The sequence below is a fragment of the Petromyzon marinus genome, chromosome 59 (genome assembly GCF_048934315.1).
Source record: "Petromyzon marinus isolate PM22_M1 ecotype Great Lakes invasive population chromosome 59, UKy_Petmar_22M1.pri1.0, whole genome shotgun sequence".
In the NCBI taxonomy this organism is placed as follows: domain Eukaryota; kingdom Metazoa; phylum Chordata; class Hyperoartia; order Petromyzontiformes; family Petromyzontidae; genus Petromyzon; species Petromyzon marinus.
Window position 1 is genome coordinate 11,069,479 of NC_133725.1, and position 72,089 is coordinate 11,141,567.

General features: G+C 48.1%; 3 long non-coding RNA genes across 7 annotated transcripts in view; all 3 read right to left on the reverse strand.

Annotated features, from left to right (window-relative positions):
* Nucleotides 1–34,388: 34,388 nt before the first annotated feature.
* Nucleotides 34,389–44,243, reverse strand: LOC142905846 (uncharacterized). Of its 4 annotated transcripts, none has more exons than XR_012929846.1 (7): nt 42,806–44,243; nt 40,658–41,330; nt 39,826–39,933; nt 38,450–38,573; nt 37,818–37,913; nt 36,916–36,986; nt 34,389–36,482 (listed from the first exon to the last, which is right to left on the reverse strand). It is a non-coding gene; the product is annotated as an uncharacterized LOC142905846 (long non-coding RNA). The 4 variants fall into 4 exon arrangements; XR_012929844.1 differs by lacking the exon at nt 37,818–37,913 and having other exon boundaries at nt 40,658–40,927; nt 41,229–41,330; nt 42,806–44,234; XR_012929845.1 differs by lacking the exon at nt 37,818–37,913 and having other exon boundaries at nt 40,658–40,780; nt 41,229–41,330; nt 42,806–44,228.
* Nucleotides 44,244–65,983: 21,740 nt separating this feature from the next.
* Nucleotides 65,984–69,286, reverse strand: LOC142905847 (uncharacterized). The gene is made up of 2 exons (XR_012929847.1): nt 68,511–69,286; nt 65,984–68,078 (listed from the first exon to the last, which is right to left on the reverse strand). It is a non-coding gene; the product is annotated as an uncharacterized LOC142905847 (long non-coding RNA).
* A 132-nt stretch (nt 69,287–69,418) lies between these two features.
* Nucleotides 69,419–72,089, reverse strand: part of LOC142905848 (uncharacterized) — a 4,239-nt gene continuing 1,568 nt past the window's right edge. Inside the window, exons 3-5 of one of the 2 annotated variants that reach the window (XR_012929849.1) lie at nt 71,423–71,532; nt 70,046–70,169; nt 69,419–69,510 (exon numbers count right to left, since the gene is read on the reverse strand). This is a non-coding gene — a long non-coding RNA (uncharacterized LOC142905848). Of the gene's footprint in view, nt 69,511–70,045; nt 70,170–71,422 lie in introns of both variants that reach the window. The other variant, XR_012929848.1, reaches the window with a different exon arrangement.

The window sequence follows — 72,089 nt, forward strand, 5'->3', positions numbered from 1 at the left end:
CGGTTTGGGGTCAAAATGTTGTCGCTTATTAAATCCCATAAGAAACGTCGCATCGAATGAATGTGATTGAATTCTCCCCGTCTGGACGAGCGGAATTGAATGGTGCAACTGATTTTGCTGTGCTGTGAAAATTCAGATATTTGCATGACTGCTTTTGTTTTATTTTGTGAATAGCAAAAAGCATTCAACCCCATAATACATGCTGTTTTATTGGTCGCTCGTCCATTTCATATCACATAGCTTAACCATTCATATATTTGGATTCCTCTCGACGAGGCGAGCAGTACGATTACCACCTTGATGGGTCTGCGACGTTTCCTTCCAGAGTTATTACCAAAAAAACACAAACATTCCAGAATCCTCTCGGTTTGGGGTCAAAATGTTGTCGCTCATTAAATCCCATAAGAAACGTCGCATCGAATGAATGTGATTGAATTCTCCCCGTCTGGACGAGCGGAATTGAATGGTGCAACTGATTTTGCTGTGCTGTGAAAATTCAGATATTTGCATGACTGCTTTTGTTTTATTTTGTGAATAGCAAAAAGCATTCAACCCCATAATACATGTTGTTTTATTGGTCGCTCGTCCATTTCATATCCCCTAGCTTAACAACTCATACATTTGGATTCCTCTCGATGAGGCGAGCAGTACGAGTACCACCTTGATGGGTCTGCGACGTTTCCTTCCAGAGTTATTACCAAAAAACCACAAACATCCCAGAATCCTCTCGGTTTGGGGTCAAAATGGTGTCGCTTATTAAATCCCATAAGAAACGTCGCATCGAATAAATGTGATTGAATTCTCCCCGTCTGGACGAGCGGAATTGAATGGTGCAACTGATTTTGCTGTGCTGTGAAAATTCAGATATTTGCATGACTGCTTTTGTTTTATTTTGTGAATAGCAAAAAGCATTCAACCCCATAATACATGCTGTTTTATTGGTCGCTCGTCCATTTCATATCACATAGCTTAACCATTCATATATTTGGATTCCTCTCGACGAGGCGAGCTGTACGAGTACCACCTTGATGGTTCTGCGACGTTTCCTTCCAGAGTTATTACCAAAAAAACACAAACATCCCAGAATCCTCTCGGTTTGGGGTCAAAATGTTGTCGCTTATTAAATCCCATAAGAAACGTCGCATCGAATAAATGTGATTGAATTCTCCCCGTCTGGACGAGCGGAATTGAATGGTGCAACTGATTTTGCTGTGCTGTGAAAATTCAGATATTTGCATGACTGCTTTTGTTTTATTTTGTGAATAGCAAAAAGCATTCAACCCCATAATACATGCTGTTTTATTGGTCGCTCGTCCATTTCATATCCCATAGCTTAACAACTCAGATATTTGGATTCCTTTCGATGAGGCGAGCAGTAGGAGTACCACCTTGATGGGTCTGCGACGTTTCCTTCCAGAGTTATTACCAAAAAAACACAAACATCCCAGAATCCTCTCGGTTTGGGGTCAAAATGTTGTCGCTTATTAAATCCCATAAGAAACGTCGCATCGAATGAATGTGATTGAATTCCACCCGTCTGGACGAGCGGAATTGAATGGTGCAACTGATTTTGCTGTGCTGTGAAAATTCAGATATTTGCATGACTGCTTTTGTTTTATTTTGTGAATAGCAAAAAGCATTCAACCCCATAATACATGCTGTTTTATTGGTCGCTCGTCCATTTCATATCACATAGCTTAACCATTCATATATTTGGATTCCTTTCGATGAGGCGAGCAGTACGAGTACCACCTTGATGGGTCTGCGACGTTTCCTTCCAGAGTTATTACCAAAAAAACACAAACATCCCAGAATCCTCTCGGTTTGGGGTCAAAATGTTGTCGCTTATTAAATCCCATAAGAAACGTCGCATCGAATGAATGTGATTGAATTCTCCCCGTCTGGACGAGCGGAATTGAATGGTGCAACTGATTTTGCTGTGCTGTGAAAATTCAGATATTTGCATGACTGCTTTTGTTTTATTTTGTGAATAGCAAAAAGCATTCAACCCCATAATACATGCTGTTTTATTGGTCGCTCGTCCATTTCATATCACATAGCTTAACCATTCATATATTTGGATTCCTCTCGACGAGGCGAGCAGTACGATTACCACCTTGATGGGTCTGCGACGTTTCCTTCCAGAGTTATTACCAAAAAAACACAAACATTCCAGAATCCTCTCGGTTTGGGGTCAAAATGTTGTCGCTCATTAAATCCCATAAGAAACGTCGCATCGAATGAATGTGATTGAATTCTCCCCGTCTGGACGAGCGGAATTGAATGGTGCAACTGATTTTGCTGTGCTGTGAAAATTCAGATATTTGCATGACTGCTTTTGTTTTATTTTGTGAATAGCAAAAAGCATTCAACCCCATAATACATGTTGTTTTATTGGTCGCTCGTCCATTTCATATCCCCTAGCTTAACAACTCATACATTTGGATTCCTCTCGATGAGGCGAGCAGTACGAGTACCACCTTGATGGGTCTGCGACGTTTCCTTCCAGAGTTATTACCAAAAAACCACAAACATCCCAGAATCCTCTCGGTTTGGGGTCAAAATGGTGTCGCTTATTAAATCCCATAAGAAACGTCGCATCGAATAAATGTGATTGAATTCTCCCCGTCTGGACGAGCGGAATTGAATGGTGCAACTGATTTTGCTGTGCTGTGAAAATTCAGATATTTGCATGACTGCTTTTGTTTTATTTTGTGAATAGCAAAAAGCATTCAACCCCATAATACATGCTGTTTTATTGGTCGCTCGTCCATTTCATATCACATAGCTTAACCATTCATATATTTGGATTCCTCTCGACGAGGCGAGCTGTACGAGTACCACCTTGATGGTTCTGCGACGTTTCTTTCCAGAGTTATTACCAAAAAAACACAAACATCCCAGAATCCTCTCGGTTTGGGGTCAAAATGTTGTCGCTTATTAAATCCCATAAGAAACGTCGCATCGAATAAATGTGATTGAATTCTCCCCGTCTGGACGAGCGGAATTGAATGGTGCAACTGATTTTGCTGTGCTGTGAAAATTCAAATATTTGCATGACTGCTTTTGTTTTATTTTGTGAATAGCAAAAAGCATTCAACCCCATAATACATGCTGTTTTATTGGTCGCTCGTCCATTTCATATCACATAGCTTAACCATTCATATATTTGGATTCCTCTCGACGAGGCGAGCAGTACGAGTACCACCTTGATGGTTCTGAGACGTTTCCTTCCAGAGTTATTACCAAAAAAACACAAACATCCCAGAATCCTCTCGGTTTGGGGTCAAAATGGTGTCGCTTATTAAATCCCATAAGAAACGTCGCATCGAATAAATGTGATTGAATTCTCCCCGTCTGGACGAGCGGAATTGAATGGTGCAACTGATTTTGATGTGCTGTGAAAATTCAAATATTTGCATGACTGCATTTGTTTTATTTTGTGAATAACAAAAAGCATTCAACCCCATAATACATGCTGTTTTATTGGTCGCTAGTCCATTTCAAATCCCATAGCTTAACCATTCATATATTTGGATTCCGCTCGAAGAGGCGAGCAGTACGAGTACCACCTTGATGGGTCTGCGACGTTTCCTTCCAGAGTTATTACCAAAAAAACACAAACATCCCAGAATTCTCTCGGTTTGGGGTCAAAATGGTGTCGCTTATTAAATCCCATAAGAAACGTCGCATCGAATAAATGTGATTGAATTCCACCCGTCTGGACGAGCGGAATTGAATGGTGCAACTGATTTTGCTGTGCTGTGAAAATTCAGATATTTGCATGACTGCTTTTGTTTTATTTTGTGAATAGCAAAAAGCATTCAACCCCATAATACATGCTGTTTTATTGGTCGCTCGTCCATTTCATATCCCATAGCTTAACAACTCAGATATTTGGATTCCTTTCGATGAGGCGAGCAGTACGAGTACCACCTTGATGGGTCTGCGACGTTTCCTTCCAGAGTTATTACCAAAAAAACACAAACATCCCAGAATCCTCTCGGTTTGGGGTCAAAATGTTGTCGCTTATTAAATCCCATAAGAAACGTCGCATCGAATGAATGTGATTGAATTCCACCCGTCTGGACGAGCGGAATTGAATGGTGCAACTGATTTTGCTGTGCTGTGAAAATTCAGATATTTGCATGACTGCTTTTGTTTTATTTTGTGAATAGCAAAAAGCATTCAACCCCATAATACATGCTGTTTTATTGGTCGCTCGTCCATTTCATATCACATAGCTTAACCATTCATATATTTGGATTCCTTTCGATGAGGCGAGCAGTACGAGTACCACCTTGATGGGTCTGCGACGTTTCCTTCCAGAGTTATTACCAAAAAAACACAAACATCCCAGAATCCTCTCGGTTTGGGGTCAAAATGTTGTCGCTTATTAAATCCCATAAGAAACGTCGCATCGAATGAATGTGATTGAATTCTCCCCGTCTGGACGAGCGGAATTGAATGGTGCAACTGATTTTGCTGTGCTGTGAAAATTCAGATATTTGCATGACTGCTTTTGTTTTATTTTGTGAATAGCAAAAAGCATTCAACCCCATAATACATGCTGTTTTATTGGTCGCTCGTCCATTTCATATCACATAGCTTAACCATTCATATATTTGGATTCCTCTCGACGAGGCGAGCAGTACGATTACCACCTTGATGGGTCTGCGACGTTTCCTTCCAGAGTTATTACCAAAAAAACACAAACATTCCAGAATCCTCTCGGTTTGGGGTCAAAATGTTGTCGCTCATTAAATCCCATAAGAAACGTCGCATCGAATGAATGTGATTGAATTCTCCCCGTCTGGACGAGCGGAATTGAATGGTGCAACTGATTTTGCTGTGCTGTGAAAATTCAGATATTTGCATGACTGCTTTTGTTTAATTTTGTGAATAGCAAAAAGCATTCAACCCCATAATACATGTTGTTTTATTGGTCGCTCGTCCATTTCATATCCCCTAGCTTAACAACTCATACATTTGGATTCCTCTCGATGAGGCGAGCAGTACGAGTACCACCTTGATGGGTCTGCGACGTTTCCTTCCAGAGTTATTACCAAAAAACCACAAACATCCCAGAATCCTCTCGGTTTGGGGTCAAAATGGTGTCGCTTATTAAATCCCATAAGAAACGTCGCATCGAATAAATGTGATTGAATTCTCCCCGTCTGGACGAGCGGAATTGAATGGTGCAACTGATTTTGCTGTGCTGTGAAAATTCAGATATTTGCATGACTGCTTTTGTTTTATTTTGTGAATAGCAAAAAGCATTCAACCCCATAATACATGCTGTTTTATTGGTCGCTCGTCCATTTCATATCACATAGCTTAACCATTCATATATTTGGATTCCTCTCGACGAGGCGAGCTGTACGAGTACCACCTTGATGGTTCTGCGACGTTTCCTTCCAGAGTTATTACCAAAAAAACACAAACATCCCAGAATCCTCTCGGTTTGGGGTCAAAATGTTGTCGCTTATTAAATCCCATAAGAAACGTCGCATCGAATAAATGTGATTGAATTCTCCCCGTCTGGACGAGCGGAATTGAATGGTGCAACTGATTTTGCTGTGCTGTGAAAATTCAAATATTTGCATGACTGCATTTGTTTTATTTTGTGAATAACAAAAAGCATTCAACCCCATAATACATGCTGTTTTATTGGTCGCTAGTCCATTTCAAATCCCATAGCTTAACCATTCATATATTTGGATTCCGCTCGAAGAGGCGAGCAGTACGAGTACCACCTTGATGGGTCTGCGACGTTTCCTTCCAGAGTTATTACCAAAAAAACACAAACATCCCAGAATTCTCTCGGTTTGGGGTCAAAATGGTGTCGCTTATTAAATCCCATAAGAAACGTCGCATCGAATAAATGTGATTGAATTCCACCCGTCTGGACGAGCGGAATTGAATGGTGCAACTGATTTTGCTGTGCTGTGAAAATTCAGATATTTGCATGACTGCTTTTGTTTTATTTTGTGAATAGCAAAAAGCATTCAACCCCATAATACATGCTGTTTTATTGGTCGCTCGTCCATTTCATATCACATAGCTTAACCATTCATATATTTGGATTCCTTTCGATGAGGCGAGCAGTACGAGTACCACCTTGATGGGTCTGCGACGTTTCCTTCCAGAGTTATTACCAAAAAAACACAAACATCCCAGAATCCTCTCGGTTTGGGGTCAAAATGTTGTCGCTTATTAAATCCCATAAGAAACGTCGCATCGAATGAATGTGATTGAATTCTCCCCGTCTGGACGAGCGGAATTGAATGGTGCAACTGATTTTGCTGTGCTGTGAAAATTCAAATATTTGCATGACTGCTTTTGTTTTATTTTGTGAATAGCAAAAAGCATTCAACCCCATAATACATGCTGTTTTATTGGTCGCTCGTCCATTTCATATCACATAGCTTAACCATTCATATATTTGGATTCCTCTCGACGAGGCGAGCAGTACGAGTACCACCTTGATGGTTCTGAGACGTTTCCTTCCAGAGTTATTACCAAAAAAACACAAACATCCCAGAATCCTCTCGGTTTGGGGTCAAAATGTTGTCGCTTATTAAATCCCATAAGAAACGTCGCATCGAATAAATGTGATTGAATTCTCCCCGTCTGGACGAGCGGAATTGAATGGTGCAACTGATTTTGCTGTGCTGTGAAAATTCAAATATTTGCATGACTGCATTTGTTTTATTTTGTGAATAACAAAAAGCATTCAACCCCATAATACATGCTGTTTTATTGGTCGCTAGTCCATTTCAAATCCCATAGCTTAACCATTCATATATTTGGATTCCGCTCGAAGAGGCGAGCAGTACGAGTACCACCTTGATGGGTCTGCGACGTTTCCTTCCAGAGTTATTACCAAAAAAACACAAACATCCCAGAATCCTCTCGGTTTGGGGTCAAAATGTTGTCGCTCATTAAATCCCATAAGAAACGTCGCATCGAATGAATGTGATTGAATTCTCCCCGTCTGGACGAGCGGAATTGAATGGTGCAACTGATTTTGCTGTGCTGTGAAAATTCAGATATTTGCATGACTGCTTTTGTTTTATTTTGTGAATAGCAAAAAGCATTCAACCCCATAATACATGTTGTTTTATTGGTCGCTCGTACATTTCATATCCACTAGCATAACAACTCATACATTTGGATTCCTCTCGATGAGGCGAGCAGTACGAGTACCACCTTGATGGGTCTGCGCCGTTTCCTTCCAGAGTTATTACCAAAAAACCACAAACATCCCAGAATCCTCTCGGTTTGGGGTCAAAATGGTGTCGCTTATTAAATCCCATAAGAAACGTCGCATCGAATAAATGTGATTGAATTCCACCCGTCTGAACGAGCGGAATTGAATGGTGCAACTGATTTTGCTGTGCTGTGAAAATTCAGATATTTGCATGACTGCTTTTGTTTTATTTTGTGAATAGCAAAAAGCATTCAACCCCATAATACATGCTGTTTTATTGGTCGCTCGTCCATTTCATATCCCATAGCTTAACAACTCAGATATTTGGATTCCTTTCGATGAGGCGAGCAGTACGAGTACCACCTTGATGGGTCTGCGACGTTTCCTTCCAGAGTTATTACCAAAAAAACACAAACATCCCAGAATCATCTCGGTTTGGGGTCAAAATGTTGTCGCTCATTAAATCCCATAGGAAACGTCACATCGAATGAATGTGATTGAATTCTCCCCGTCTGGACGAGCGGAATTGAATGGTGCAACTGATTTTGCTGTGCTGTGAAAATTCAGATATTTGCATGACTGCTTTTGTTTTATTTTTTGAATAGCAAAAAGCATTCAACCCCATAATACATGCTGTTTTATTGGTCGCTCGTCCATTTCATATCACATAGCTATACCATTCATATATTTGGATTCCTCTCGACGAGGCGAGCAGTACGAGTACCACCTTGATGGTTCTGCGACGTTTCCTTCCAGAGTTATTACCAAAAAAACACAAACATCCCAGAATCCTCTCGGTTTGGGGTCAAAATGTTGTCGCTTATTAAATCCCATAAGAAACGTCGCATCGAATAAATGTGATTGAATTCTCCCCGTCTGGACGAGCGGAATTGAATGGTGCAACTGATTTTGCTGTGCTGTGAAAATTCAAATATTTGCATGACTGCATTTGTTTTATTTTGTGAATAACAAAAAGCATTCAACCCAATAATACATGCTGTTTTATTGGTCGCTAGTCCATTTCAAATCCCATAGCTTAACCATTCATATATTTGGATTCCTCTCGATGAGGCGAGCAGTAAGAGTACCACCTTGATGGGTCTGCGACGTTTCCTTCCAGAGTTATTACCAAAAAAACACAAACATCCCAGAATCCTCTCGGTTTGGGGTCAAAATGTTGTCGCTCATTAAATCCCATAAGAAACGTCGCATCGAATGAATGTGATTGAATTCTCCCCGTCTGGACGAGCGGAATTGAATGGTGCAACTGATTTTGCTGTGCTGTGAAAATTCAGATATTTGCATGACTGCTTTTGTTTTATTTTGTGAATAGCAAAAAGCATTCAACCCCATAATACATGTTGTTTTATTGGTCGCTCGTCCATTTCATATCCCATAGCTTAACAACTCATATATTTGGATTCCTCTCGACGAGGCGAGCAGTACGAGTACCACCTTGATGGGTCTGCGACGTTTCCTTCCAGAGTTATTACCAAAAACCACAAAAATCCCAGATTCCTCTCGGTTTGGGGTCAAAATGTTGTCGCTCATTAAATCCCATAAGAAACGTCGCATCGAATGAATGTGATTGAATTCTCCCCGTCTGGACGAGCGGAATTGAATGGTGCAACTGATTTTGCTGTGCTGTGAAAATTCAGATATTTGCATGACTGCTTTTGTTTTATTTTGTGAATAGCAAAAAGCATTCAACCCCATAATACATGTTGTTTTATTGGTCGCTCGTCCATTTCATATCCCATAGCTGAAACACTCATATATTTGGATTCCGCTCGACGAGGCGAGCAGTACGAGTACCACCTTGATGGGTCTGCGACGTTTCCTTCCAGAGTTATTACCAAAAAACCACAAACATCCCAGAATCCTCTCGGTTTGGGGTCAAAATGTTGTCGCTTATTAAATCCCATAAGAAACATCGCATCGAATAAATGTGATTGAATTCTACCCGTCTGGACGAGCGGAATTGAATGGTGCAACTGATTTTGCTGTGCTGTGAAAATTCAGATATTTGCATGACTGCTTTTGCTTTATTTTGTGAATAGCAAAAAGCATTCAACCCCAAAATACATGCTGTTTTATTGGTCGCTCGTCCATTTCATATCCCATAGCTTAACAACTCATATATTTGGATTCCTCTCGATGAGGCGAGCAGTAGGAGTACCACCTTGATGGGTCTGCGACGTTTCCTTCCAGAGTTATTACCAAAAAACCACAAACATCCCAGAATCCTCTCGGTTTGGGGTCAAAATGTTGTCGCTTATTAAATCCCATAAGAAACGTCGCATCGAATAAATGTGATTGAATTCTCCCCGTCTGGACGAGCGGAATTGAATGGTGCAACTGATTTTGCTGTGCTGTGAAAATTCAGATATTTGCATGACTGCTTTTGTTTTATTTTGTGAATAGCAAAAAGCATTCAACCCCATAATACATGTTGTTTTATTGGTCGCTCGTCCATTTCATATCCCATAGCTGAAACACTCATATATTTGGATTCCGCTCGACGAGGCGAGCAGTACGAGTACCACCTTGATGGGTCTGCGACGTTTCCTTCCAGAGTTATTACCAAAAAACCACAAACATCCCAGAATCCTCTCGGTTTGGGGTCAAAATGTTGTCGCTTATTAAATCCCATAAGAAACGTCGCATCGAATAAATGTGATTGAATTCTCCCCGTCTGGACGAGCGGAATTGAATGGTGCAACTGATTTTGCTGTGCTGTGAAAATTCAGATATTTGCATGACTGCTTTTGTTTTATTTTGTGAATAGCAAAAAGCATTCAACCCCATAATACATGTTGTTTTATTGGTCGCTCGTCCATTTCATATCCCATAGCTGAAACACTCATATATTTGGATTCCGCTCGACGAGGCGAGCAGTACTAGTACCACCTTGATGGGTCTGCGACGTTTCCTTCCAGAGTTATTACCAAAAAACCACAAACATCCCAGAATCCTCTCGGTTTGGGGTCAAAATGTTGTCGCTTATTAAATCCCATAAGAAACGTCCCATCGAATGAATGTGATTGAATTCTCCCCGTCTGGACGAGCGGAATTGAATGGTGCAACTGATTTTGCTGTGCTGTGAAAATTCAGATATTTGCATGACTGCTTTTGTTTTGTTTTGTGAATAGCAAAAAGCATTCAACCCCATAATACATGCTGTTTTATTGGTCGCTCGTCCATTTCATATCCCATAGCTTAAACACTCATATATTTGGATTCCGCTCGACGAGGCGAGCAGTACGAGTACCACCTTGATGGGTCTGCGACGTTTCCTTCCAGAGTTATTACCAAAAAACCACAAACATCCCAGAATCCTCTCGGTTTGGGGTCAAAATGTTGTCGCTCATTAAATCCCATAAGAAACGTCGCATCGAATGAATGTGATTGAATTCTCCCCGTCTGGACGAGCGGAATTGAATGGTGCAACTGATTTTGCTGTGCTGTGAAAATTCAGATATTTGCATGACTGCTTTTGTTTTATTTTGTGAATAGCAAAAAGCATTCAACCCCATAATACATGTTGTTTTATTGGTCGCTCGTCCATTTCATATCCCATAGCTGAAACACTCATATATTTGGATTCCGCTCGACGAGGCGAGCAGTACGAGTACCACCTTGATGGGTCTGCGACGTTTCCTTCCAGAGTTATTACCAAAAAACCACAAACATCCCAGAATCCTCTCGGTTTGGGGTCAAAATGTTGTCGCTTATTAAATCCCATAAGAAACGTCCCATCGAATGAATGTGATTGAATTCTCCCCGTCTGGACGAGCGGAATTGAATGGTGCAACTGATTTTGCTGTGCTGTGAAAATTCAGATATTTGCATGACTGCTTTTGTTTTGTTTTGTGAATAGCAAAAAGCATTCAACCCCATAATACATGCTGTTTTATTGGTCGCTCGTCCATTTCATATCCCATAGCTTAAACACTCATATATTTGGATTCCGCTCGACGAGGCGAGCAGTACGAGTACCACCTTGATGGGTCTGCGACGTTTCCTTCCAGAGTTATTACCAAAAAACCACAAACATCCCAGAATCCTCTCGGTTTGGGGTCAAAATGTTGTCGCTCATTAAATCCCATAAGAAACGTCGCATCGAATGAATGTGATTGAATTCTCCCCGTCTGGACGAGCGGAATTGAATGGTGCAACTAATTTTGCTGTGCTGTGAAAATTCAGATATTTGCATGACTGCTTTTGTTTTATTTTGTGAATAGCAAAAAGCATTCAACCCCATAATACATGTTGTTTTATTGGTCGCTCGTCCATTTCATATCCCATATCTGAACCACTCATATATTTGGATTCAGCTCGACGAGCCGAGCAGTACGAGTACCACCATGATGGGTCTGCGACGTTTCCTTCCAGAGTTATTACCAAAAAACCACAAACATCCCAGAATCCTCTCGGTTTGGGGTCAAAATGTTGTCGCTTATTAAATCCCATAATAAACGTCGCATCGAATGAATGTGATTGAATTCTCCCCGTCTGGACGAGCGGATAGGGGGGTTCACGAGGGGGGCATAGGTGGGGGTTGCCAGGGGGGGCAAGGGGGGTGGTCGTGGGGGGGTCGTGTGGGGGGCATGGGGGGTTGTGAAGGGGGAGGGGCAGGGGTGGGAAAGGGGGAGCATGGGGGAGGAGCTTAGGTGAGGGGGAGGAGCTAATGGCTATTACACCACGCCGCGTCTCGCGCCACGTGCTTCCCCTGGCAGTTTGGCCGTTAGGCGTGGAATCGAGCTTTGGGTGAGTGGTGGCGGTGGTGGTGTGAGTCTTTCTATGTGAGTCTGTGTGTGAGTCTCTCTAAGTGAGTCTGTGTGTGAGTCTCTCTGTGTGAGTCTGTGTACGTGTGTAAACATCGCCACTGGGGAGACAAAGGCGGTCGGGCGTGGTGCTAACCACCCACCCCTTCGTGTACCGTGCCGGCCTTCATACGTACTGCTGGCTAACAGCACTTGCCCCTACAGCCTGTTAAGGCTCTATGAGGATCGTTGTCTTTGGTGTCCTGTATTAGCAGGAGGAGGAGTGGTGGTGTTAATGTTGGTGGTATTAGTGGTGGTGGTGTTAGTGATGGTGGTGTTAGTGGTGGTGTTTGTGGTGTTAATAATGGTGGTGTTGGTGTTAGTGATGGTGGTGTTAGTGGTGGTGGTTGTTCGAGGTATTGTTGCTGGTGTTAGTGATGGTGGTGTTGGTGGTATTAGTGGTGGTCGTGTTAGTGATGATGGTATTATTGGTGGTATTATTGGTGGTAGTGTTAGTGGTGGTGGTGTTAGTGATGGTGGTGTTGGTGGTGGTGGAGTTGATGTTGGTGGTGGTGTTTTTAGGGTTCGTAGTGTTAGTGGTGGTGTTAGGAGTGGTGTTAGTGCTGGTGTTAGTTGTGGTGTTAGTTGAGGGGAGCGGTAGTGTAGCGGTTAACGTGCTGCGCTACAAACCTGGCGACCCGGGTTCGATTTCCACTCACGACCAACACCAGTAACGATTATCTGAACCGGTCCTGGGCCTCCCCTAGGTAGACTCAGCCTCAAATGAATACCTGGTACGATGTGTAAACATCGCCGCTAGGGAGACAAAGGTGGCCAGGCGTGGTGTTAGCCACCCACCCCCTCGTGTGCCATGCCGACCTTTATAGGTGCTCGCTAGCAGAAATTGCCCCTACAGTATATTCAGGCTATACGGGGGATCTGTCTTTGTTAGTGGTGGTGGTGTTAGCAGTGGTGTTAGTGGTGGTACTAGTGGTGGTGTTTGTCGCGGTGTTGCTGGTGTCCGAACAAAGGAGCGATGGTCACAACAACGACCTTTAACCTGGGCGGCTGAAATGTAGCACGTTGGTACAGTCATCTCAGTCAGTCAACTCTTGGCACCTGGGTCTGACCTGTGACCTGTCAGTGAGCCTTCAGCATTTCACGTGGTCTCAAAGTGCACCTGGCCTGGCATTTGCCGCTACTTAGTGGCAAATGGCGGTCTTTGTTGTTTTGTTGTGTTTCGTGTTGTGGGTGAGTGGTTAGGTTGTGAGTCTGTGATGATGATGTGAGTCCGTGTTGATGATGAGAGTCCGCATTGTGACATGACGCGTGTTTAGACATGAGTATTGTCGCACACCATCGGTTTTGTGTGACCCTCACCTGCGTCTCCCGCTCTCCACGCAGAGACCCGGACCGTGCGAGAAACGCAGTGAGCTCTGAGCACCCTACTCTGCAAGTTGCTGCCATGGAGGTACGTGTGGCTCTTCAACTCGTGTGGTAAAATATGGGTGGACGTGTGTTTTCCCCTCGACTTGTGCCTACCTGTCACCTACCTGTATACCTGGATGTGCTTCTCCTTGTCCGCCTGAGTATGTGTATGTCTATCAGAGTGTGTCTCCGAGATCCTGTTGGTGTGCCTGCCTGTCTACGCGTGAGCATTTACAGCACTATTATCTATCCACGGATGAATGAGAATGCCTTCCTCCCTGAGACCTTGCTACCCCTCAAATGCTGTGATGGAATAATCCGCCAAGCGCCGATTTTGTCGCACCATCTCTCTGGTGGCTCTCCTCTCCGATGTGTTTCCTTCCTTGGCTGCCGCTCCGTTATTATTCTTCACTATCAGCCATTGTTGTCCCTCCTTGCCATGGCTCGTCATGCCCGATCCCCAATCACTCTTTAACAATTTGAACAATCCCTGCGTGTGACCTCAAAATCCACGCATCTTTCATTGTGAATCCAAGCATGGCATCTGATATTGGCCAAATATCCCAATGCTGAGAAACGACAACATCTCGGCAGGACCCTCCTGAATGTGGAGCCCAGGATCTCAGAGATGCTGGCTCAGTGCTCGCCTTCTGCACTTGCTCCACCATCTTACTCAAGCCTATGTGGTGGACCTTTGTCTTTGTGTGTGTGTAGATGAGCCGAGCTGGAGAGGCTCGGAGTAACGACACGTCTTGCACCACGTGGAGTGCGCTGTCCTCAGACGGCACCGGCTCCATCTGTAGCAAATCGCCGAAAGGTAAGAACAGTAATGAGGGACGTCACAGTGGCCACGGTAAATAGTGGGACATCACGATGGCCATGTTGCATGGGGGACGTCACAGTGCCTTTGGTGTATGAGAGATTTTATGGTGATTGTATGGGTGATGTCAAGATAGCAATGCTACATGGGGGACTTAATGGTAATCATGTTTTGATTTAAAGCTTTCGTGGCTGCAGGGATTCATATTCTTGGTTCTTTCGGTAAACTCACGTAGAAGGGCAACAATAAAATTGTTAAAATATAAAACAATAAAATTCTCACGACGTTTCGACTGCAACACAAGTAATCATCATCAGGTGTGAAAACCACGGCAAGAACCACAGCAAGAAAAATTGAAATTTTCTTGCTGTGGTTTTCACACCTGATGATGATTGCTTGTGTTGCAGTCGAAACGTCGTGAGAATTGTATTATTTTATTATTTTATTGTTTCCCTTCTACGTGACTTTACCGAAAGAACCAAGAATATGGTAATTATGTTGCATTAGAGACTGCATCATGGTTGCCATGTTACATGGGGGACTTCATGGTGGCCATGTTGCATGGGGATAATTATCTCTGCTCTGGCCTCAGTACTGAAACAACATCAAGCGCTTTCAGAATTGCTTCTGCGGCCATCTTGAATGCTCTTCCAATATTAGGAAACCACTGAAGCTATGCGCGTTTAAATCATCTAGTTTGACAACTAATATCTATACTCATTCGCTCTTTCGGTAATGTCACGTAGGTAGAAATAAAATTAAACAAATCACGACGTTTCTATCGCAACACAATCAATCTTCATCAGGTGGAACAACCACAGCAATAATAAAATGCTGAAGTAGGTGAGAGAGCTGCTGTGGCAAGAGGTTATCGGTAAGAAAGGGGGGAGGAGCAAGGGGGGGGAGAGAGAGGGGAGCTGCGTGAGCGCTAGGGGGAGAAGAAGTGAGGCTGGGGGGGGACGTAGGCGGAGGTAGAAGTGGTAAGCTGAGTATGGGACATGGTGGGAAAGTAAATCTGAAAAATCTACCAGTACCTGGCGCGTGTGATGGAAACAACCACAACCAGTTAAGGCTTTACCTAGTTAATAACATCCATCGAATGATTCCTCAATTTGTATCCATCTTCTCTGTTGAAGTTATGTCTATGTTTGTATATCTGGATGGCTTCATGAAAAAACCTTTGATAGTTACCTGAAGGTTTGCAGAGTACCTTGGTCTCGGAAAAAAACAATATCACGCGAGCCCACAGCGTTATAACAATGGTCAGACACGGCAGAGGTATTGGTTCTGCGATGTTTCAGATCTGCCTTGTGTTCGCTAACACGGTCCGCGACATGTCAATTCGTTTTCCCAATGTAACTGCTACTGCAGGTACAACTCAGTTTGTCGACTCCAGGATATTGCATGTCAGGATGGGATTAGATCACGGATTTTGTGTACTGTATTGAATCGGACTTGGATCTTGTGTTTGTTTAAGATTTTGGAAATATTTTTGGTAACACCTGCTATGTATGGTAAAGTGATGGTTTTGATAGGCGTCTCAGTGGATTGTTTCTACATGGTTGGAGAAACAGCTTTGCGAATAATGCTGTCCCAGTACCCATTCATCTTAAGAGTCTGGTGTACGTGTTCCAGTTCACTGGCTTGGTGGTGTTGGTTGCAAATGCAGTGGCCCTATGGTGTAGTGGTTTGATGAGGGAATTCTTCTGCGCCGGATGGTGGTGGGAATTAGGTTTTAGATAGGTCTCTTCTCAAACAAAACATCCAGGAATTAGTAGCTTACCATCATTCTCCACTTCCATGGTGAATTTGATGGATGGGTGTATGGAATTTATGTTGTTGAGAAATTGATTCAATGTTGGCAGGCCATGTGGCCAAATGACGAAAGTGTGATCTACGTATCTCTTCCACAAGGAAGGACGTTGGGTGCATGTCTGGATGACATCAGTTTCAAATTTCTCCATGAAAACATTCGATATCACTGGTGATAAGGGGGGACCCATGTGGGTACCTTCATTTTGTTTGTAGAAAGTACCATTCCTGGTGAAGTAAGTGCTGGTTCAGCGTTTCTACCGCTGCATTATTTTTTTTCCGCCTGAGGACGACCGCTTGTGTTGCGATCGAAACGTCGTCATTTATTTTATTTTATCCATATGTGACTTTACCGAAAAAAACAAAGAGTAAATGTTAGTAAGGCAGTTCCTAACCAAAGTTGGTCCATGTTGGACCAAGTCTTCAATTATTGCTAAGGTGTCAGGTACAGGAACCTTGGTGAACAGAGAGACTACATCAAAGCTGATGAGCAAATCATCTGGGGACAGTGAAATGCCTTTGATTAGAGAGATAAAGTGAGCTGAGTTTCATACTGCTGAGGTAGTCTTGCCCGTGAATGGAAGCAAGGTCTCAGACAGAAATTGGGCCAGTTTGTAGGGAGGTGAGTTGATATTGGAAACGATGGGTCGAAGTGGAGTATCTTCTTTATGGAATTTTGGAAGACCATATAATCTGGGTGGTCTATTAGCAGAAGGTTTTAGGGAGAACTGCTTGAATGGTTCAATTAGAGAAGTCGAATTGGTAATGATATTGTTTGTTTTTATAGCCAGGCAGTTGGTCGGATCTTTGTTGATTTTGGTGTAATTGCTATCATTAAGAAGGTCCTGGATTATGTTGCTGAATGTGGTTTTATCCATGATGACAGTAGCATTGCCCTTGTCGGCTGAGAGGATGACTTTGTCCTCTCTATTTTTTAATTTGGTGAGTTCAGAGCGCTCGTCCTTGCTGATGTTATTAATAGGATTCTTAGCATTTTTAAAGATGGTGGCAATTTTAAATCTTGCCACGTCTGTCGGTGTGTGTCCCAAGCCTTTGAGGGCTACATCTACCTGGGTTTTTATATCATCCACTGGGATGTGTTTGAGGGTGACAGCAAAATTCAGCCCTCTAGCTAGTACCGATTTTAGGCTATCGGAGATTGTGCTGTTACTCTGATTAATAGCAGTCTTTTTTATGTGTGGATCTGGTTTCTTTTTTGACAAGTTATTGAATTTAGCAATAAGGTTAACCTTGCATTTGGAAGACATTGTTGTGGCAGAAGAAGCAGTCATGTTATCTACAAGGTTCCAATCAGATGCGGACATTTTATCTTTTGATTTAAAGCTTTCGTGACTGCAGTAATTCATATTCTTAGTTTTTTCGGTAAAGTCACGTTGAAGGGAAACAACAAAATAATAAAATATATATAAAACAATAAAAAAATTCTCACGACGTTTCGACCATAACTCAAACGGTCGTCTTCAGGTGTGTTGGACCAACACCTCGGCCGTGGCAGATCATTGTTATAATTCAGTAGGCTCACATGACATTGACTTTTCCAAGACAGAGGTTCTTTGTAAGCCATCTGGCTTCCATGAGAGATTCGTTCATGAGGCTATCCACATATACAAGCACAGAGACAATTTCAACCGAGAAGATGGATTCTATCTTAGCAATCATTGGAAAGATTTGATAAACCATTTCAGGTCTTAATTGATTGTTCACGCTTACAGTGGCTTTCAGACAGCACACATTATAAAAAATAAAAAAATAAAAAAAAATCATCTCCCCCCTCCGCTTTTCAGAATATAGATGGACTAGTCCTAAATAAACTGCCAAATCGTTGCGCATGGCGCTAACGTTTTTTATAAATAAATAAATGTGCCGTTTAAAAATACATTTATGCAAACCAACACACCTGAAGACGACCGTTTGAGTTATGGTCGAAACGTCGTGAGAATTTTTTATTGTTTTATATATTTTTTATTATTTTGTTGTTTCCCTTCAACGTGACTTTACCGAAAAAACTAAGATTATGACTTTTTATCTGTTAATGTTAAGTGTGATTGTAGGAGACATTTGTCTAAATTATCAAGTTCAAGCCGGAGTATTCTTATCCTCTCTGAGATTAGAGAAAGGCTAGCTCTGAATAAGATCCGTTTAGAGTTGGGTTAAGTGACAGAAGCAGATGGTAGTTTAAATGTGGTCGGTATTATCTTGTTGTCGCGGCATCTCTTCAGAAAGGTGAGTGACTCGATCATGTGAGCCTTCTTGTCTCGCAGTCTGTTAAAGGTTCTAACAGATGTGTGGAACCTATTTGCGTGGTTAGTTTATTAACCTTCCCCCACACTGTTGATTAGCACCATTGGCTACATGCGGTGCAAAAGAATTTCAACATACATAGCTGGGATTGGCAAAAACATCCCAATCCTGAAATATTTACCCTATAAATTGCTCAAAAGTTTGGTTCACACACCTGTTGTTGTTATTCTCCTCGTGCCTGCAGAAATCCTGGCTCACTTTGGCCCTCACTTGACCGACCGCGAAAAGCTGGAGCTCGCAGCCATGCAAGAAGTGTGGTACTTTGCGCTCGACAACAAACCCAAGGGATGCAACAGGCATGGATATGATGACGACGAACGTAATTACATTCTGGTGAGGCTCACCACAAAACTACAGCCTTGGGGGCGGTCACAGGGCCCAGAGGTAGCGGGGTTTGTGGCTTCTTATTATTGCACCTGAATTACCAACCAGGGCACACACCAACGCGCTTCAAAATCAGAATGTTTAATCCCGAGTAAAGCCCTTTTAGATAAGAAGCAATTTTTCAAGGGAATCTTCGCCAGCAGACAGTATCAAAGCATTCGACAATTACACCCACTCACACACTTACTCACCCACCCCCAGACGCACTCACTTGCTGACTCACTCACTCATTCACCCACTCAATCACTCACCGACCCACTCGCCCACTCACCAATGCACTCACCTGCACACATCTGAATCAGAAGTTTATTTCCCGAGTAAAGCCCATTGAGCTCAGAAGCTCTTTTTAAGGGTGACTCAGCCAGCAGACATCTGAGCATTCCAAATTATGGTTAAAAATAACTTCATAATTCCAAGCAAATTTTTGTTAAAATTACATTCGCACTTCTTAAACGTTGTGATTTTAACAATAGTCAGTTTAAATGATTGTACCTTTTGTTCAGTTCCGACATGATCACCTCCACTACCGCTATGAGGTGCTCAAGATGATTGGGGAAGGAGGTCAAGGCCAGGTGATCCAGTGCCTTGACCACAAGAGGAACACCCTGGTAGCTGTAAAGATCCTGGTGTCACCGTCGAGGTAAGACTTCAGAGACGTGCCATCATGAGGCCGACGTTGTTAAGTCCATTGCCGTGCAATGCGGTGGTGACACTCATGCTTCACAGCGAGAAGGGGGGCCTTGGTTCGGCTCCTGCCTCGGGCACCATCGTGTGTGGAGTGTGTACCTTCTACCCCTGTTCTGCATCGGTTCCTTCTAGGTACTCTGGTTTTTTGTCTCTAAAGCTTAAAATACATACACACACAGTGTGAACTGGTATCGGCCAAAACATCCCATTGCTACAAGATTACCTCCACATTACAGTAAGTCATCATTTAATGCTGTAGATACATTCATGAAAAGTTCCGCGTTAAGCGGAAAAGCATTGAGCGAAAAGAATCTCTCCATAAATAATGTAACAATAAAGTTTGGCGAGATGCAATGTATGCATACACTGTGAGATGATGAGACCAATAACTGAGGCTATGCTATAGTAATAGGTTTTACCCTTTTAACTGGCACAAAAACTGACACCTTCTTTGGTTCTTTCGGTAATGTCACGTAGAATGAGAATAAAATAATAAAATAATACAATAAAATTCTCACGACGTTTCGGCCACAACGCAAGCGGCCGTCTTCAGGTGAAAGTTACAGACCTGTCGGGACGACAGAGCTCAACACACCCGAGACGGCTTTTCTTAGAGCTTAGTCTCCACTGGTGTTGGACCAGAAGAGTGGAGACTAGGCTCTAAGAAAAGCCGTCTCGGGTGTGGACCAATCAAATTCAAGGACAGTGCATATTATTATCAGAGTTGTCTCTTTTGTTTGCATTTTGACTGCTTGTGTTGTGGTTATTGCAAACATGATGCCTTGAATAAAGGTGTCAGTTTTTGTGCCAGTTAAAAGGGTAAAACCTATTACTATATCTTGTTACTGGCAAAAGAGGTCTCATAATGAGGCTATGCTGTCACGTTACTTTTATCATTCCGAGTACTGTATCATACCGCTCAACAGTGCAGCTCAAAAAAGTATTTTGTTGTCGACTACTCACAAACCACGTTATGTTTGGCTTATTCCGTGTTATAATGGGTGCGTATCTTGTTAGAATGTGCGTGTTCCATGTTGTAATGGTCGCGTTTCTTGTTACAACGGACACATTCTGCATTGTGTAAAAAGTGTTGAAGAACCACGTTATAACGAAAACGCGTTGTTTTAACGGGCGTTTGCATTTAGTTTTCCCGAATGACCAATCCGATTTGAATGGCTCTTCACCTTCAAATCCTATTGGGTACCCTACGCCAGCTCCTGCGCCCCGTATGGTACCAATGAGAGTCGAGAACGCTACTCTAGCTCACAATGCCGTTAGACCTGGTGAAAGTATATTTAATTATTAATTCTGAATAGCATTTGCCTCTGGGTGTCCCTTAAGCAAGTGTAAGTTATTAATTTGTGGACTTCCTCTGTGCAGCTCCAAGGAAGAAACATTGCAGAGGATGGAGCTCCAGATAGCTCTGGAACTTCAGAGTGAGGACAGCAATGAAGATTACAACGTCATCAAAGTCCTAAACAGCTTTGATTTCAGGGGACACCACTGCCTTGTCCTGGAGCTGTTGAAGTATGTACCGCGTGTTCCATCTCCCCCTCCCTCCGCTAATAGCGTGGTTAACTGATTAACTAAACAAACTTTTTTGTTTTCGTGGGAAAGTCCACTGACCTATTAGTTATTTTTTTGTAAGCGACCTGCCCACAAATGATAGCTTAACAAAGTAACTTATCACGTGGAAATGTATAGCAGCCAAATACTATGAATGCATGTCGATTCGAAATGTGGAGGGGAAAACCAGAGGACCTACAGAATAATCCACATGATCACAGGGAGAACATGCAAACTCCAAATGTACATGCGTCAGGTTCGGGATCAAACCCCATGACCTTACCAGGCGGAGTTGTTATCTTCTCCCCATGGATAACCCTCTACCACCTGGCAAAAATGCCAATGAAATCAAGTTGTCAAGTGGGCAAATGAGCCAACTAATTTGGTTTATCGACAAACCAACGACCTGAACCTACACTGAACTATGACTCTGAATATTGGTCGTGAACATGCACGAACAATATTAAGATTGTTGTTAGCAGAATCAGCACAGCATTTAAAGAGATGACACTGACACTGTGTTGGTGTTGTTTCTGCTTTTGTCTCTCTCACAGGGAGAGCCTTTATGATGTGATGAGAGAATCGGGGTTCCGGTTGGACATGGAAATGGTGAAAAGTTATACCAGGGGAATCCTCATGTTCCTGTCCCACATCTCTTCCAGGAACATAGTTCACGCGGACATCAAGCCAGTGAGTGGACACAGCATTCAGTATGATTTTGTTGCAGAGGCGTATTGTTAGTAGGGAATCGTTCCACAGAGAAAAACGGCCACATTAGTCACAAGGTCTATGCGTTCGCTGTTTCCATCTAACTGGAAGGAGGCAGGGTCATTGTACCCCTGGTGAAGATAATGCGGTATGAATTAAACTGTAGTGTAGAGTCGTGTCGGTATTGGGGACTCACCATAGACAAAACCGGCAACGTTGATCACAGCGTTGCCCCAGTCCTTCGGAGACAGAAGCTGGAGCAAATAAAGACTATTTCCTAAGTGTGCGAAACGTGTATTTTGACCTGACAGCTGCCCGTTGTCGGCTTCCACACTGCGAATGGAAAACTTCCGAAGACAAACGCGCGGTGGATAGCGTCATGGAATACGCGAGCTGTCATGTGTAGCTTTTGGTCCGTAACCCGTTAAAGGGCACTCTTGCAGCTGTGAGCTCAATGCGACTCTCCTGTCAGAGGAACCACGATCAGTTGTCAATAGAGCTGCCCTCCTTTACTTCGATGGTCCCTTAGAGTGCTTTGAACATGAGCCTCAAATCAAATCTCTTTTCTAGATGCAATTGAAAGGGGCAACCCCCAGTAATAGCTGTCAACAAACATCAAATGTTGCACTTGACTGACGCTCGTTGACGGCACTACGCCTCGTCTAGTTCCCCTGTTTAGCGTAGGTGGTGGTACTTGATCGTTCCACTGCTGGCTGAATGTTATCGGCATAACCTCTGCATTTGAATTCATTCTGCCCCTTCTCCTGCAGGAAAATGTTCTCATCAAGGACACCGTGACCGGCACTGTGAGGGTCACGGACTTTGGCACGAGCTTTTTTGTGGAAAGTCAACGTGAGTGACCTCTCCTGGGTGTGTGAGCGTCTGCGTGTGGGTGTTTGTCTGATTGTGTATATGTGTGAGTATCTGCGTGTCTGTACATGTGACTGTTCATGTGTGTGATGAAGATGCTGTTTAAGAAACAGTGAGTACACAAACACATATATGTGTTGTTCTTGTGATTGGTGTGCAGCTATGAATGTTGGTGGGACTCTGGAATACTCGGCTCCGGAGCTGCACTTGGGCTACAGCTTGACCTGTGGCGTAGACATGTGGGCGCTGGGTTGCACGGTGGCGGAGTTGGCGACGGGCAGGCAATTATTTCAGTCCGACAGTGACAAAGATTACCTCCCGCGCTGCATTGAGGTATTTCCCACTGGGCGTCCATCCGCTCGTGATGCCCCTCTCTTTCCTTGGAGTCGTGGGTTTTGGGGGTGGCAGGAGGGGAGGTGGCCACTTAGTGATCTGGCAAATAGCGGCCGTCGTATGTTGTGACACGTGTCCATCTTGTACGTGTGAGGGGAGCAGTAGTGTAGAGGTTAGCATGCTGCGCTCATGGCCCACACTAGTGATGATTATCTGAACCGGTCCTGGGCCTCCCTTAGTTAGACTCAGCCTTAAATGAGTACCTAGTGCAGTGTGTAAAATACCTGGGTCAATGTGGTCCACTACCCCCTGTCTCTGTGTGCCATAATGATTGCCCTCAACAAGCGCTGCTGCTGTTGTTACGCTATACTAACAGCACTTGCCCCTACAGTCAGCCGAGGATACACGGGTGACCTTTGTCTTTGTCTCAACCATGTGCAGATTCTGGGAATGCCTCCACGATACATGGTGAATTCAGCTCCCGACAGAAGGCAGTTTTTTGGTGAGTTAAAGGGTGGTGCGAGTGACAGACCGGATTCAGTTTTAAGAAGAGGCCTGCGGCTGTTGTTATTTTTTTGGTGGGAGGGGGGGGGAATGGCCTCTTTTTATTTTAAATTCCTTGGGTGAGTGGGTGGGTAAGTTGGTGTGTGGGCAAGTAGGTTGTAGGGTAAGTGGGCGAATTGGTCAGTGGGTAAGTGGGTGGGCGGGTGAGTGGGGGGGTGGTTCAGTGATTGGGTAGGTGGGTAGGTGAGTGAGTGATTGTGTAGGTGGAAGAGTGGGTGGGTGGGTGAGTAGGTTGATGGATGGGTCGGTAAGTGGGTAAGTAGGTGACGTGGTGGTTGGTGACTGCATCTGTCCCGCTGTGCATGGCTCCCGCAGACCGTCAAGGGAAGATGTTGTGCCCAGGCAAGAAAAGGGTACCGGGGAGCTTCCCACTTGAAAGGGTGCTCAAAAGCCACGACCCGGCGTTTGTGGAATTCGTCAGCTTCTGTCTGCGGTAAGACACACCCACCACCCCCTCCCAATGAGGATCCCCCCCCCCCCCCTCCAATTCATCGGCGATCACTCTCCACCGATCGCCAGGAAAATGTGGAGCTGAGTGGGACTGCCGATGTGCAGTACCACCGGTGTCAAGATCGCCCTCTGTGGAGGATGGGGAGGTCCGTGCAAGATGCTGCTGGCCAATGCGATGCTCGGGGCATTTTTAGTCTACTGGGCATCAGAGGATTGCCACTGTTCCTGCTGCTTCCGCTGCTGCCGTGCATTCCTCACCTTGTAGGAGAAGGGAAGCAACTTCAATGCTCTCACCACGCTTCTCTCACTACGTGTGGCGCGTGTGTCTCCCACGCGTCTCTCAACAGATGGGTTCCGGATTCTCGTATGACGCCAGCGCAGGCGCTGGATCACAGCTGGCTCCGGACCGCGGCCACTAGCACCACCAGCAATGCCACCACCACTGCTACTCCTGGCCGTGTCCAGTGCTTTGGAGCTGCTGAACGACGGTAACCCACATTCTGCTGACCAATTTTCAAGGCAGTCCATAGAGAGGTGTGGGGCCCAGGGCAAGTCACAACTCCCACATGGAGAAAGTGGCCCAAGTATGGGCATCAAACCCAGGTCCCTCTTTGGCTGTGAGTTCCAGCCCTGCCGCCCACAAACTAACACACGGAGAGTTCAAATCTCACCTGTACATTCGGTTATATACGGATGTATTTTTATAATTGCTTTCTGGGTGAGGACAAATAATGAAGTGGCCATATCTTTGCCATGTAGGTAACCCTTCATCCACTGTGACATCGCCAGCTCCCCCCCTCCCCCCCGATGGTGGGGGAGGGGATGGCTGCGATCTCTGCTGTAGCAGTAAGTTGGAACAATATCGTGCGCATCTCTTCACAGAGCGGAGCCGGCGCTGCCCCCATTCTCTTTGCTCGCCTGGGCCTCTGAATGGAGGCTGAAGGTTGTGGAGGAAGAGGAAACCCTGGTGGAGGAGCTGGTGTTGCAGGAGGAAGAGACCCTGGTGGAGGAGCTGGTGGTGCAAGAGGAGGAGACTTTGGTGGAAGAGCTGGTGGTGCAGGAGGAGGAGACCTTGGTTGAGGATCTGGTTTTGCAGGAGGAGGAGGCCTTGGTGGAGGAGCTGGTGGTGCAGGAGGAGGAGACCTTGGTGGAGGAGCTGGTTTTGCAGGAGGAGGAGACCTTGGTGGAGGAGCTGGTTTTGCAGGAGGAGGAGACCTTAGTGGAGGAGCTGGTTTTGCCAGAGGAGGAGACTCTGGTGGAGGAGCTGGTGGTGCAGGAGGAGGAGACACTGGTGGAGGAGCTGGTGGTGCAGGAGAAGGACACCCTGGTGGAGGAGATCGTTGTGGAAGAGATGGTGGTGGAGGAGAAGGAGAAAACAAGGAAAGAGGATCAAGTGATGGTGATGCAGGAGAAGAGGAAGCCAGGGGGCCTGGCCCGCATGGGGAGAGTCATCCGCTCACTCCTCCGACGCATGCTGCTGTGTGGTGGCCGGTCCACCGCACAGTAGAGATGGTGGTGGTCGTTGATCGGTCTGATCCATGACCACTATCACCACACCTACCACACACACCCTGTATCCACCCACCCCGTGACACCCACCACACTCCACACTCCACACACACACCCTGCACCCACCCACCCCATGACACCCGCCGCACTCCACACACACCCTGCACCTACTCACACTGTGACACCCACCACCCACCACACTCCACACACACCCTGAACCCACCCACCCCGTGACACCCACCATCCACCACACTCCACACACACACCCTGCACCCACCCACCCCGTGACACCCACCATCCACCACACTCCACACACACACCCTGCACCCACCCACCCCATGACACCCGCCACACTCCACACACACCCTGCACCTGCTCACACTGTGACACCCACCACCCACCACACTCCACACACACCCTGCACCCACCCACCCCGTGACACCCACCACCCACCACACTCCACACACACACCCTGCACCCACCCACCCCATGACACCCGCCACACTCCACACACACCCTGCACCCACCCACCCCGTGACACCCGCCACCCACAACACTCCACACACACACCCTGCACCCACCCACCCCGTGACACCCATCACCCACCACACACCCTGCACCCACCCACCCCGTGACACCCACCACACTCCACACACCCTGCACCCCCCCACCCCGTGACACCCACCACACACCACACTCCACACACCCTGCACCCACCCACCCCGTGACACCCACCACACTCCACACACCCTGCACCCCCCCACCCCGTGACACCCACCACACTCCACACACCCTGCACCCACCCACCCCGTGACACCCACCACACTCCACACACCCTGCACCCACCCACCCCCTTGACACCCACCACTCACCACAATCCACTCACACCCTGCACCCACCCACCCTGTGACACCCACCACACTCCACACACCCTGCACTCACCCACCCCATGACACCCACCACTCACCAGACACACTGCACCCACCCACCCCGTGGCACCCATCACCCACCACACACCCTGTACCCACCCACCCCGTGACACCCATTACCCACCACATACCCTGCACCCACCCACCCCGTGACACGTACCACCCACCACACTCCACACACCCTGCACCCACTCACCCTGTGACACCAACTACACTCCACACACACCCTGCACCCACCCCGTGACACCCACCAGCCACCACACTCCACACACCCCCTGCACCCACCCACTCCGTGACACCCACCACCCACCACACTCCACATACACCCTGCACCCACCTACCCCGTGACAACCACCACACACCACACTCCACACAAAGGGTTAAGGGTTTTGAGGGTTAGGTGTTTAAAGGATTAGGGGTGGAGAGATCTAGGGGTTTATAGAATTATGGTTTTAACAGTAAAGGGGTATAGAGTGTTAGGGGGTTTGGGATTTTTTGTTGTATTTGGGTTATGGTTTCAAAAGGTGAGGAGTTTAGATGGATAGGGTTTTATGGGTAAATCGGTTTAAAGGGTTAGGGATTTAGAGGATTATAAGTTAAGGGTTTAGAGGTTTACAGGGTGATGGGTTTAGGGGTTTAGAGGGTTAGGTATTTAGAGGGTGTGTGGTTTAGAGGTTTAGGGGTTTAGAGGCTGAGGGTTTTAAGGGTAAAATGTTTTAGAGGTTTAGCGGTTTAGAGGGTGATTAGCTTAGAGGGTTAGGGTTTTAGAGGGGTACAGTTTAGAAGGTTATGGGTTTATAGGGTTATAATTGTAAGGAGTTTGGTGTCCTGAGGTTTAGAAGGTTTATGGGTTTCGATTGTTAAAGGGTTAGTGGTTTAGAGGGCTAGGAGATTATAAGGTTACGTGTTAAGGGTTTAGAGGTTTTGGGGTTTTTTAGGGGATAAGCGTCTTCGATGTTTTGGGGGTTTCTAGGGTTATGGTGTTTAGGGGTTGAGCGTTTTAGGGGTTGAGGATTTTAAGGGTTAGGGGTTTAGAGGGTTGGTGTTTAGAGGGTTAGGGGTGCAGAGATCTAGGGCTTTTGAGAATTCGGATTTTAACGGTAAAGGGGTTTAGAGTGTTAGGGGGTTTGGGGTTTCAGGGTATTTGGGTTCTGGTTTCAAAGGGTGAGGAGTTTAGAAAGGATTTGATTTAATGGGTAAAGGCGTTTAGAGGGTTAGAGATTTAGAGGATTATAAGTTGAGCCGTTTAGAGGTTTACAGGATTATGGGTTTAGGGGTTTAGAGGTTTAGGGGGTTAGAGGGTGAGGGTTTTAAGGATAAAGGGGTTTAGAGTGTTATGGGTTTAGAGAAGTAGCTGTTTAATGGGTTTATGGGTTTCGATTGTTATAGGTTAAGTGGTTTAGAGGGTTAGGAGCTTAGAAGTTTCGGGGTGTTTCGGGGATAAGGGGTTTCGTGGTTTATAGACTTCGAGGGTTTAGGGATTGAGAGTGTTAGCGCTTGAGGGGATTCAAGGGTTAGGGGTTTAGAGGGTTAGGGTTTTAAGGTTAAAGGGCTTTATAGTGTTAGGTGTTTAGAGGATTGGGCTATTAGTGGTGTAGGAGTTTAGAGGGTGAGGGGTTTAGCAGGTTAGGTGCCGAGAGGGTTACGGTTTTAGGGGTTGCGGAGTTTAGAGGGTTTGGGGTTTAGACAGTTAGAGTTTTGGGGGTTTATGGGTGGGGTTTTCGAGGGAGAGGTTTTTAGACAGTTAGGGTTTTAAGGGTAAGGTCGTTTAGAGGATTAGGTGTTTAGAATGTTAGAGTTTAGAAGATTTTGGGGTTAGAGGGTTGGGGGTTTAGAGAGTTAGGTGTTTAGAGATGTATGGGTTTCGATTGTTAGAGGTTGAATGGTTTAGATGGTTAGGAGTTGAGGAGGTTATAATTGTATGTGTTTAGGGGTTTAGAGGTATGGGGGTTTTGAGGGTTAGGGGTTTATAGGGTAATGGGGTTTAGCGGTTTAGAGGGTTAGGGGTTTTGGGATTTGGGAGTTTAGAGGGTTTAACACCAAGACTTTGACAACTAATATTATCCATACTAAAGGTGTTTTGGATTTCTCTCCAACACTTAATGGCACTTTTTATTGTCATGACAAACTTTACTAATTGGCTGTGTCGGGTGGTGTCTGGTTTAACGACACATTTATATTTACACGATCTAACCCGAAAATATATTTATTATGGGTTTAGAGGGTTAGGGGCTTAGAGTGTTATGTGTTTAGAAGGTTAGCGTTTTAGGGGTATAGGTGTTTTAAGGGTTAGGTGTCTTGAGGGTTAGTTCTTTAGAGGGTATGGGTGTTAAATGTAGATTTGAAGTTTTCGTGACTGCAGGGATCCATACTCTTTGGTTCTTTCGGTAAAGTCACATAGGTAGAAATAAAATAAAACAAATCGCGACGTTTTGATCGCAACACAAGCGATCTTCATCAGGTGGGACAACCACAGCAAGAAATGCTGAAGTCGGCGGGAGAGCTGCCATGGCAAGAGGTTATACAGTTAAGAGAGGGGGGAAGAGGCAAGGGGACAGAGAGAAAAGGGGGGGGGGTGTGGGGTAGGAAGAGGGGGGGGCACGTAAGCACTAGAGGAAGAGGACGTTAGGCTGGTGGGGGGACATGGGCGGGGCAGCAGTAAAACCGGCAGGTAATGATGGAAACAACAACACAAGTTAAGGCATTACCTGGTTGATAACATCCTTCCAGTGATTGTTTAATTTGTATCCATCTTCTCGGTTGAATTTTTGTCTATACCCTGGAGTCTACAAACTGAGTTGTAACTTCGGCCGCAGTTACGTTGGAGAAATAAAACGACACGTCTCGGACCGTGTTCGCGAACACAAGGCGGATCTGAAACATGGCAGAACCAATACCTCTGCCGTAGTGGCCATTGTTATAACGCTGTGGGCTCGCATGATATTGTTATTTTCGGAGGCCAAGGACAAAACTTCAATCGAGAAGATGGATACAAATTAAACAATCACTGGAAGGATGTTATCAACCAGGTAATGCCTTAACTTGTGTCGTTGTTTCTATCATTACCTGTCAATTACTGCTAGCGCCGCCCACGTCCCCCCACCCCAGCCTCACGTCCTCTTCTCCTAGCGCTCACGCGGCCCCCCTTCCTCTCCCTACCCCACACCCTCCCCTCTCTATCTCCCCCCTTGCCTCCGCCCCCATCTCATACCTGTATAACCTCTTGCCACGGCAGCTCTCCCGCCGACTTCAGCATTTTCTTGCTGTGGTTGTCCCACCTGAAAATATCGCTTATGTTGCGATCGAAACGTCGTGATTTGTTTAATTTTATTTAATTTATATCTACGTCACTTTACCGAAAGAACCAAAGAGTATGGATTCCTGCAGTCACGAAAGCTTCAAATAAAGATTAAAATAGTTTAGTTTAATTCGTTTATTTTTGAACAGTTTGTCTTTCCTGTCATTTTTTGTATTTTTTTAGTTATGTTCTGACCTGCCCGATTGGACAGCTGTGAAAACAGATCTTTGTAGCTCATCGATTTCATCCAGTGTAAATAAATATTCAGATTTAAATTCTATTGACCTCTGTGCGAGTCTATGGATTTCTGAGTTTGTGGGCCTCTGTGAGTGTATGGGTCTCTGTCTGAGTCTATGGATCCCTGTGTCAGTATATAGGGTCGCCGTATGAGTCTGAGTATCTGAAGGAATGTATGGGTCTCTGTTGGAGTCTATGGGTTTCTGGTTCTGGGTCTGAGTGGGAATCTATGGTTCTCTTGAGTATGGTTGTTTGTGCGAGTCTTAAGTGCACAAACTGAACTTAAAAAGGACATTGAGGGGTGCGGAATCCAAGTTGACTATTAAGCTCCCCGCAGTGCAAGCCAGCTCTCTAGTCGTGTCATCATACAGCCCCTGTAATTCTTTATAATAATAATTAGACTTACTCCAGGAAAGCCACGCTGAGTCATAGTAAGGTCCTGAATTTGGTTTTAATTGTAAGATCTTTTCAATCAATGAATAACGAATGCTTACACAAGTGGGGGGAAACCGGAGCACCCGGAGAAAACAAACGTATGTGAAGGGGCAGCATTTTAAACCGTACAGGTGACGATGGCGATGATCCCACTTGCTATAATGCCTTCTCCTGGCCAGTCAGATGCTTTCTTCTGGCCAGCCAGGAGAAGGCACCTCAATGTCCACGGGAAGGGGGTTTCACAATATTTACTGTGTGATCCACCAACCCTTGCTGCCTTCTACAGTGCTGGATCGCAGGCTTGCGTCACCACCTTCTGGCGAGTATTTGTAGTTATTATTTAAAGCTATATAGCGCTCACAAGAACGACTCAAGAGGCGCGAGGAGCCACAGACATGCAGGAAGGAAGCCACGTGGTGAGCCAGTACCAACGATTGTCCAGGCTTTACGGTACTCTATGTATGGAGGCATTATTGGCTAATTAATAACGAGTGTTTGTACAAGTGGGGGAAATCGGAGCACCCAGAGAAAAGCCACGTGTGTGAAGGGGCAGCATTTTAAACCGTACAGGTGACGATGGCGATGAGTCCACTTGCTGTACTGCCTTCTCCTGGCGAGGCAGGTTATGCACCTCGACGCCCACGGGAAGAGGATTTCACAACATCATTGTGCGGTGATTTACGAACCCTCGCTGCCTTCCCCAGTGCTGGATTTGAGACGTGCACCACTAACACCAGGCGAATGATAACAACAAAAACTATCTTCTTTGGTTCTTTCGGTAAAGTCACGTAGAATGAGAATAAAATAATACATTTCTCATTCTACGTGACTTTACCGAAAGAACCAAAGAAGATGAATCATTGCAGTCACGAAAGCTTTAAATCGAAACAAAAACTATACTTATTACTTGGTAGCAACAGGCGAAAGAAAACAACAGGCAAATTATAACAGGCCAATTAAAACAGGCGAATGATAACAGGCAAATGAAAACAGGCGAATGATAACAGGCGAATGATAACAACAGGTGTATGTTTAGAACAGGCGAGTAATAACAACAATTATTATTTACACTTAGAACTTGATAACAACAATATTTATACTTATAACGTGATCAAGCAGGCCTCAGAGGTGCGAGGAACCACAGACAATCAGGAAGGAAGCCACTTGGTAAGCTGGCACCAACGATTGCCCAAGCTCTGTGACCCTATTGATACGTTTTTATCGACCAGATAGCGAGCGTTACGTGTGGGGGGGAAACCGCCCCCTTCGGTGCCTCCATGGTCCAATAGCTGGTCTTCTTGGCGCCACGGTCCCGAGCCCCCTAAAAGTTCCTCATGGAGCAAATCAACGGGTGGGCCATTGCCTTGTCAGGGCTCATTCATTGCTCCGGATCCCACCTGAAAATGCCAGGCGCAGATCCCCACATCATTAAAGCCACGGATGCATTCATCCCAGATATAAACAATTGCAAACTATTTGACTATTTTTTTTTACTTTAACCAGGCAAGGCCCACTGAGCTATACAGCTCTCTTTCAGAAGCGGCCACACAATTACAGCTCAACAAATTGGCTTATTACGTGGACATTAGTAGCCAAATACTCTAAACATGTGTTAATAAATGTGGAGGGAAAACCCGGAGGATCCGGAGAAAAATACACGCGACCACGGGGAGATAACATACAAACTCCAAATACAAAGGTGTCAGGGTAAGGATTTAATACACGACCTCCTGTATACCCTACAAAATAGTTAACATCTCGCCACCGTGGCGCCCAATTCTGATCACATGACATAGCAAAACGAACGTCGCGGTGCATAGCAATAATTCAATTGGGCAATTACTGAGCGTTCATAAACGTGAGGGGATACAGGAGTACCCAGAGAAAACCCACTCGTGCAAGGGGGCAACCCTCTATCCCATGCAGACAGAGATGGTGCTTATCCCACTTGCTGTACTGCCTTTTCCTGGCCAGCCAGGATATGCTACCTCAACACCCACTACACCATGAACTTTGTGAACCGAGTTTAAATTTCTGGCCACGGCGAACATCAGTGGCTATCTCCCTCTTCCTCTCTCGTTCCTGCTATTATCTCCCTAATAGCAGGAACGAGAGAGTCCCTCCCACTATCTACCTCTCCAATCCGTCCCACCATCTCCCTCTTCCTCCCTCGTCCCTCCCACCATCTCCCACTTCCTCCCCAGTACCTTCCACTATCTCCCTCTTCCTCCCACTTGGCTTTACTATCTCCCTCTTCTCCCGTCCCTCGCACTATCTCCCTTTTCTTCCCCCATCCTTCTCACTATCTCCCTCTGCATCTCCAATCCCTCGCACTCTCTCCCTCTTCCTTCCCCTTCCTTCCCACTATCACCTTCTTACTCTAACCGATCTGCCTAATCCTCCGAAATAACTCCCACTATCTCCCTCTACTTCCCCAGTCGCTCCAACTATCTCCCTCTTCATTCCCCTTTCCTGCCACTATCTCCCTCTTTCGCCCCCTTCCCTCCCACTATCTCCCTCTTCCTCTCCCGTCCCCCCCGCTATCTCCTTCTTTCTCTCCCATCCCTCCCACTTTCTTCCTCCCCCGTCCCTCCCACTATCTACTCATCAACCCCCATCCATCCCACGATCTTCCTCATCCTCTCCCGTACCTTCCGCACCTTCCTTATTTAACACCATCAGGTTCACAGACTCGCCCTCGCTTCTCCCAAGTCAAATAGCCTAGCTTAGACACAACCCTCACCATGTTACACTGACGGCATCGACCGAGACAGCCAACAACTATCCGGCCGCCCAATTATCTAGTGAAGACGGCAGCGACCAAGTCGGCAAAGACGACAGTGCCGACGAGACGACTCCACTTCCCAGAACCTGCAACCACGAGCTCTCGCTCTCCGCTGCTTTTATCCGACTCGGCGTGGCCTGGCTCCGCCCTGGCCGCGCCTCCCTTCTCCAACCCACTAGCGGGTTCCAGGGTCTTCCAGACAGGGTCTCTGTGATCCTTGCCCCAGTGCCTCCGCCCTGCTGACAAACCCGCGTGAGGCTCACTGGCGTGTGTACTCCCCGTCCACCGCAGTTGCCGCTGCTGGACAACTATTACTCTACAGTTGTACTGCCCTTCTGTACCGTGCCCCCGAGCCATCAACACGGACTCACAGCATCAACACAGACTCACAGCATCAACACAGACTCACAGCATCAACACAGACTCCCACGATCAACACAGACTCACAGCATCAACAGACTCACACGATCAACAGACTCACACCATCAACACGGAAACAGGGTCAGTGAGCAAGACGGCGGATGAGTGCATACATGATGTGAGTGGTGGTGAGTTCAAGTTGAGCACCCAGTTTTAAATCTCATTTACTCCCACCACCACCCCACCACCCTACATACAACAGTCGGAAGTAAATGCCTACACACCCTACATACAATCGTCAGTAGTAGGAGTGGGGAGAAGAGGGCATCAGTGGGGGCGAGGCATGAAGCGTTGAGAAGCCCTCAGATACTCCATAAAACCCCGAGTTTCATGGAGTATAATTTTCAGCATTACAGTTCCATTTTTTTACGTTAACAAATGTCTCGCGATATATTACACCGTATAGGTAACTAGATTGGGCGAGGGATGGTCTTTTTCGTTGAACAATCAATAAAGCTACGGTGTCGTACTGTGCCCGTATCCGTGTACGGTACTGTGCACTAAAGGAAGAAAAATCGAGTGGCTGAACCTCACTGCCTCCTTACCGGAGGCTGTAAACATCAAGGGACCTGAAAACTGCGATGGGACGTGAAAGACAACATGGAGAGACAAGAGGGCGCCACGTGTGTTCTTCCATGCCAGCAGCAGCATCATCGCAGGCAATGAGGTTCAAATGGGCACAGGAACTTTGAGGTGGACCCACGAGTGGTCGAGCCACAGGGGCGCGCAATCGGCGACCTCTATACGCTTGGCGCAATCCGCACCGTCATTTCACGGAGCCCTTGTCCACTCGACGAGTGCGACGACGCCGTCCCACCGTCATTCGGCGCCTCGTGGTGACATCACAACAGCAAAGTGACAGGTGTTGTTTATTCATTTCTTGAGGCAATTCGAGGGCCCGGTTACATCACGTTGTGATACACGCACACACCGTCAACATATACTACACCAGTTATTAAAAAAAAATCAGGGGATAGAAAGGTGGGGGAGCAGACCCGACCACAGGTATTGTTGTAAGACGTCAAGCGGACCGGGGGTTTTAAATGCAAGTCCATGCGGACACCAACATCCGAACGATTGTACCAATAAATCCTGAACCTTCTGGAAGATTTCAGCTCCCGCTGGTTTGGATCAGGGTGATGTTGGGGCAAATTCTATTAATTGGGAAAGGCGGCAATCTTGTGGGAATGTCCTCGCCAGAGAAGAAACTTGTCGCTTCCATGTTTTATTTTCATCCGACGTCCCATTAGCGAGATCCAGAGCGTGACGGACTCATATGGAGTCGGCCTCCTGTAATTTTTCTGGTCTCATTCTCACCACAGGTGAAGGCAGAGCCACACATCAACGTGCCAATGGGGCCACGGTTGAAGTGGTGGGGCCACGGTTGAAGTGGCGGTGGCCACGGGTCATGTGGCCTCGATGTATTTTCCATGTTGAAGGCCGATTGCCCCAAACATTGCCCGTCATATGCAGTGTCACTGAATAACGTGTGAAACATACTGTAGCATATACAAAATTGTATTTTCTTCATACATTAAATACAATAAACACAATAAACATGAAATGCGTATAGGACATTTATAACTCTCTCAATGACCAAACTTGTATTTTATGAACACACTTATACGAGCAAAATATGACAAAAGTGTTCCAGATTTCAGTTTCAATTGAGACTGAAATCCGGAATCATTACCCCCTACTGACAGACTAATAATACCCGCTCGCAGGCCAAGTGCTGATTCACCTTGGGGCCTCGCCTGGTATAGAGGTCGTGGGTTAAATCCTGACGCCTGTATATCTGGAGTTTGCATGTTCTCCCCGTGACCGCGTGGATTTTTCTCTGGGTCCTTCGGTTTTTCCCTCCACATTTAGAAACATGCGTTTAAAAGTATTTGGCTGCTATATATTTCTGCGTGACAAGCCACTTTATAGCGCTTTCATTTGTGGCCCGGTCGTTCCTGAAAGAGAGCTATACAGCTGAGTGGGCCTTACCTGGTAAAATAAAAATAGATTAGTTTTGTTAGTTTATTTTGTGCCACAGGGGGACAGCTACAGGGGGGGGAGGGTGCCCATTAAAATGGTCGAGATGAGATGCAACTTAAGGCGCTTGTGACTTCCCAAAAATATTATTTATGGCAGGTTTTCACATCTAAACATCCCGGGTGGCATTGAAGCCAAGAGCTCCCACCCTAGGTGAGTAGCTACGAGAGCGGTGCTGTGCACGGCGACACGCCACTTTCTCCATCTGCCTGACTTGGTATTCTTTTTTGTTACTTAAATAAATGTTAATGTTTCGTTTTGTGTACGCGTGTATGTACACCGTTTGGGGAGCGGTGGTGCAGCAGTTTGCGCACTACGAACTCAGCCATCTGAGTACGTGGTGTGGTGTGTATAACATCGCAAAACTGGGGAGGACAAAGGCAGCCAGACGTGGGGCTGGCCACACAACCACTTCGGTGCCATGCCGGCCATCATAGTTGCTACCCGTTAACAGCACTTGCCCCAGCAATCTGTTAACGGCGATACGGCGTACCTTTGTCTTTTTGTACAATTGTGTGCTTCTGTGTGCGACACATGCGACGATGTAAATGTTTGTGTTTGATAAATGTACATCCGCAATGTGTGTGTGACGCGTATAATGCGCGTGTGTGACGAGGGTTGGAACAGCGATTCACGCACTGCCCTATCCACGCGGCGACCTCTCCTCAACGTCTCGAGCCTCGGCGGAGAGCGCCGCGAGGTTCGACTCCAACTCCGGCTTTCCAGGGACAAACCCCCCCCCCCCAATGCCCCTCCCCCCAGGCCCATGGGGGGGGGAAGTCGCCCCCCTCCCTCACTCCACGCTCAGGAACTTCCTCTTCTTCGCCGTGTTCATGTACGGTCGCCAAGGCCACTCCACCTCGGCGGTGGCCGCGTTGTCCAGCGTGCCCAGTTTAATCTCATAGACTGCGCGACACACAAAAGCAAAGATCCACCCCATGCAGCCTTTAACAGACGGAGTGGGAAAAGCGCTGTTCGTGTGTTAGCATGTAGGAAAGCTAGCACGGCACACCAAGGGGTGGGTGTGGGTGGCCAGCATTACGTCCGATCATCTTTGAATTTACACATCGCATCCGGGGTGGGGGAATGCGAGTCGGGTCACGGTACAGCGAATGCGACCAGAGCAGCGACCCCACCGACTCAAGTTCCGATCCGCTCTACAAGTCACCCGCGAGCCACCTAGCCCGAGGCTAGACTCTTACATTCAGCCCATCATCCTCTCAGGGGTCGATAAAATTTACAACCACTTCGTAGGGAAGTCCACAAGGAATGTGGAATTTCCACCGCCTCTGCAGGGGTGTAAAGTGGAGACGAGTAACAATGTGTCAGGCAGACTTACGCTCCATTTCGAATCACGGTCCCACCTCCTTCAACTCGATGTCCTTGCCGTCGCGCTTGTAGACGTTGTGTCTGTTGGGAGGGAAGGGGGGGCACAGATGTCACGGGAGGGGTCGTGGCAAGTCACACGGACGGCGCTGGACTCTCATTACGCGTCCTCGCAGACGTTTGCCAGTTAGAGGCCAGCGGCCACCCTGTTTAAAACTGCGGATGCATTAACAAATGAACAACATTACGCGCCTTCAGCTTCAGAGATGGCGTTAAATAAAAACTGTGCTGTTGCTCGAAAACTAAAGTAAAACGAAACTATTTTTATTTTACCACTGAGCTATGTAGCTCTTTTTCACATAAAAATGTATAGCAGCAAAATACTCGAAATTCAAGTTTCTAAATGTGTATGGAAAAACCCGGAGGACCCGGAGAAAAATCAAAGTGACCAGGAGGAGAACATGCAAACTCCGAATATACAGGCGGACACACAGCACCTGGCCCAAAAGTCTGCTCACTCTTTCCCATTCCGAGACATCTGCAAGTTGCCGGGTGGTAGGTGTCACGTTCACAGATGAATCTCGGTACGCGCGAGCGGCTCGGCGTTAATTTTATTTATAGAGGCGTAGCGCTGCTGTTTTTAAAAGGCGTTGCCCTCACCGCAGAGAACCGTAGTGACACGACCGGCACTCTATGGAACAAAACTGTGCCACACGCCCTCCCGCATGGTCTTATGGGAGCCTCGGTATGTCTTCAGGTCAGAAGACGTACTTGAGTTTTTCTTACGGTTCCGTTTTGACGACGTATATGTACATCATGAAAATGAGAAAGGGTTATAGCCTATACGAAGGATCTTTGTGCTTTGGGGATGGGGGAGGAAGATGTGGGTGAGACTGGCACGGTGCCCGCACGCACCCTCTTTCCGAGTCGCGACGTGAAGTTGTGCATCACGAGGTGTGGGAATGCCTCGGACATCATGTCCACGTCCGGATGTCGTGCCGCATCACCACGCTCGAGAGTGTCAAGTACACCGTGGCATCGTACCACGTGTCACATGAACAGCACGCCGGAAAGTTAGACACACCACAGGTGTCACACAGACTGTACTGGAGAGTTAAACACACTGCCCTTCCATCAGCGGCATCATACCATATCACACCACATACACAGTTAAGACACCACAATTCCCCGTCTGCAGCGCCATACTACACACCGCACATCGTACGCACAGCTAAATACACCTCCATCCCCCGTCTGTTGCACCGCATCACACACGTCACACCATGCATCACACCGGGGAGCGGGAGCGGAGTGGCTATCTCATTACACTACAAATCCGGTGACCTGACTTCGATTTCCAGTGTATCCAAGCATCGACAGTGGGGAGACAAAAGGGGCCAGATGCGGTAATGACCACACCACCCACCCCGCCGTGTGCCCTGCCGGCCTTCGTAGGTCGCTCGACAAACAGCACTTGCCCTGACAGCCTGTTAAAGGCTACATGGGGGAGCTTTGTCGACTGTGGTGCGTGCGCGTGCCTGGCATACCGCGGTGCTCATGCAGGACGATGAAGTCGTTGACGGCGTTGGCGCAGCACGCCCACACCAGCGCCTGCAGCTTGTGGCCTCCGTGGTTCATCGGCTGAGCGTTCGGCAGGATCAGCTTCATCTCCTGCGGTGGTGGTGGGATGGTGGTGGTGGTGTGGTAACATGACAGCAAGCGGTCACACGCCGAGTCCGCTCTTTCCACCGGCGTCCGTCCCGGCCACGCTGCGTTCGCCCCCCCACTTCTCCGCCCTCCCACTGTATCCGACTCGGGTTGTGTTGTTTGTTTTTTCCATTGCGGAAGCCGAGCCTTACCGGTATATGGGGTCGCCAAACCCCGTGTTGGCACAACTGGGATGCACCATTGGAAAAACTTTACTATTTATATTTTACCAGGTAAGGCCCACTGAGCTATGCAGCTCTTTTCCAGAAGCGACCTGGCCACAAATCATAGCTCAACTAAGTGGCTTATCGTCATGTGGAAATTTATAGCAGCCAAATACTCTTAAACGGACGTCGATTCTAAATGCGGAGGGAAAAACCGGAGGACCTGGAGAGAAATCCACGCGACTCCTCGGAAAGAGGCACGCAACTCCAAATATACAGCAGGCATCAGGGTCAGGATTGAACCTGCGACCTCCTGTATACCAGGTGAGGGAGTTAACATCTCGCCACAGTGGCGCCCCCCCAATGGTACATCTTTCCGTGACCACCGACCGTGCGTAGTGCTACAGTAGATACATTTTCGATGAATGGAAGGGATCGGTCATCGGGAAAAGGCGGACTGAATCGCGAGGAATGAAGTTGACAAAAGCTGCATGCACCAAAGCAAAGTGTCCAATGCTCCACCACTTACGACCCCCCCCCCCCCACACAGCCTCCACCTTTCATCAACAACCAGATTTCTTCTGGTTAACTCAACGGATGCGAGTTGTCTCACACTGCACAAGCCCGATGATTGGTCGACACGGCTCGTGTGAGGTGCAAGGAACTGATTCTAAATCCGATAGAGAACATGTGTGTGTGTGCGGTAATTTAGCAGTTAGCATGCTGCCCCACAAACCTAGTGACCCGAGGTTGATTTCCGTTCATGGCCAACACCAGTGGCGATTATCTGAACTGGTCCTGGGACTCCCCTAGATCAACTCAGCCTCAAATGAGTACCTAGTGCGGTGTGTAAACATCATTACCAGAGAGATAAAGGTGGCCAGTTGTGGTGCTAGCCACCTACACCCTCGCAAACAGCACCTGTCCCAAAAGTCTGTTAAGGCTATATGGGGGACCTCTGTCTTTGCGCGCTTGTACACATGCAATACACGAGGACCCACATTCCTCGTGTGACCCCAAACCCTGTAGCCCCTGTGACCCCGTGCCCGCACCTTGATGAACTGCTTGAGGAGGGAGCTGGGGTCGCGTGAGCTCGTCGCCATGATGTGGGTCCTTCACACCGGCTCAGCGGTACTCGTCATCCATGTGGCTGCTCACTCCTACTGACACGGGGGGGGGGGGGGGTGGATAGAAAGAGGTGGTAGATGGGGCAGGGGGGATGGAGAGGGTAGGTTATCATTTGCCATACTTCCCCATGCAGGTGAGTGAAGGTGTGTGTGGGTGGATGGAAGGAGCGACCAGGAATGGTTTAGAATATCACTCTGCAGTGATCGCGTTGATTTTGTGTAGCGAGCTGAGCACTAATGAGACCTGGATGAGTCCCAATTGCAAGAGTGGGTGGGTGATATGGCAGGTGAGTGGGTAAATTGAGTAAAATGATGAGTGAGTGAATGAGTGCGTCAGTGCATGTTAAACCTCTTTGTTACAGCACGTAGCCAACCGTGGTAATCGGAAGTGTGACAAACTAACCACAAAAAGTAGTTCTCAAGAAATGAGTTTGTCAATCTAGACGATGATTTAAAAGTGCAAAGCTCCAGTGGCTTCCTAATATTGTAAGGAAGACCGCTCCAGAAGGAAGACTGCTCCAGAAGCACACGTGATGTGGTGACCACGGCCTTCATTCGACATTCCACCAAAATTTACGCCAGCCACCACACACACACACACGGCCGACTCTTTTCCGCGTTCACGCCATGGGATTTTTCAAAGTCCACTTGGGAAGTAATCGCCGTGCAGTATTTATGGTCAACGCAACTGCGGCATTAAACCCATTAAACCGGTGGGGGGGGGGGGTTGAGGGCCCGCCGTTCTCGATCCACGAACCTCCGCGGCAAAACACGGTGCCACCGCTTGGCAGGAAGGACCGACGGCGAGCCGGGGATGCGCGCCGACTCGGCGTGTCTAGCGGGCGGAGACGCGCGACGCTTATCCCCCTGCCTCGAGAGTCTCGCGGGAAGGAAGAGAGAGAGAGAGAGATGCGAGGAGACGTGATGGTGAGGGATGTGAGATCACCCTCCCCTCCCTGGTCGAACTCCACGGCCTTCTGGAGTTCAAGCGCCTCCCACCGCAGGTCCGTAGGCAGCACCAGGTTTTCTTCGGTGACGACGTCAGGGGGACAGGGGGCAGTGGGTAGGGGGCGGGCAGGGGAGAATTAACAAGGAAGAAAAATCATGCGCAAGCATGGATTCATTCGGAAACGCTTTCAACGCGCGGTTGTCTTGTCGCCTGTATTGTCAGACCGTCTTGTACCATCTTAGTCAGTCTTGCGGTCTCATTGTCTCTAGATCCGTCTCTAGTCTGTCTTGCGTGTCTCAACGTCTCTAATCTGTCTCGCTGTCTCTCGTCCGTCTTGTCGTCGCGAGCCCATCTCTAGATCCGTCTTGCCGCCCGTTACCATCGAGCGCCCTCTTGAGCCGCGCCTTCTCCTCTACGAGGATCTTCTTGGCCTCCTGCGCCTTGCGGTAGAGGTACTCGCCGTGCAGTTGCGCCTCCTCAGCTGCAACACCAAACAAAGACAAAGATCCCCCATGTAGCCTTCGACAGGACTGTCGGGTGCAAGTGCTGTTAACGAGCAGCACATTTGATACACCAAGGGGGGTAGGTGGCCAGCACCACATCCGGCCGCCTTAATCTCCCCAGTGGCGATGTTTACACAACGCACCAGGTACTCATTTGAGGCTGAGTTGACCAAGGGGAGGCCCAGGAACGGAATCGTCACCAGTGTTGGCCGTGAGCGGGAATTGAACTCGGGTCGCTGGGTTAGTAGTGCAGCGTAGTGCTAATCGCGAGACGACCATAAACAACAACCGCCATTCGCCACGAAGTGGTGGAGAAGTCACCACGGCGCTCGTGCCAGGCTACGTGCAGGTTAAGGCCACATGAAGCGTCGAACGCCCGCTGGCAGCAGGAGGTCAGACAGACAGACAGACCCAGGTTGCCATTGGTTGCTTGACTGAGATGACTGGCCGATGCACCACCTGTGCCCCCTACTGTGCTACACTACCGCTCCCACCTACACAAACTCTCTTGGGCTATACTCTTTGGTTCTTTCGGTAAAGTCACATAGGCATAAAATATAAAATAAATTAAATCACGACGTTTCGGGCACAACACAAGCGTCCATCATCAGGTGGGACAAACCACAGCAAGAAACAATTGCCGACGTGGGCAAAAGAGCTGCTGTAAACAAGAGACTATATAGGTAAGAGAAGGGGGGAGGATCAGGGAGGAGAGATAGAGAGGGGGGGGGGGTATGAGGAGGGGAGTGCTGAAGAGAGCGGGGCTGGGAGTGGGAAGCTTAAGAAATTAGAGATGCGGAAAGTTAAGGCAACACCATAAAGCAGTTAAGGTTTTACCTGGTTAATAACATTCTTCCAATGATTACTCAATTTGTATCCATCTTCTCGGTTGACGTTATGTCTGTGTTTATATATCTGGATGGCTTGATGAACAAACCTTTGATAGTAGCCCGAAGGTTTGCAGAGCGGCACCACGATACTCCTAGCGACGTCGTTGATTAATGTCTGTAATTAATATCGATGGTGAATCTCTGTAATTAATATCGATGATTCGATTCCACGAGAACAGATTCCACAAGAATCGATTCCACAACTATTTTAGTAAAGCGAAGTACGCGATTCTATTCAAACGTGCTCGTTCCGGTCTCATCAGAATCGGTATTGATTCTGTGCTGGAGGAATCCAATGAGCTATAAAGCTCTTTGATCACAGATGTGCCAGTAGGGGGCACGGGGTCATAACGTCACAACAACAAACAATACAAAAACGATAGGAGTGCAAAGGGAATGGTAGCAAACCACTAAAAATAGGTTAAATAAACCATATAAGTTCATACTCTTTGGTTCTTTCGGTAAGAAGTCTCGCTCTCCGTTCCACCCACTACAACTGGCGTCAGAAGTAGCCAAATAGTAAGATGAATCGCTATAATGGAGACGCGAAGAAAAACTCGTACCAGGACTCCAGTGGAAGAGGAGGACGACTCAACACCACCGGGGTTGGCAGCCCCGGAAGGGGGAGGAGAAGCGACGCCGGCCGAGCTGCTCACTGCCCGGCAGCCCGGCGGCTCACCGTCGGAGAGGGCGCTTCAGGTGGCTCACTCCCGCCTCGCCCAACTCCTGCACGCGGCGGCATCCATCCTCGACGAAATACATCGCGGGTTATAACCACAACAAATATAACCACAATCACTGCGACCATAATCGCCATAACCACAAATATAACCATAACCACCAGCTACATAACCACAAGTATAAACACTACTGCCACAAATATAACCATAACCACCACAACAACCACAATGATGCTGATACACTCTCACACCATGTGGGTCCCCTTGTCTCCTTGTGTCTCCCTGTGGGTGAGTGGATGGGTTGGCGAGAGAGTCGGTGGGTTGGCAAGAGAGTCGGTGGGTTGGTGAGAGAGTGGGTGGGTGGCAGAGTGACTGGTGGCAGAGTGAGTGACCGGTGGCAGTGGGTGACCGGTGACTAAGTGGGTGGGTGGCAGTGGGCGACCGGTGACGAAGTGGGTGCGAGAGTGGGTGGCTGAGTGGGTGGCCGAGTGGGTGGCTGAGTGAATTGGTGAGTGGATGAGTGCCAGAGTGGGTGGGTGAATGTCTGAGTGGGTGGGTGAGAATCAGTATGTTTTTGCTGGAGGAATCCGATGAGCTATGAAGCTCTTTTTCATAGATGCCCAGAGAGTGGCTGAGTGGGTGGCTGAGTGAGTGTCGGTGGGTGTGAGTGGGAATGAAATCTAACCTGCACCTCTGCATTGCAAGTCCAGCGAGCTAACGCCCTGCGTGTGGTGGGGTAAAGTGTGGGCATGGCCACTTTGCTCCAACACGTCCGGACCAGCGTGGAAGAGTAGACCAAATACCTCTATATAGCGGCCTCTAGTGGATGCCTTTTCCAGCAGCAGGCGATTCGCCTCCACAACAAACCCGTCCCTCCAGGGATAAAAACACACGGCAGTCTGGGAGTGCCTCTCATCAGCTATGGCTCAACACGAGGGCCACTCTGGGGCCGGTTTCCACCGTCAGCGCCTCATCAGCAGCAGCAGCAGGGCCGGGCTCTGCTTGAAGCAGCGCCGTGAACTCAGCAGGCGTCTAGGACGTGACGGCTGTGGGCCAGGCGCCTCCTCCTCTGTCTCCCCCCACCACCGCCGCCACTGCTGATGTGTGCACACCGCGCGAGGTTCTCACCTTCAGGCTGAGTCGACGTAGAGGAGGCCCAGCGAGCCGCCGCTTCAGAAGATTTCGCGACCCACTGACGGTGGCCGTGAGCGGGAAACCAAATCAGCCGCTCGCCACCCACAATCCACAGCGCGCGCCGCCTCCACTAGCCCCCTGCCTAACCGGAAGTAGAAGAGGGGGGAGGGGGGTGGGCAATGGGGGCGTGAGGGGGGGGTTGAGGGGGAGCATGGGCGGGGGTTGCCAGGGGGAGCAAGGGGGGTCGCGAGGGGGGGATGCTTGGGGGGGGGGGGGTTGTGAAGGGGGAGGGGCAGGGGGGAGAAAAGGGAGCATGGGGGAGGAGCTTAGGTGAGGGGGAGGAGCTAATGGCTATTACACCACGCCGCGTCTCGCGCCACGTGCTTCCCCTGGCAGTTTGGCCGTTAGGCGTGGAACCGAGCTGTGGGTGAGTGGTGGCGGCGGTGGTGTGAGTCTTTCTATGTGAGTCTGTGTGTGAGTCTCTCTAAGTGAGTCTGTGTGTGAGTCTCTCTGTGTGAGTCTGTGTACGTGTGTGTGGGTCTGTGTGAGTCTGTGTGTAGCAGTGACCCGGTCTCAAATGAGTACCTGGTGCGATGCGTAAACATCGCTATTGGGGAGACAAAGGCGGTCGGGCGTGGTGCTAACCACCCACCCCTTCGTGTACCGTGCCGGCCTTCATACGTACTGCTGGCTAACAGGAACTTGCCCCTACTGCCTGTTAAGGCTCTATGAGGATCGTTGTCTTTGGTGTCCTGTATTAGCAGGAGGAGGAGTGGTGGTGTTAATGTTGGTGGTATTATTGGTGGTGGTGTTAGTGATGGTGGTGTTAGTGGTGGTGTTTGTGGTGTTAATAATGGTGGTGTTGGTGTTAGTGATGGTGGTGTTAGTGGTGGTGGTTGTTCGAGGTATTGTTGCTGGTGTTAGTGATGGTGGTGTTGGTGGTATTAGTGGTGGTCGTGTTCGTGATGGTGGTATTATTGGTGGTATTATTGGTGGTAGTGTTAGTGGTGGTGGTGTTACTGATGGTGGTGTTGGTGGTGGTGGAGTTGATGTTGGTGGTGGTGTTTTTAGGGTTCGTAGTGTTAGTGGTGGTGTTAGGAGTGGTGTTAGTGCTGGTGTTAGTTGTGGTGTTAGTTGAGGGGAGCGGTAGTGTAGCGGTTAACGTGCTGCGCTACAAACCTGGCGACCCGGGTTCGATTTCCGCTCACGGCCAACACCAGTAACGATTATCTGAACCGGTCCTGGGCCTCCCCTAGGTAGACTCAGCCTCAAATGAATACCTGGTACGATGTGTAAACATCGCCGCTAGGGAGACAAAGGCGGCCAGGCGTGGTGTTAGCCACCCACCCCCTCGTGTGCCATGCCGACCTTTATAGGTGCTCGCTAGCAGAAATTGCCCCTACAGTATATTCAGGCTATACGGGGGATCTGTCTTTGTTAGTGGTGGTGGTGTTAGTAGTGGTGTTAGTGGTGGTGCTAGTGGTGGTGTTTGTCGCGGTGTTGCTGGTGTCCGAACAAAGGAGCGATGCTCACAACAACGACCTTTGACCTGGGCGGCTGAAATGTAGCACGTTGGTACAGTCATCTCAGTCAGTCAACTCTTGGCACCTGGGTCTGACCTGTGACCTGTCAGTGAGCCTTCAGCATTTCACGTGGTCTCAAAGTGCACCTGGCCTGGCATTTGCCGCTACTTAGTGGCAAATGGCGGTCTTTGTTGTTTTTATTGTGTTTCGTGTTGTGGGTGAGTGGTGAGGTTGTGAGTCTGTGATGATGATGTGAGTCCGTGTTGATGATGAGAGTCCGCATTGTGACATGACGCGTGTTTAGACATGAGTATTGTCGCACACCATCGGTTTTGTGTGACCCTCACCTGCGTCTCCCGCTCTCCACGCAGAGACCCGGACCGTGCGAGAAACGCAGTGAGCTCTGAGCACCCTACTCTGCAAGTTGCTGCCATGGAGGTACGTGTGGCTCTTCAACTCGTGTGGTAAAATATGGGTGGACGTGTGTTTTCCCCTCGACTTGTGCCTACCTGTCACCTACCTGTATACCTGGATGTGCTTCTCCTTGTCCGCCTGAGTATGTGTATGTCTATCAGAGTGTGTCTCTGAGATCCTGTTGGTGTGCCTGCCTGTCTACGCGTGAGCATTTACAGCACTATTATCTATCCACTGATGAATGAGAATGCCTTCCTCCCTGAGACCTTGCTACCCCTCAAATGCTGTGATGGAATAATCCGCCAAGCGCCGATTTTGTCGCACCATCTCTCTGGTGGCTCTCCTCTCCGATGTGTTTCCTTCCTTGGCTGCCGCTCCGTTATTTTTCTTCACTATCAGCCATTGTTGTCCCTTCTTGCCATGGCTCGTCATGCCCGATCCCCAATCACTCTTTAACAATTTGAACAATCCCTGCGTGTGACCTCAAAATCCACGCATCTTTCATTGTGAATCCAAGCATGGCATCTGATATTGGCCAAATATCCCAATGCTGAGAAACGACAACATCTCGGCAGGACCCTCCTGAATGTGGAGCCCAGGATCTCAGAGATGCTGGCTCAGTGCTCGCCTTCTGCACTTGCTCCAACATCTTAATCAAGCCTATGTGGTGGACCTTTGTCTTTGTGTGTGTGTAGATGAGCCGAGCTGGAAAGGCTCGGAGTAACGACACGTCTTGCACCACGTGGAGTGCGCTGTCCTCAGACGGCACCGGCTCCATCTGTAGCAAATCGCCGAAAGGTAAGAACAGTAATGAGGGACGTCACAGTGGCCACGGTAAATAGTGGGACATCACGATGGCCATGTTGCATGGGGGACGTCACAGTGCCTTTGGTGTATGAGAGATTTTATGGTGATTGTATGGGTGATGTCAAGATAGCAATGCTACATGGGGGACTTAATGGTAATCATGTTTTGATTTAAAGCTTTCGTGGCTGCAGGGATTCATATTCTTGGTTCTTTCGGTAAACTCACGTAGAAGGGCAACAATAAAATTATAAAAATATAAAACAATAAAATTCTCACGACGTTTCGACTGCAACACAAGTAATCATCATCAGGTGTGAAAACCACAGCAAGAACCACAGCAAGAAAAATTGAAATTTTCTTGCTGTGGTTTTCACACCTGATGATGATTGCTTGTGTTGCAGTCGAAACGTCGTGAGAATTGTATTATTTTATTATTTTATTGTTTCCCTTCTACGTGACTTTACCGAAAGAACCAAGAATATGGTAATCATGTTGCATTAGAGACTGCATAATGGTTGCCATGTTACATGGGGGACTTCATGGTGGCCATGTTGCATGGGGATAATTATCTGTGCTCTGGCCTCAGTACTGAAACAACATCAAACGCTTTCAGAATTGCTTCTGCGGCCATCTTGAATGCTCTTCCAATATTAGGAAACCACTGAAGCTATGCGCGTTTAAATCATCTAGTTTGACAACTAATATCTATACTCATTCGCTTTTTCGGTAATGTGACGTAGGTAGAAATAAAATAAAACAAATCACGACGTTTCTATCGCAACACAATCAATCTTCATCAGGTGGAACAACCACAGCAATAATAAAATGCTGAAGTAGGTGAGAGAGCTGCTGTGGCAAGAGGTTATCGGTAAGAAAGGGGGGAGGAGCAAAGGGGGGAGAGAGAGGGGAGCTGCGTGAGCGCTAGGGGGAGAAGAAGTGAGGCTGGGGGGGGATGTAGGCGGAGGTAGAAGTGGTAAGCTGAGTATGGGACATGGTGGGAAAGTAAATCTGAAAAATCTACTAGTACCTGGCGCGTGTGATGGAAACAACCACAACCAGTTAAGGCTTTACCTAGTTAATAACATCCATCGAATGATTGCTCAATTTGTATCCATCTTCTCGGTTGAAGTTATGTCTATGTTTGTATATCTGGATGGCTTCATGAAAAAACTTTTGATAGTTACCTGAAGGTTTGCAGAGTACCTTGGTCTCGGAAAAAAACAATATCACGCGAGCCCACAGCGTTATAACAATGGTCAGACACGGCAGAGGTATTGGTTCTGCGATGTTTCAGATCTGCCTTGTGTTCGCTAACACGGTGCGCGACATGTCAATTCGTTTTCCCAATGTAACTGCTACTGCAGGTACAACTCAGTTTGTCGACTCCAGGATATTGCATGTCAGGATGGGATTAGATCACGGATTTTGTGTACTGTATTGAATCGGACTTGGATATTGTGTTTGTTTAAGATTTTGGAAATATTTTTGGTAACACCTGCTATGTATGGTAAAGTGATGGTCTTGATAGGCATCTCAGTGGATTGTTTCTACATGGTTGGAGAAACAGCTTTGCGAATAATGCTGTCCCAGTACCCATTCATCTTAAGAGTCTGGTGTACGTGTTCCAGTTCACTGGCTTGGTGGTGTTGGTTGCAAATGCAGTGGCCCTATGGTGTAGTGGTTTGATGAGGGAATTCTTCTGCGCCGGATGGTGGTGGGAATTAGGTTTTAGATAGTTCTCTTCTCAAACAAAACATCCAGGAATTAGTAGCTTACCATCATTCTCCACTTCCATGGTGAATTTGATGGATGGGTGTATGGAATTTATGTTGTTGAGAAATTGATTCAATGTTGGCAGGCCATGTGGCCAAATGACGAAAGTGTGATCTACGTATCTCTTCCACAAGGAAGGACGTTGGGTGCATGTCTGGATGACATCAGTTTCAAATTTCTCCATGAAAACATTCGCTATCACTGGTGATAAGGGGGGGCCCATGTGGGTACCTTCATTTTGTTTGTAGAAAGTACCATTCCTGGTGAAGTAAGTGCTGGTTCAGCGTTTCTACTGCTGCATGAATTTTTTTTCTGCCTGAGGACGACCGCTTGTGTTGCGATCGAAACGTCGTTATTTATTTTATTTTATCCATATGTGACTTTACCGAAAAAAACAAAGAGGAAGTGTTAGTAAGGCAGTTCCTAACCAAAGTTGGTACATCAGCATTCAGTCCATGTTGGACCAAGTCTTCAATTATTGCTAAGGTGTCAGGTACAGGAACCTTGGTGAACAGAGAGACTACATCAAAGCTGACGAGCAAATCATCTGGGGACAATGAAATGCCTTTGATTAGAGAGATAAAGTGAGCTGAGTTTCATACTGCTGAGGTAGTCTTGCCCGTGAATGGAAGCAAGGTCTCAGACAGAAATTGGGCCAGTTTGTAGGGAGGTGAGTTGATAGTGGAAACGATGGGTCGAAGTGGAGTATCTTCTTTATGGATTTTTGGAAGACCATATAATCTGGGTGGTCTATTAGCAGAAGGTTTTAGGGAGAACTGCTTGAATGGTTCGATTAGAGAAGTCGAATTGGTAATGATATTGTTTGTTTTTAAAGCCAGGCAGTTGGTCGGATCTTTGTTGATTTTGGTGTAATTGCTATCATTAAGAAGGTCCTGGATTATGTTGCTGAATGTGGTTTTATCCATGATGACAGTAGCATTGTCCTCTCTATTTTTTAATTTGGTGAGTTCAGAGTGCTCGTCCTTGCTGATGTTATTAATAGGATTCTTAGCATTTTTAAAGATGGTGGCAATTTAAAATCTTGCCACGTCTGTCGGGATGTGTCCCAAGCCTTTAAGGGCTACATCTACCTGGGTTTTTATATCATCCACTGGGATGTGTTTGAGGGTGACAGCAAAATTCAGCCCTCTAGCTAGTACCGATTTTAGGCTATCGGAGATTGTGCTGTTACTCTGATTAATAGCAGTCTTTTTTATGTGTGGATCAGGTTTCTTTTTTGACAAGTTATTGAATTTAGCAATAAGGTTAACCTTGCATTTGGAAGACATTGTTGTGGCAGAAGAAGCAGTCATGTTATCTACTAAGTGTGATTGTAGGAGACATTTGTCTAAATTATCAAGTTCAAGCCGGAGTAGTCTTATCCTCTCTGAGATTAGAGAAAGGCTAGCTCTGAATAAGATCCGTTTAGAGTTGGGTTAAGTGACAGAAGAGATGTGAGTTTAAATGTGGTCGGTATTATCTTGTTGTCGCGGCATCTCTTCAGAAAGGTGAGTGACTCGATCATGTGAGCCTTCTTGTCTCGCAGTCTGTTAAAGGTTCTAACAGATGTGTGGAACCTATTTGCGTGGTTAGTTTATTAACCTTCCCCCACACTGTTGATTAGCACCATTGGCTACATGCGGTGCAAAAGAATTTCAACATACATAGCTGGGATTGGCAAAAACATCCCAATCCTGAAATATTTACCCTATAAATTGCTCAAAATTTTGGTTCACACACCTGTTGTTGTTATTCTCCTCGTGCCTACAGAAATCCTGGCTCACTTTGGCCCTCACTTGACCGACCGCGAAAAGCTGGAGCTCGCAGCCATGCAAGAAGTGTGGTACTTTGCCCTCGACAACAAACCCAAGGGATGCAACAGGCATGGATATGATGACGACGAACGTAATTACATTCTGGTGAGGCTCACCACAAAACTACAGCCTTGGGGGCGGTCACAGGGCCCAGAGGTAGCGGGGTTTGTGGCTTCTTATTATTGCACCTGAATTACCAACCAGGGCACACACCAACGCGCTTCAAAATCAGAATGTTTAATCCCGAGTAAAGCCCTTTTAGATAAGAAGCAATTTTTCAAGGGAATCTTCGCCAGCAGACAGTATCAAAGCATTCGACAATTACACCCACTCACACAATTACTCACCCACCCCCAGACGCACTCATTTGCTGACTCACTCACTCATTCACCCACTCAATCACTCACCGACCCACTCGCCCACTCACCAATGCACTCACCCGCACACATCTGAATCAGAAGTTTATTTCCCGAGTAAAGCCCATTGAGCTCAGAAGCTCTTTTTAAGGGTGACTCAGCCAGCAGACATCTGAGCATTCCAAATTATGGTTAAAAATAACTTCATAATTCCAAGCAAATGTTTTTGTTAAAATTACATTCGCACTTCTTAAACGTTGTGATTTTAACAATAGTCAGTTTAAATGATTGTACCTTTTGTTCAGTTCCGACATGATCACCTCCACTACCGCTATGAGGTGCTCAAGATGATTGGGGAAGGAGGTCAAGGCCAGGTGATGCAGTGCCTTGACCACAAGAGGAACACCCTGGTAGCTGTAAAGATCCTGGTGTCACCGTCGAGGTAAGACTTCAAAGACGTGCCATCACGAGGCCGACGTTGTTAAGTCCATTGCCGTGCAATGCGGTGGTGACACTCATGCTTCACAGCGAGAAGGGGGGCCTTGGTTCGGCTCCTGACTCGGGCACCATCGTGTGTGGAGTGTGTACCTTCTACACCTGTTCTGCATCGGTTCCTTCTAGGTACTCTGGTTTTTCGTCTCTAAAGCTTAAAATACATACACACACAGTGTGAACTGGTATCGGCCAAAACATCCCATTGCTACAAGATTACCTCCACATTACAGTAAGTCATCATTTAATGCTGTAGATACATTCATGAAAAGTTCCGCGTTAAGCGAAAAAGCATTGAGCGAAAATAATCTCTCCATAAATAATGTAACAATAAAGTTTGGCGAGATGCAATGTATGCATACACTGTGAGATGATGAGACCAATAACTGAGGCTATGCTATAGTAATAGGTTTTACCCTTTTAACTGGCACAAAAACTGACACCTTCTTTGGTTCTTTCGGTAATGTCACGTAGAATGAGAATAAAATAATAAAATAATACAATAAAATTCTCACGACGTTTCGGCCACAACGCAAGCGGCCGTCTTCAGGTGAAAGTTACAGACCTGTCGGGACGACAGAGCTCAACACACCCGAGACGTCTTTTCTTAGAGCTTAGTCTCCACTGGTGTTGGACCAGAAGAGTGGAGACTAGGCTCTAAGAAAAGCCGTCTCGGGTGTGGACCAATCAAATTCAAGGACAGTGCATATTATTATCAGAGTTGTCTCTTTTGTTTGCATTTTGACTGCTTGTGTTGCGGTTATTGCAAACATGATGCCTTGAATAAAGGTGTCAGTTTTTGTGCCAGTTAAAAGGGTAAAACCTATTACTATATCTTGTTACTGGCAAAGGAGGTCTCATAATGAGGCTATGCTGTCACGTTACTTTTATCATTCCGAGTACTGTATCATACGCTCAACAGTGCAGCTCAAAAAAGTATTTTGTTGTCGACTACTCACAAACCACGTTATGATGGGCTTATTCCGTGTTATAATGGGTGCGTATCTTGTTAGAATGTGCGTGTTCCATGTTGTAATGGTCGCGTTTCTTGTTACAACGGACACATTCTGCATTGTGTAAAAAGTGTTGAAGAACCACGTTATAACGAAAACGCGTTGTTTTAACGGGCGTTTGCATTTAGTTTTCCCGAATGACCAATGCGATTTGAATGGCTCTTCACCTTCAAATCCTATTGGGTACCCCACGCCAGCTTCTGCGCCCCGTATGGTACCAATGAGAGTCGAGAACGCTACTCTAGCTCACAATGCCGTTAGACCTGGTGAAAGTATATTTAATTATTAATTCTGAATAGCATTTGCCTCTGGGTGTCCCTTAAGCAAGTGTAAGTTATTAATTTGTGGACTTCCTCTGCGCAGCTCCAAGGAAGAAACATTGCAGAGGATGGAGCTCCAGATAGCTCTGGAACTTCAGAGTGAGGACAGCAATGAAGATTACAACATCATCAAAGTCCTAAACAGCTTTGATTTCAGGGGACACCACTGCCTTGTCCTGGAGCTGTTGAAGTATGTACCGCGTGTTCCATCTCCCCCTCCCTCCGCTAATAGCGTGGTTAACTGATTAACTAAACAAACTTTTTTGTTTTCGTGGAAAAGTCCACTGACCTATTAGTTATTTTTTTGTAAGCGACCTGCCCACAAATGATAGCTTAACAAAGTAACTTATCACGTGGAAATGTATAGCAGCCAAATACTATGAATGCATGTCGATTCAAAATGTGGAGGGGAAAACCAGAGGACCTACAGAATAATCCACATGATCACAGGGAGAACATGCAAACTCCAAATGTACATGCGTCAGGTTCGGGATCAAACCCCACGACCTTACCAGGCGGAGTTGTTATCTTCTCTCCATGGATAACCCTCTACAACCTGGCAAAAATGCCAATGAAATCAAGTTGTCAAGTGGGCAAATGAGCCAACTAATTTGGTTTATCGACAAACCAACGACCTGAACCTACACTGAACTATGACTCTGAATATTGGTCGTGAACATGCACGAACAATATTAAGATTGTTGTTAGCAGAATCAGCACAGCATTTAAGGAGATGACACTGACACTGTGTTGGTGTTGTTTCTGCTTTTGTCTCTCTCACAGGGAGAGCCTTTATGATGTGATGAGAGAATCGGGGTTCCGGTTGGACATGGAAATGGTGAAAAGTTATACCAGGGGAATCCTCATGTTCCTGTCCCACATCTCTTCCAGGAACATAGTTCACGCGGACATCAAGCCAGTGAGTGGACACAGCATTCAGTATGATTTTGTTGCAGAGGCGTATTGTTAGTAGGGAATCGTTCCACAGAGAAAAACGGCCACAGTCACAAGGTCTATGCGTTCGCTGTTTCCATCTAACTGGAAGGAGGCAGGGTCATTGTACCCCTGGTGAAGATAATGCGGTATGAATTAAACTGTAGTGTAGAGTCGTGTCGGTATTGGGGACTCACCATAGACAAAACCGGAAACGTTGATCACAGCGTTGCCCCAGTCCTTCGGAGACAGAAGCTGGAGCAAATAAAGACTATTTCCTAAGTGTGCGAAACGTGTATTTTGACCTGACAGCTGCCCGTTATCGGCTTCCACACTGCGAATGGAAAACTTCCGAAGACAAATGCGCGGTGGATAGCGTCATGGAATACGCGAGCTCTCATGTGTAGCTTTTGGTCCGTAACCCGTTAAAGGGCACTCTTGCAGCTGTGAGCTCAATGCGACTCTCCTGTCGTTCCACTGCTGGCTGAATGTTATCGGCATAACCTCTGCATTTAAATTCATTCTGCCCCTTCTCCTGCAGGAAAATGTTCTCATCAAGGACACCGTGACCGGCACTGTGAGGGTCACGGACTTTGGCACGAGCTTTTTTGTGGAAAGTCAACGTGAGTGACCTCTCCTGGGTGTGTGAGCGTCTGCGTGTGGGTGTTTGTCTGATTGTGTATATGTGTGAGTATCTGCGTGTCTGTACATGTGACTGTTCATGTGTGTGATGAAGATGCTGTTTAAGAAACAGTGAGTACACAAACACATATATGTGTTGTTCTTGTGATTGGTGTGCAGCTATGAATGTTGGTGGGACTCTGGAATACTCGGCTCCGGAGCTGCACTTGGGCTACAGCTTGACCTGTGGCGTAGACATGTGGGCGCTGGGTTGCACGGTGGCGGAGTTGGCGACGGGCAGGCAATTATTTCAGTCCGACAGTGACTAAGATTACCTCCCGCGCTGCATTGAGGTATTTCCCACTGGGCGTCCATCCGCTCGTGATGCCCCTCTCTTTCCTTGGAGTTGTGGGTTTTGGGGGTGGCAGGAGGGGAGGTGGCCACTTAGTGATCTGGCAAATAGCGGCCGTCGTATGTTGTGACACGTGTCCATTTTGTACGTGTGAGGGGAGCAGTAGTGTAGCGGTTAGCATGCTGCGCTCATGGCCCACACTAGTGATGATTATCTGAACCGGTCCTGGGCCTCCCTTAGTTAGACTCAGCCTTAAATGAGTACCTAGTGCAGTGTGTAAAATACCTGGGTCAATGTGGCCCACTACCCCCTGTCTCTGTGTGCCATAATGATTGCCCTCAACAAGCGCTGCGGCTGTTGTTACGCTATACTAACAGCACTTGCCCCTACAGTCAGCCGAGGATACACGGGTGACCTTTGTCTTTGTCTCAACCATGTGCAGATTCTGGGAATGCCTCCACGATACATGGTGAATTCAGCTCCCGACAGAAGGCAGTTTTTTGGTGAGTTAAAGGGTGGTGCGAGTGACGGACCGGATTCAGTTTTAAGAAGAGGCCTGCGGCTGTTGTTATTTTTTTGGTGGGAGGGGGGGGGAATGGCCTCTTTTTATTTTAAATTCCTTGGGTGAGTGGGTGGGTAAGTCGGTGTGTGGGCAAGTAGGTTGTAGGGTAAGTGGGCGAATTGGTCAGTGGGTAAGCGGGTGGGCGGGTGAGTGGGGGGGTGGTTCAGTGATTGGGTAGGTGGGTAGGTGAGTGAGTGATTGTGTAGGTGGAAGAGTGGGTGGGTGGGTGAGTAGGTTGATGGATGGGTCGGTAAGTGGGTAAGTAGGTGACGTGGTGGTTGGTGACTGCATCTGTCCCGCTGTGCATGGCTCCCGCAGACCGTCAAGGGAAGATGTTGTGCCCAGGCAAGAAAAGGGTACCGGGGAGCTTCCCACTTGAAAGGGTGCTCAAAAGCCACGACCCGGCGTTTGTGGAATTCGTCAGCTTCTGTCTGCGGTAAGACACACCCACCACCCCCTCCCAATGAGGATCCCCCCCCCCCCTCCAATTCATCGGCGATCACTCTCCACCGATCGCCAGGAAAATGTGGAGCTGAGTAGGACTGCCGATGTGCAGTACCACCGGTGTCAAGATCGCCCTCTGTGGAGGATGGGGAGGTCCGTGCAAGATGCTGCTGGCCAATGCGATGCTCGGGGCATTTTTAGTCTACTGGGCATCAGAGGATTGCCACTGTTCCTGCTGCTTCCGCTGCTGCCGTGCATTCCTCACCTTGTAGGAGAAGGGAAGCAACTTCAATGCTCTCACCACGCTTCTCTCACTACGTGTGGCGCGTGTGTCTCCCACGCGTCTCTCAACAGATGGGTTCCGGATTCTCGTATGACGCCAGCGCAGGCGCTGGATCACAGCTGGCTCCGGACCGCGGCCACTAGCACCACCAGCAATGCCACCACCACTGCTACTCCTGGCCGTGTCCAGTGCTTTGGAGCTGCTGAACGACGGTAACCCACATTCTGCTGACCAATTTTCAAGGCAGTCCATAGAGAGGTGTGGGGCCCAGGGCAAGTCACAACTCCCACATGGAGAAAGTGGCCCAAGTATGGGCATCAAACCCAGGTCCCTCTTTGGCTGTGAGTTCCAGCCCTGCCGCCCACAAACTAACACACGGAGAGTTCAAATCTCACCTGTACATTCGGTTATATACGGATGTATTTTTATAATTGCTTTCTGGGTGAGGACAAATAATGAAGTGGCCATATCTTTGCCATGTAGGTAACCCTTCATCCACTGTGACATCGCCAGCTCCCCCCCTCCCCCCCCGATGGTGGGGGAGGGGATGGCTGCGATCTCTGCTGTAGCAGTAAGTTGGAACAATGTCGTGCGCATCTCTTCACAGAGCGGAGCCGGCGCTGCCCCCATTCTCTTTGCTCGCCTGGGCCTCTGAATGGAGGCTGAAGGTTGTGGAGGAAGAGGAAACCCTGGTGGAGGAGCTGGTGTTGCAGGAGGAAGAGACGCTGGTGGAGGAGCTGGTGGTGCAAGAGGAGGAGACTTTGGTGGAAGAGCTGGTGGTGCAGGAGGAGGAGACCTTGGTTGAGGATCTGGTTTTGCAGGAGGAGGAGGCCTTGGTGGAGGAGCTGGTGGTGCAGGAGGAGGAGACCTTGGTGGAGGAGCTGGTTTTGCAGGAGGAGGAGACCTTGGTGGAGGAGCTGGTTTTGCAGGAGGAGGAGACCTTAGTGGAGGAGCTGGTTTTGCCAGAGGAGGAGACTCTGGTGGAGGAGCTGGTGGTGCAGGAGGAGGAGACACTGGTGGAGGAGCTGGTGGTGCAGGAGAAGGACACCCTGGTGGAGGAGATCGTTGTGGAAGAGATGGTGGTGGAGGAGAAGGAGAAAACAAGGAAAGAGGATCAAGTGATGGTGATGCAGGAGAAGAGGAAGCCAGGGGGCCTGGCCCGCATGGGGAGAGTCATCCGCTCACTCCTCCGACGCGTGCTGCTGTGTGGTGGCCGGTCCACCGCACAGTAGAGATGATGGTGGTCGTTGATCGGTCTGATCCATGACCACTATCACCACACCTACCACACACACCCTGTACCCACCCACCCCGTGACACCCACCACACTCCACACACACCCTGCACCCACCCACCCCGTGACACCCACCATCCACCACACTCCACACACACACCCTGCACCCACCCACCCCATGACACCCGCCACACTCCACACACACCCTGCACCTACCCACACTGTGACATCCACCACCCACCACACTCCACACACACACCCTGCACCCACCCACCCCGTGACACCCGCCACCCACAACACTCCACACACACACCCTGCACCCACCCACCCCGTGACACCCATCACCCACCACACACCCTGCACCCACCCACCCCGTGACACCCACCACACTCCACACACCCTGCACCCACCCACCCCCTTGACACCCACCACTCACCACAATCCACTCACACCCTGCACCCACCCACCCTGTGACACCCACCACACTCCACACACCCTGCACTCACCCACCCCATGACACCCACCACTCACCAGACACCCTGCACCCACCCACCCCGTGGCACCCATCACCCACCACACACCCTGTACCCACCCACCCCGTGACACCCACCACCCACCACACTCCACACACACCCTGCACCCACCCACCCCGTGACACCCATTACCCACCACATACCCTGCACCCACCCACCCCGTGACACGTACCACCCACCAGACACCCTGCACCCACCCACCCCGTGACACCTACCATCCACCACACTCCACACACACACCCTGCACCCACCCACCCCATGACACCCGCCACACTCCACACACACCCTGCACCTACCCACACTGTGACATCCACCACCCACCACACTCCACACACACACCCTGCACCCACCCACCCCGTGACACCCGCCACCCACAACACTCCACACACACACCCTGCACCCACCCACCCCGTGACACCCATCACCCACCACACACCCTGCACCCACCCACCCCGTGACACCCACCACACTCCACACACCCTGCACCCACCCACCCCCTTGACACCCACCACTCACCACAATCCACTCACACCCTGCACCCACCCACCCTGTGACACCCACCACACTCCACACACCCTGCACTCACCCACCCCATGACACCCACCACTCACCAGACACCCTGCACCCACCCACCCCGTGGCACCCACCACACACCCTGTACCCACCCACCCCGTGACACCCACCACCCACCACACTCCACACACACCCTGCACCCACCCACCCCGTGACACCCATTACCCACCACATACCCTGCACCCACCCACCCCGTGACACGTACCACCCACCACACTCCACACACCCTGCACCCACTCACCCTGTGACACCAACCACACTCCACACACACCCTGCACCCACCCCGTGACACCCACCAGCCACCACACTCCACACACCCCCTGCACCCACCCACTCCGTGACACCCACCACCCACCACACTCCACACACACCCTGCACCCACCTACCCCGTGACAACCACCACACACCACACTCCACACAAAGGGTTAAGGGTTTTGAGGGTTAGGTGTTTAAAGGATTAGGGGTGGAGAGATCTAGGGGTTTATAGAATTATGGTTTTAACAGTAAAGGGGTATAGAGTGTTAGGGGGTTTGGGATTTTTTGTTGTATTTGGGTTATGGTTTCAAAAGGTGAGGAGTTTAGATGGATAGGGTTTTATGGGTAAATCGGTTTAAAGGGTTAGGGATTTAGAGGATTATAAGTTAAGGGTTTAGAGGTTTACAGGGTGATGGGTTTAGGGGTTTAGAGGGTTAGGTATTTAGAGGGTGTGTGGTTTAGAGGTTTAGGGGTTTAGAGGCTGAGGGTTTTAAGGGTAAAATGTTTTAGAGGTTTAGCGGTTTAGAGGGTGATTAGCTTAGAGGGTTAGGGTTTTAGAGGGGTACAGTTTAGAAGGTTATGGGTTTATAGGGTTATAATTGTAAGGAGTTTGGTGTCCTGAGGTTTAGAAGGTTTATGGGTTTCGATTGTTAAAGGGTTAGTGGTTTAGAGGGCTAGGAGTTTATAAGGTTACGTGTTAAGGGTTTAGAGGTTTTTGGGTTTTTTAGGGGATAAGCATCTTCGATGTTTTGGGGGTTTCTAGGGTTATGGTGTTTAGGGGTTGAGCGTTTTAGGGGTTGAGGATTTTAAGGGTTAGGGGTTTAGAGGGTTGGTGTTTAGAGGGTTAGGGGTGCAGAGATATAGGGCTTTTGAGAATTCGGATTTTAACGGTAAAGGGGTTTAGAGTGTTAGGGGGTTTGGGGTTTCAGGGTATTTGGGTTCTGGTTTCAGAGGGTGAGGAGTTTAGAAAGGATTTGATTTAATGGGTAAAGGCGTTTAGAGGGTTAGAGATTTAGAGGATTATAAGTTGAGCCGTTTAGAGGTTTACAGGATTATGGGTTTAGGGGTTTAGAGGTTTAGGGGGTTAGAGGGTGAGGGTTTTAAGGATAAAGGGGTTTAGAGTGTTATGGGTTTAGAGAAGTAGCTGTTTAATGGGTTTATTGGTTTCGATTGTTATAGGTTAAGTGGTTTAGAGGGTTAGGAGCTTAGAAGTTTCGGGGTGTTTCGGGGATAAGAGGTTTCGTGGTTTATAGACTTCGAGGGTTTAGGGGTTGAGAGTGTTAGCGCTTGAGGGGATTCAAGGGTTAGGGGTTTAGAGGGTTAGGGTTTTAAGGTTAAAGGGCTTTATAGTGTTAGGTGTTTAGAGGATTGGGCTATTAGTGGTGTAGGAGTTTAGAGGGTGAGGGGTTTAGCAGGTTAGGTGCCGAGAGGGTTACGGTTTTAGGGGTTGCGGAGTTTAGAGGGTTTGGGGTTTAGACAGTTAGAGTTTTGGGGGTTTATGGGTGGGGTTTTCGAGGGAGAGGTTTTTAGACAGTTAGGGTTTTAAGGGTATGGTCGTTTAGAGGATTAGGTGTTTAGAATGTTAGAGTTTAGAAGATTTTGGGGTTAGAGGGTTGGGGGTTTAGAGAGTTAGGTGTTTAGAGATGTATGGGTTTCGATTGTTAGAGGTTGAATGGTTTAGATGGTTAGGAGTTGAGGAGGTTATAATTGTATGTGTTTAGGGGTTTAGAGGTATGGGGGTTTTGAGGGTTAGGGGTTTATAGGGTAATGGGGTTTAGCGGTTTAGAGGGTTAGGGGTTTTGGGATTTGGGAGTTTAGAGGGTTTAACACCAAGACTTTGACAACTAATATTATCCATACTAAAGGTGTTTTGGATTTCTCTCCAACACTTAATGGCACTTTTTATTGTCATGACAAACTTTACTAATTGGCTGTGTCGGGTGGTGTCTGGTTTAACGACACATTTATATTTACACGATCTAACCCGAAAATATATTTATTATGGGTTTAGAGGGTTAGGGGCTTAGAGTGTTATGTGTTTAGAAGGTTAGCGTTTTAGGGGTATAGGTGTTTTAAGGGTTAGGTGTCTTGAGGGTTAGTTCTTTAGAGGGTATGGGTGTTAAATGTAGATTTGAAGTTTTCGTGACTGCAGGGATCCATACTCTTTGGTTCTTTCGGTAAAGTCACATAGGTAGAAATAAAATAAAACAAATCGCGACGTTTTGATCGCAACACAAGTGATCTTCATCAGGTGGGACAACCACAGCAAGAAATGCTGAAGTCGGCGGGAGAGCTGCCATGGCAAGAGGTTATATAGTTAAGAGAGGGGGGAAGAGGCAAGGGGACAGAGAGAAAAGGGGGGGGGGTGTGGGGTAGGAAGAGGGGGGGGGCACGTAAGCGCTAGACGAAGAGGACGTTAGGCTGGTGGGGGGACATGGGCGGGGCAGCAGTAAAACCGGCAGGTAATGATGGAAACAACAACACAAGTTAAGGCATTATCTGGTTGATAACATCCTTCCAGTGATTGTTTAATTTGTATCCATCTTCTCGGTTGAAGTTTTGTCTATACCCTGGAGTCTACAAACTGAGTTGTAACTTCGGCCGCAGTTACGTTGGAGAAATAAAACGACACGTCTCGGACCGTGTTCGCGAACACAAGGCGGATCTGAAACATGGCAGAACCAATACCTCTGCCGTAGTGGCCATTGTTATAACGCTGTGGGCTCGCATGATATTGTTATTTTCGGAGGCCAAGGACAAAACTTCAATCGAGAAGATGGATACAAATTAAACAATCACTGGAAGGATGTTATCAACCAGGTAATGCCTTAACTTGTGTTGTTGTTTCCATCATTACCTGCAGATTACTGCTAGCCCTGCCTATGTCCCCCCACCCCAGCCTCACGTCCTCTTCTCCTAGCGCTCACGCGGCTCCCCTTCCTCTCCCTACCCCACACCCTCCCCTCTCTATCTCCCCCCTTGCCTCCGCCCCCATCTCATACCTGTATAACCTCTTGCCACGGCAGCTCTCCCGCCGACTTCAGCATTTTCTTGCTGTGGTTGTCCCACCTGAAAATATCGCTTATGTTGCGATCGAAACGTCGTGATTTGTTTAATTTTATTTAATTTATACCTACGTGACTTTACCGAAAGAACCAAAGAGTATGGATTCCTGCAGTCACGAAAGCTTCAAATAAAGATTAAAATAGTTTAGTTTAATTTGTTTATTTTTGAACAGTTTGTCTTTCCTGTCATTTTTTGTATTTTTTTAGTTATGTTCTGACCTGCCCGATTGGACAGCTGTGAAAACAGATCTTTGTAGCTCATCGGATTCATCCAGTGTAAATAAATATTCAGATTTAAATTCTATTGACCTCTGTGCGAGTCTATGGATTTCTGAGTTTGTGGGCCTCTGTGAGTGTATGGGTCTCTGTCTGAGTCTATGGATCCCTGTGTCAGTATATAGGGTCGCCGTATGAGTCTGAGTGTCTGAAGGAATGTATGGGTCTCTGTTGGAGTCTATGGGTTTCTGGTTCTGGGTCTGAGTGGGAATCTATGGTTCTCTGAGTATGGTTGTTTGTGCGAGTCTTAAGTGCACAAACTGAACTTAAAAAGGGCATTGAGGGGTGCGGAATCCAAGTTGACTATTAAGCTCCCCGCAGTGCAAGCCAGCTCTCTAGTCGTGTCATCATACAGCACCTGTAATTCTTTATAATAATAATTAGACTTACTCCAGGAAAGCCACGCTGAGTCATAGTAAGGTCCTGAATTTGTTTTTTTATTGTAAGATGTTTTCAATCAATGAATAACGAATGCTTACACAAGTGGGGGGAAACCGGAGCACCCGGAGAAAACAAACGTATGTGAAGGGGCAGCATTTTAAACCGTACAGGTGACGATGGCGATGATCCCACTTGCTATAATGCCTTCTCCTGGCCAGTCAGATGCTTTCTCCTGGCCAGCCAGGAGAAGGCACCTCAATGTCCACGGGAAGAGGGTTTCACAATATTTACTGTGTGATCCACCAACCCTTGCTGCCTTCTACAGTGCTGGATCGCAGGCTTGCGTCACCACCTTCTGGCGAGTATTTGTAGTTATTATTTAAAGCTATATAGCGCTCACAAGAACGACTCAAGAGGCGCGAGGAGCCACAGACATGCAGGAAGGAAGCCACGTGGTGAGCCAGCACCAACGATTGTCCAGGCTCTACGGTACTCTATGTATGGAGGCATTATTGGCTAATTAATAACGAGTGTTTGTACAAGTGGGGGAAATCGGAGCACCCAGAGAAAAGCCACGTGTGTGAAGGGGCAGCATTTTAAACCGTACAGGTGACGATGGCGATGAGTCCACTTGCTGTACTGCCTTCTCCTGGCGAGAAGGCAGTAGGATTTCACAACATCATTGTGCGGTGATTTACGAACCCTCGCTGCCTTCCCCAGTGCTGGATTTGAGACGTGCACCACTAACACCAGGCGAATGATAACAACAACAATAACTATACTTATTACTTGGTAGCAACAGGCGAAAGAAAACAATAGGCAAATTATAACAGGCCAATTAAAACAGGCGAATGATAACAGGCAAATGAAAACAGGCGAATGATAACAGGCGAATGATAACAACAGGCGTATGTTTAGAACAGGCGAGTAATAACAACAATTATTATTTACACTTAGAACTTGATAACAACAATATTTATACTTATAACGTGATCAAGCAGGCCTCAGAGGTGCGAGGAACCACAATCAGGAAGGAAGCCACTTGGTAAGCTGGCACCAACGATTGCCCAAGCTCTGTGACCCTATTGATACGTTTTTATCGACCAGATAGGGAGCGTTACGTGTGGGGGGGAAACCGCCCCCTTCGGTGCCTCCATGGTCCAATAGCTGGTCTTCTTGGCGCCACGGTCCCGAGCCCTCTAAATGTTCCTCATGGAGCAAATCAACGGGTGGGCCATTGCCTTGTCAGGGCTCATTCATTGCTCCGGATCCCACCTGAAAATGCCAGGTGCAGATCCCCACATCATTAAAGCCACGGGTGCATTTATCCCAGATATAAACAATTGCAAACTATTTGACTATTTTTTTTTACTTTAAACATGCAAGGCCCACTGAGCTATACAGCTCTCTTTCAGAAGCGGCCACACAATTACAGCTCAACAAATTGGCTTATTACGTGGACATTAGTAGCCAAATACTCTAAACATGTGTTAATAAATGTGGAGGGAAAACCCGGAGGATCCGGAGAAAAATACACGCGACCACGGGGAGATAACATACAAACTCCAAATACAAAGGTGTCAGGGTAAGGATTTAATACACGACCTCCTGTATACCCTACAAAATAGTTAACATCTCGCCACCGTGGCGCCCAATTCTGATCACATGACATAGCAAAACGAACGTCGCGGTGCATAGCAAGAATTCAATTGGGCAATTACTGAGCGTTCATAAACATGAGGGGATACAGGAGTACCCAGAGAAAACCCACTCGTGCAAAAGGGCAACCCTCTATCCCATGCAGACAGAGATGTTGCTTATCCCACTTGCTGTACTGCCTTCTCCTGGCCAGCCAGAATATGCCACCTCAACACCCACTACACCATGAACTTTGTGAACCGAGTTTAAATTTCTGGCCACGGCGAACATCAGTGGCTATCTCCCTCTTCCTCTCTCGTCCCTGCTATTATCTCCCTCTTCTTCCCGCGTCCCTCCCACTATCTACCTCTCCAATCCGTCCCACCATCTCCGTCTTCCTCCCTCGTCCCTCCCACCATCTCCCACTTCCTCCCCAGTACCTTCCACTATCTCCCTCTTCCTCCCACTTGGCTCTACTATCTCCCTCTTCTCCCGTCCCTCGCACTATCTCCCTTTTCTTCCCCCATCCTTCCCACTATCTCCCTCTGCATCTCCAATCCCTCGCACTCTCTCCCTCTTCCTTCCTCTTCCTTCCCACTATCACCTTCTTACTCTAACCGATCTGCCTAATCCTCCCAAATAACTCCCACTATCTCCCTCTACTTCCCCAGTCGCTCCAACTATCTCCCTCTTCATTCCCCTTTCCTGCCACTATCTCCCTCTTCCGCCCCCTTCCCTCCCACTATCTCCCTCTTCCTCTCCCGTCCCCCCCGCTATCTCCTTCTTTCTCTCCCATCCCTCCCACTTCCTTCCTCTCCCGTCCCTCCCACTATCTTCTCATCCTCCCCCATCCATCCCACGATCTTCCTCATCCTCTCCCGTACCTTCCGCACCTTCCTTATTTAACACCATCAGGTTCACAGACTCGCCCTCGCTTCTCCCAAGTCAAATAGCCTAACTTAGACACAACCCTCACCATGTTACACTGACGGCATCGACCGAGACAGCCAACAACTATCCGGCCGCCCAATTATCTAGTGAAGACGGCAGCGACCAAGTCGGCAAAGACGACAGTGCCGACGAGACGACTCCACTTCCCAGAACCTGCAACCACGAGCTCTCGCTCTCCGCTGCTTTTATCCGACTCGGCGCGGCCTGGCTCCGCCTTGGCCGTGCCTCCCTTCTCCAACCCACGAGCGGGTTCCAGTGTCTTCCAGAGAGGGTCTCTGTGATCCTTGCCCCAGTGCCTCCGCCCTGCTGACAAACCCGCGTGAGGCTCACTGGCGTGTGTACTCCCCGTCCACCGCAGTTGCCGCTGCTGGACAACAACTATTACTCTACAGTTGTACTGCCCTTCTGTACCGTGCCCCCGAGCCATCAACACGGACTCACAGCATCAACACAGACTCACATGATCAACACAGACTCCCACGATCAACACTCACAGCATCAATACGGACTCACACCATCAACACGGAAACACAGGGTCAGTGAGCGAGATGGCGGATGAGTGCATACATGATGTGAGTGGTGGTGAGTTCAAGTTGAGCACCCAGTTTTAAATCTCATTTACTCCCACCACCACCACCACCCTACACACCCTACATACAACAGTCGGAAGTAAATGCCTACACACCCTACATACAATCGTCAGTAGTAGGAGTGAGGAGAAGAGGGCATCAGTGGGGGCGAGGCATGAAGCGTTGAGAAGCCCTCAGATACTCCATAAAACCCCGAGTTTCATGGAGTATAATTTTCAGCATTACAGTTCCAATTTTTTTACGTTAACAAATGTCTCACGATATATTACACCGTATAGGTAACTAGATTGGGCGAGGGATGGTCTTTTTTGTTGAACAATCAATAAAGCTACGGTGTCGTACTGTGCCCGTATCCGTGTACGGTACTGTGCACTAAAGGAAGAAAAATCGAGCGGCTGAACCTCACTGCCTCCTTACCGGAGGCTGTAAACATCAAGTGACTTGAAAACTGCGATGGGACGTGAAAGACAACATGGAGAGACAAGAGGGCGCCACGTGTGTTCTTCCATGCCAGCAGCAGCATCATCGCAGGCAATGAGGTTCAAATGGGCACAGGAACTTTGAGGTGGACCCACGAGTGGTCGAGCCACAGGGGCGCGCAATCGGCGACCACTATACGCTTGGCGCAATCCGCACCGTCATTTCACGGAGCCCTTGTCCACTCGACGAGTGCGACGACGCCGTCCCACCGTCATTCGGCGCCTCGTGGTGACATCACAACAGCAAAGCGACAGGTGTTTATTTATTCATTTCTTGAGGCAATTCGAGGGCCCGGTTACATCGCGTTGTGATACACGCACACACCGTCAACATATACTACACCGGTTATAAAAAAAAAAGCAGGGGATAGAAAGGTGGGGGAGCGGACCCGACCACAGGTATTGTTTAAAAGACGTCAAGCGGACCGGGGGTTTTAAATGCAAGTCCATGCGGACACCAACATCCGAACGATTGTACCAATAAATCCTGAACCTTCTGGAAGATTTCAGCTCCCGCTGGTTTGGATCAGGGTGATGTTGGGGCATTAAATTCCATTAATTGGGAAAGGCGCCAATCTTGTGGGAATGTCCTCGCCAGAGAAGAAACTTGTCGCTTCCATGTTTTATTTTCATCCGACGTCCCATTAGCGAGATCCAGAGCGTGACGGACTCATATGGAGTCGGCCTCCTGTAAATTTTCTGGTCTCATTCTCACCACAGGTGAAGGCAGAGCCACACATCAACGTGCCAATGGGGCCACGGTTGAAGTGGTGGGGCCACGGTTGAAGTGGCGGTGGCCACGGGTCATGTGGCCTCGATGTATTTTCCATGTTGAAGGCCGATTGCCCCAAACATTGCCCGTCATATGCAGTGTCACTGAATAACGTGTGAAACATACTGTAGCATATACAAACTTGTATTTTCTTCATACATTAAATACAATAAACACAATAAACATGAAATGCGTATAGGACATTTATAACTCTCTCAATGACCAAACTTGTATTTTATGAACACACTTATACGAGCAAAATATGACAAAAGTGTTCCAGATTTCAGTTTCAATTGAGACTGAAATCCGGAATCATTACCCCGTACTGACAGACTAATAATACCCGCTCGCAGGCCAAGTGCTGATTCGCCTTGGGGCCTCGCCTGGTATAGAGGTCGTGGGTTAAATCCCGACGCCTGTATATCTGGAGTTTGCATGTTCTCCCCGTGACCGCGTGGATTTTTCTCTGGGTTCTTCGGTTTTTCCCTCCACATTTAGAAACATGCGTTTAAAAGTATTTGGCTGCTATATATTTCTGCGTGACAAGCCACTTTATAGCGCTTTCATTTGTGGCCCGGTCGTTCCTGAAAGAGAGCTATACAGCTGAGTGGGCCTTACCTGGTAAAATAAAATAGGTTAGTTTATTTTGTGCCACAGGGGGACAGCTACGGGGGGGGGGGGGGGGGGTGCCCATTAAAATGGTCGAGATGAGATGCAACTTAAGGCGCTTGTGACTTCCCAAAATATTATTTATGGCAGATTTTCACATCTAAACATCCCAGGTGGCATTGAAGCCAAGAGCTCCCACCCTAGGTGAGTAGCTACGAGAGCGGTGCTGTGCATGGCGACACGCCACTTTCTCCATCTGCCTGACTTGGTATTTTCTTTTTTGTTACTTAAATAAATGTTAATGTTTCGTTTTGTGTACGCGTGTATGTACACCGTTTGGGGAGCGGTGGTGCAGCAGTTAGCGCACTACGAACTCAGCCATCTGAGTACGTGGTGTGGTGTGTATAACATCGCAAAACTGGGGAGGACAAAGGCAGCCAGACGTGGGGCTGGCCACACAACCACTTCTGTGCCATGCCGGCCATCATAGGTGCTACCCGTTAACAGCACTTGCTCCAGCAATCTGTTAACGGCGATACGGAGTACCTTTGTCTTTTTGTGCAATTGTGTGCTTCTGTGTGCGACGCATGCGACGATGTGCATGTTTGTGTTTGATAAATGTACATCCGCAATGTGTGTGTGACGCGTATAATGCGCGTGTGTGACGAGGGTTGGAACAGCGATTCACGCACTGCCCTATCCACGCGGCGACCTCTCCTCAACGTCTCGAGCCTCGGCGGAGAGCGCCGCGAGGTTCGACTCCAACTCCGGCTTTCCAGGGACAAACCCTCCCCCCAATGCCCCTCCCCCAAGGCCCATGGGGGGGGGGGAAGTCGCCCCCCTCCCTCACTCCACGCTCAGGAACTTCCTCTTCTTCGCCGTGTTCATGTACGGTCGCCAAGGCCACTCCACCTCGGCGGTGGCCGCGTTGTCCAGCGTGCCCAGTTTAATCTCGTAGACTGCGCGACACACAAAAGCAAAGATTCCCCCATGCAGCCTTTAACAGACGGCGTGGGAAAAGCGCTGTTCGTGTGTTAGCATGTAGGAAAGCCAGCACGGCACACCAAGGGGTGGGTGTGGGTGGCCAGCATTACGTCCGATCATCTTTGAATTTACACATCGCATCCGGGGTGGGGGAATGCGAGTCGGGTCACGGTACAGCGAATGCGACCAGAGCAGCGACCCCACCGACTCAAGTTCCGATCCGCTCTACAAGTCACCCGCGGGCCACCTAGCCCGAGGCTAGACTCTTACATTCAGCCCATCATCCTCTCAGGGGTCGATAAAATTTACAACCACTTCGTAGGGAAGTCCACAAGGAATGTGGAATTTCCACCGCCTCTGCAGGGGTGTAAAGTGGAGACGAGTAACAATGTGTCAGGCAGACTTACGCTCCATCTCGAATCACGGTCCCACCTCCTTCAACTCGATGTCCTTGCCGTCGCGCTTGTAGACGTTGTGCCTGTTAGGAGGGGGGGGGGGGCAGAGACGTCACGGGAGGGGTCGCGGCAAGTTACACGGACGGCGCTGGACTCTCATTACGCGTCCTCGCAGACGTTTGCCAGTTAGAGGCCAGCGGCCACCCTTTTTAAAACTGCGGATGCATTAACAAATGAACAACATTACGCGCCTTCAGCTTCAGAGATGGCGTTAAATAAAAACTCTGTGCTGTTGCTCGAAAACTAAAGTAAAACGAAACTATTTTTATTTTACCACTGAGCTATGTAGCTCTTTTTCACATAAAAATGTATAGCAGCAAAATACTCGAAATTCAAGTTTCTAAATGTGTAGGGAAAAACCCGGAGGACCCGGAGAAAAATCAAAGTGACCAGGAGGAGAACATGCAAACTCCGAATATACAGGCGGACACACAGCACCTGGCCCAAAAGTCTGCTCACTCTTTCCCATTCCGAGACATCTGCAAGTTGCCGGGTGGTAGGTGTCACGTCCACCGCTGAATCTCGGTACGCGCGAGCGGCTCGGTGTTAATTTTATTTATAGAGGCGTAGCGCTGCTGTTTTTAAAAGGCGTTGCCCTCACCGCAGAAAACCGTAGTGACACGACCGGCACTCTATGGAACAAAACTGTGCCGCACGCCCTCCCGCATGGTCTTATGGGAGCCTCGGTATGTCTTCAGGTCAGAAGACATACTTGAGTTTTTCTTACGGTTCCGTTTCGACGACGTATATGTACATCATGGAAATGAGAAAGGGTTATAGCCTATACGAGGGATCTTTGTGCTTTGGGGATGGGGGAGGAAGATGTGGGTGAGACTGGCACGGTGCCCGCACGCACCCTCTTTCCGAGTCGCGACGTGAAGTTGTGCATCACGAGGTGTTGGAATGCCTCGGACATCATGTCCACGTCCGGATGTCGTGCCGCATCACCACGCTCGAGAGTGTCAAGTACACCGTGGCATCGTACCACGTGTCACATGAACAGCACGCCGGAAAGTTAGACACACCACAGGTGTCACACAGACTGTACTGGAGAGTTAAACACACTGCCCTTCCATCAGCGGCATCATACCACATCACACCACATACACAGTTAAGACACCACAATTCCCCGTCTGCAGCATCATACTACACACCGCACATCGTACGCACAGCTAAATACACCTCCATCCCCCGTCTGTTGCACCGCATCACACACGTCACACCATGCATCACACCGGGGAGCGGGAGCGGAGTGGCTATCTCATTACACTACAAATCCGGTGACCTGACTTCGACTTCCGGTGTGTCCAAGCATCGACAGTGGGGAGACAAAAGGGGAAGATGCGGTAATGACCACACCACCCACCCCGCCGTGTGCCCTGCCGGCCTTCGTAGGTCGCTCGACAAACAGCACTTGCCCTGACAGCCTGTTAAAGGCTACACGGGGGAGCTTTGTCGACTGTGGTGCGTGCGCGTGCCTGGCATACCGCGGTGCTCATGCAGGACGATGAAGTCGTTGACGGCATTGGCGCAGCACGCCCACACCAGCGCCTGCAGCTTGTGGCCTCCGTGGTTCATCGGCTGAGCGTTCGGCAGGATCAGCTTCTTCTCCTGCGGTGGTGGTGGGATGGTGGTGGTGGTGTGGTAACATGACAGCAAGCGGTCACACGCCGAGTCCGCTCTTCCCACCGGCGTCCGTCCCAGCCACGCTGCGTTCGCCCCCCCACCTCCCCGCCCTCCCACTGTATCCGACTCGGGTTGTGTTGTTTGTTTTTTCCATTGCGGAAGCTGAGCCGAGCCGTACCGGTATACGGGGTCGCCAAACCCCGTGTTGGCACAACTGGGATGCACCATTGGAAAAACTTTACTATTTATATTTTACCAGGTAAGGCCCACTGAGCTATGCAGCTCTTTTCCAGAAGCGACCTGGCCACAAATCATAGTTCAACTAAGTGGCTTATCGTCATGTGGAAATTTATAGCAGCCAAATACTCTTAAACGGACGTCGATTCTAAATGCGGAGGGAAAAACCGGAGGACCTGGAGAGAAATCCACGCGACTCCTCGGAAAGAGGCACGCAACTCCAAATATACAGCAGGCATCAGGGTCAGGATTGAACCTGCGACCTCCTGTATACCAGGTGTGGGAGTTAACATCTCGCCACAGTGGCGCCCCCAATGGTACATCTTTCCGTGACCACCGACCGTGCGTAGTGCTACAGTAGATACATTTTCGATGAATGGAAGGGATCGGTCATCGGGAAAAGGTGGACTGAATCGCGAGGAATGAAGTTGACAAAAGCTGCATGCACCAAACCAAAGTGTCCAACGCTCCACCACTTACGACCACCCCCCCCCCCACACAGCCTCCACCTTTCATCAACAACCAGATTTCTTCTGGTTAACTCAACGGATGCGAGTTATCTCACACTGCACAAGCCCGATGATTGGTCGACACGGCTCGTGTGAGGTGCAAGGAACTGATTCTAAAGCCGATAGAGAACATGTGTGTGTGTGCGGTAATTTAGCAGTTAGCATGCTGCTCCACAAACCTAGTGACCCGAGGTTGATTTCCGTTCATGGCCAACACCAGTGGCGATTATCTGAACTGGTCCTGGGCCTCCCCTAGATCAATTCAGCCTCAAATGAGTACCTAGTGCGGTGTGTAAACATTACCAGAGAGATAAAGGTGGCCAGTTGTGGTGCTAGCCACCAACACCCTCGCAAACAGCACCTGTCCCAAAAGCCTGTTAAGGCTATATGGGGGACCTCTGTCTTTGCGCGCTTGTACACATGCAATACACGAGGACCCACATTCCTCGTGTGACCCCAAACCCTGTAGCCCCTGTGACCCCGTGCCCGCACCTTGATGAACTGCTTGAGGAGGGAGCTGGGGTCGCGTGAGGTCGTCGCCATGATGTGTGGGTCCTTCACGCCGGCTCAGCGGTACTCGTCATCCATGTGGCTGCTCACTCCTACTGACACGGGGGGGGGGGGTGGATAGAAAGAGGTGGTAGATGGGGCAGGGGGGACGGAGAGGGTAGGTTATCATTTGCCATACTTCCCCGTGCAGGTGAGTGAAGGTGTGTGTGTGGGTGGATGGAAGGAGCGACCAGGAATGGTTTAGAATATCACTCTGCAGTGATCGCGTTGATTTTGTGTAGCGAGCTGAGCACTAATGAGACCTGGATGAGTCCCAATTGCAAGAGTGGGTGGGTGATATGGCAGGTGAGTGGGTAAATTGAGTAAAATGATGAGTGAGTGAATGAGTGGGTCAGTGCATGTTAAACCTCTTTGTTACAGCACGTAACCAACCGTGGTAATCGGAAGTGTGACAAACTAACCACAAAAAGAAGTTCTCAAGAAATGAGTTTGTCAATCTAGACGATGATTTAAAAGTGCAAAGCTCCAGTGGCTTCCTAATATTGTAAGGAAGACCGCTGCAGAAGGAAGACTGCTCCAGAAGCACACGTTATGTGGTGACCACGGCCTTCATTCGACATTCCACCAAAATTTACGCCAGCCACCACAC